General features: G+C 41.1%; 5 protein-coding genes and 2 pseudogenes across 6 annotated transcripts in view; 1 reads left to right on the forward strand and 6 right to left on the reverse strand.

The window, feature by feature from the left end:
* Positions 1–28,236, reverse strand: part of hspg2 (heparan sulfate proteoglycan 2) — a 225,051-nt gene extending 196,815 nt beyond the window's left edge. The window contains 1 exon segment of the mRNA XM_046344359.1: positions 27,834–28,236. Coding sequence (XP_046200315.1) covers positions 27,834–27,902 — 69 coding nt within the window. The 5' untranslated portion in view covers positions 27,903–28,236.
* Positions 28,237–30,685: 2,449 nt separating this feature from the next.
* LOC124032179 lies at positions 30,686–38,777 on the reverse strand (annotated as a pseudogene).
* Positions 38,778–39,632: 855 nt separating this feature from the next.
* On the forward strand, positions 39,633–47,692 carry LOC124017849 (annotated as a pseudogene).
* LOC124032181 (agmatinase, mitochondrial-like) lies at positions 47,174–54,049 on the reverse strand. The gene is made up of 7 exons (XM_046344361.1): positions 53,621–54,049; positions 53,131–53,333; positions 52,764–52,812; positions 51,875–52,070; positions 47,901–48,080; positions 47,664–47,748; positions 47,174–47,574 (listed from the first exon to the last, which is right to left on the reverse strand). Exons 1-7 carry the CDS (start codon positions 53,935–53,937, stop codon positions 47,498–47,500), a joined length of 1,107 nt encoding a protein of 368 aa, XP_046200317.1. The 5' UTR covers positions 53,938–54,049; the 3' UTR covers positions 47,174–47,497.
* Positions 54,050–54,175: 126 nt separating this feature from the next.
* LOC124032180 (serine/threonine-protein kinase PINK1, mitochondrial-like) lies at positions 54,176–58,875 on the reverse strand. Its single transcript, XM_046344360.1, has 8 exons — positions 58,410–58,875; positions 57,883–58,164; positions 57,521–57,627; positions 57,206–57,388; positions 56,326–56,489; positions 55,944–56,071; positions 55,568–55,798; positions 54,176–55,338 (listed from the first exon to the last, which is right to left on the reverse strand). The coding sequence occupies exons 1-8, from the start codon at positions 58,761–58,763 to the stop codon at positions 55,057–55,059; spliced, it is 1,731 nt and encodes a 576-aa protein (XP_046200316.1). The 5' UTR covers positions 58,764–58,875; the 3' UTR covers positions 54,176–55,056.
* A 4,353-nt stretch (positions 58,876–63,228) lies between these two features.
* On the reverse strand, positions 63,229–67,686 carry LOC124022837 (cytidine deaminase-like). 2 transcript variants are annotated; one of them, XM_046337532.1, is made up of 4 exons: positions 67,411–67,686; positions 64,732–64,843; positions 64,257–64,314; positions 63,229–63,873 (listed from the first exon to the last, which is right to left on the reverse strand). In XM_046337532.1, exons 1-4 carry the CDS (start codon positions 67,556–67,558, stop codon positions 63,733–63,735), a joined length of 459 nt encoding a protein of 152 aa, XP_046193488.1. In that variant the 5' UTR covers positions 67,559–67,686; the 3' UTR covers positions 63,229–63,732. The 2 variants fall into 2 exon arrangements, with proteins under 2 accessions (XP_046193488.1, XP_046193482.1); XM_046337526.1 differs by having other exon boundaries at positions 67,357–67,686.
* Positions 67,687–68,278: 592 nt separating this feature from the next.
* LOC124022852 (trypsin I-P1-like) overlaps positions 68,279–72,089 on the reverse strand; it is a 5,168-nt gene continuing 1,357 nt past the window's right edge. The window contains exons 3-6 of the mRNA XM_046337543.1: positions 70,899–71,049; positions 70,498–70,639; positions 69,913–70,170; positions 68,279–69,112 (exon numbers count right to left, since the gene is read on the reverse strand). Of these exons, the coding sequence (XP_046193499.1) occupies positions 68,951–69,112; positions 69,913–70,170; positions 70,498–70,639; positions 70,899–71,049 (713 nt within the window). The 3' untranslated portion in view covers positions 68,279–68,950. The remainder of the gene's footprint in view (positions 69,113–69,912; positions 70,171–70,497; positions 70,640–70,898; positions 71,050–72,089) is intronic.

The following is a 72,089-nucleotide window of genomic DNA, read 5'->3' on the forward strand; positions in this document are numbered from 1 at the left end:
CTAGTGACCTCACAATACAATATTATCACAATACTTAGGTGCCGATATGATATGTATTGTGATTCTCACGATTCTACAGTACCAGTCAAAAGTTTGGACACACCTACTTATTCAAGGTTTTTTTTTCTTCTACTTTGTGGAATAATAGTGAATACATCAAAACTATGAAATAACACATATGGAATCATGTAGTAACCAAAGAAAGTGTTAAAAATTATTCAAAGTAGCCACCCTTTGCCTTGATGACAGCTTTGCAAACTCTTGGCATTCTCTCAACCAGCTTCATGAGAAATGCTTTTCCAACAGTCTTGAAGGAGTTCCCACATATGCAGAGCACTCATTGGCTGCTTTTCCTTTACTCTGCGGTGCAACTCATCCCAAACCATCTCAATTGGGTTAAGGTCGGGGGATTGTGGAAACCAGGTCATCTTATGCTGTACTCCATCACTCTCCTTCTTGGTCAAATAGCCCTTACACAGCCTGGAGGTGTGTTGGGTCATTGTTCTGTTGAAAAACAAATGATAGTCCCACTAAGCACAAACCAGATGGGATGGCGTATCTCTGCAGAATGCTGTGGTAGCCATGCTGGTGAAGTGTGCCTTGAATTCTAAATAAATCAGTGACAGTGTCACCAGCAAAGCACCCCCACACCATCACACCTCCTCCTCCATGCTTCACGGTTTGGAACCACACATGCAGAGATCATCCGTTCACCTACTCTGCGTCTCACAAAGACTAAATATTGGACTCATCAGACCAAAGGACAGATTTCCACCTGTCTAATGTCCATTGCTCTTGTTTCTTGGCCCAAGCAAGTATCTTATTATTATTAGTGTCCTTTAGTAGTGGTTGATTTGCAGAAAATCGATCATGAAGGCATTATTCATGCAGTCTCCTCTAAACAGTGGATGTTGAGATGTCTCGTTACTTGAACTCTGTGAAGCATTTATTTGGGCTGCAATTTCTGAGCCTGGTAACTTTAATGAACTTATCCTCTGTAGCAGAGGTAACTCTGGGTCTTCCTTTCCTGTGGCGGTCCTCATGAAAGCCAGTTTCATCATAGCGCTTGATGGTTTTACGACTGGATTGACTGACCTTTATGTATTAAAGTAATGACGGACTTATCTTTACTTATTTAAGCTGTTCTTGACATAATATGGACTTAGTATTTTACCAAATAGGGCTATCTTCTGTATACCAACCCTACCTTGTCACAACACAACTGATTGGCTGAAACGTATTAAGGAAATAAATTCCACAAATACATTTTTAGTAAGGCACACCTGTTAATTTAAATGCATTCCAGGTGACTACCTCATGAAGCTGGTTGAGAGAATGCCAAGAGTGTCCAAATTTGTCATCAAGGCAAAGAGTGGCTATTTTGTAGAATCTAAAATCTAAAATATATTTTGATTTGCTTAACACTTTTTTGGTTACTACATGATTCCATATGTGTTATTTCATAGTTTTGATGTCTTCAATATTATTCTACAATGTAGAAAATAGTAAAAATAAAGAAAAACCCTTGAATGAGTGGGTGTGTCCAAACTTTAGACTGGTACTGTATATGTATTGTGATTTGATACTACGATTTGACAGTGATTTGATGTTCCAAACAAATTACTCACTATACATACCAAACATTAGGAACACATTCCTAATATTGAGCTGAACCCCCTTTGCCCTCAACTCTACCTACAGTAGCAAAAAATAAACAATAAAAATCTAATCAATACTTGGAGTCAAGTAACGATACAATATCACCCAAAAGATCAATCGCAAAATGTAACTGTATCGATTTTTTTCCTCCGTCCCGAATTATTATCATCTCGACAAGCCCTCATCATGAGTCAGTTTGTGGCCTTTCTTCAAGGAAAACGTCCCAGTAGAATATAATAATTTAGCCTAGACTTTCACAACACTCTTAAAAAAAGTGCCACTTTTTTATATTTTCCCAGTAATTTGTCTAGCAAGTGTTTCCCCCCAACCCAAATATATAAGCAAACACTCCCTTGACATGATTGCTGCAGCTAAATCCAGGGGTGGGGATTGGACCAAGAGGGACAGCAGGAAAGGAGAGAGAGAACACTGCTGACCAGTTTTCAGAGACATCACACCCTGGTCTTTGCTGATCCGACTATGAAAACTCTGAGCCTGCCCTTCGCTGTCTGTCTCGTCTGCTCTTAAAAAAAATAGGCATGAAAAAACAGCTTTGTCCCCCCATTATTCTGTTATCTCTGTAAATCTCCCCTCGGTGCAATCTTTTCCATTAGTTCTGCATAAGGGAACCTCAACCCCTGCCTCCATGTCTGGTGAAATAACAGAGCTGAAGCGAGACATGTGCCCACAGCGGGCAGGGCTTGTGTCTGTGCCAGGGAATCTGACTGCAGTCTCGCCTCCGTGCCAAATCTCAACCCTGGTGTGCCCCTGGCCTTGACTTCACGTCTCCACCCCTCCACCCTTTGTGTCCAATGACAGGGCCATAAAAGGGCCGACAAGGCCAGAATAGAGGCTCAGCGGGAGTAGGTCTGGTGGGGATTGGGGAAAGACAGAGCCTTCCTGATCCCTGGTACAACTGGAACAGCCTCTTCTATGCCTCTTCCAGAGGCCCTCCAGCAAGTCAACATAAATCACAAACTCTCTCAGTTAGTGGAAGAACCTTTAATTATCTCTTTAAAGGCAATAATTGCTTGAATTTGTTAAGAGGTGCTACTAGCTGGGTGAATCTAAACTGTGAGGCCTCTAAAGGCCTAGATCGTTGTGGGGAAGCTTAAAATAGATCCGCAAGAGTTGACTGGAAACATACACTTCCACATAGACCTACAGCCTAGAGTACATTGAACTGAAACGTCAGACTCAGACATTATATATTAAACAGGCCTTTCTAGAAATCCAGGTAACAACTCTATTCTCTAAAATACAAACAAAGAAATCCAAGATGCAAGACTCCAAACTGTAGTCACAACAATGATATCATAGCTGTTAATGATTAATCAAAATCATGTGTTAGAATGAGTTTCAGCTGTTGGCCCATGGTTCTTAGTGGTGTGGTGGTTGTGAGGTCATTCCTTGTGGTCACTAATCTCCAGGACTTTAACTATCATCAACTGGGTTTACTTCTACTGAGAAACGCAAGCAGGCCCACCGGCAATGTGCTTTCAATGAACATCTAGTGGTACTGCAATCCAACAGATCATCATTACTAACCTGTCAAGGTACAACTGAATGACAAAAATCATAACTGTTTGTAGTATTTTAGCCTGTTGTGACATGGAGCCATGCTATAATACCCGAAAACATCCACTCAAGTCTTGACACTGAGCTATAAAATAATGAAGCCCTGAGAGTCGTAACGCGTGACAAACTTCTGAAAGCTGTGGAGATGTAACCTATAGGCAGGCAGTGTGTGTTTGGGTCACACTACCCAGCCTAGCCCCAGGAATCTTCAACAGATGGTTAGGGTGGAGGGAAAAGAACATGTAGCCACTTTAGTCTGTAAACCACAGAAATTCCCTCGCTGTTTCCAAAACCATGAGTAGAACCACATCCAGTTCTAGCGTGCCTGCTGTGCCAGGTACTGCGTACTTGGTGAACCATTCCTGAGTATATACCAAATTGTGCCCAACATCTGGGCACACAATAGAAACAAATATACCAAAACATAATTTTAGTTTGGGGTTGATTGTTTTCCTTGGATGTGTTTGCCCATAATCTTATCGTGAACAGAAAAAAACATAGGTCTGAAATAATTCAGTAAGCCTCAGCACATCAATAACCAGGAACAGTCTCCAAAGGACACATTGGACATGGTGTCTGGTAAATGTCTAAACGATATAATTGCGATGATAGCCACTAGCCAGCATGGTGCAATGGCCACGATTCTGATCTGGCGAAGCACTCAACCGCACACAGGATCCACATTCCATCCACATCAAACAATGGTTCAAGTTTCCTTCCCACAACTTCTCCCTGTAGTATATTCACACACACACACACCAGGGTTTCTGTTAGCCGGTAATAGCTGGCTTTTGGCCAATTTCTTTTTGTTGAAAAGCCAATAAATAAAATTGGCACCAGTCAATTTTTTGCCTATTCATTGATGGAAATACCAGTCGTTTGAAATAGATTTCACTGGTTATGCTTATCGGTCTATAGGTTAATTTGCATCATTTTGTGGAATTAAATTGGCGCGTGTGTAGGCTACATTATATTCCTTATGTATCTTATTAATCACAGATACATATACAAATCAGGTTTTCCTTTGAGAGGAAATCTGTCAGTCTGCGCGAGAACTGCTGCTGTTGTAGCATCTCATAATGGCAGCAGAAAGCAGGCTTCATCAACACGCCACACACCACTATTCAATCAGTTGGAGGCAGTACGCTATACATTTATAAAAAATATACTTCATTGTTTGAACCATGAACGTTTTAATACATATTATGAGGCATGTCTTACCTTGCTTCAAAATAGCCTATTAGAACTCCTCTCTTTCAACATTTCTAACAGATATTTTCATTTCTGTCACATGAAACCGGTGGCATGTGCAGTGCTCTTTTGACAACAGTGTTTTCCCACTAATTGCATAATGGAACAAAGATGCTTGCGTAGCCTACTGCCTTGTGCGCATTGCAGCACTTACTGTATAATGTGAAGAAATACGTGTTTATCAACATTTTAAGATAAAAGTTCTGATCTTTCGCATCAGACTCATTGCTTTTTAACACTTCTTTATGTAGCCTAGGCCTACTGGTTGTATGCATTTGAACTCTTTTCTACTATGGGAGTTAGTAGATTGATATACGCTAGTCATTTTGCTGTTTGGTACTTGTCTTGTTGGCTGAGGAAAAGTAAATGTGGACAGTTATTATAACATCTTCAAAGTCAGCATCGGAATTCAGTAAGAAGGACAGCACATCATTGCATCCTCGACTTGCATGTTCTGTTGAAATGAATTACCATAATCTAAATGTGATTTCTGTATTTCTGATCCCAGTTGGTGGATGCACTAATCAGGTTGCTCACCCAATGCATATGGGTCCGTCAGTTTTCTCAAATGTCCGGTATAAATTTAAATGTTGCCCATGCCACATTTTCCTAACGGAACCGTGACACACACAAACACACCTTTCCAACCTGTAACTCCTACCTGTAGAGGTTGAGAAAAAGGTGAAGCATTTTCTAATGAAGTCAATGTAGTTTATGACAATTTTTGCATTACTAAATACAATTTGATATGGCAAACATTCCTGCTATGATGTGGGCCTACATCAAATGCCTCATTGTGAAGTACAGTAGCCTTGAAAACAGACAGATCTCCTTTTAAGTAGATCAACGTCAGGAGTTGGAGTAAACGTCTAATTTTGCATCACTACAAAAGAATTTCCAGCAGATTGCGACCAGCAGCAGTACTCCCTCAGTCTTAATTGAGGCACAATGTTTCTCTCCTTCATTTACTCCATACTTCTTCATCTCTGGCCAACAGAGGCAGGCTAAAGGCCAATCAGAAACTCTGGAATTCACTCTCACTGATACTCTCTTTTCATTACATTAGCTAACACAGTGAGTGGTTGTTATTAGGTTCAAATCAAGGTATTTTCCCTGACAAGACACGGCTAGCTAGGCTAACAAATCTGTATGGAAAGTATTACATAACTGGACTTGGTTGAAGCTGTGATGGAAATCAAAATATCACATACACACTTTCAGAGGGAATTGTGAAGAGTAAAGTATGTAGTTCTAGTGAGGTTTGGTGCAATCGGGTCCTAGGCAATTCATGACTTTGTAGTTGAAATATGTTGACTGCCAGGTTGAGATTTATATGGGCCCAATATGCAGCTCTGACTGCCACCAAACCACAAACAGTAAATAAAAAGCACTCAGCAGTCGGCTGTTCATTTCTGACTGCTTTATATCACCACAGATGCAAATGAGTTTCAACTTTTCTTCCAGAACGAGATAGAATACTTGGAATGACGGAGTGGTGGGTTTAGGGATGCTCTTTACATGGATCCACATACCGGTATGGATTTTTATAATACCTGTATAATATATATATTTTAATGCAGTGCTAAATTAAATGAAAAATTGTACAAATTGGACTACATCACTGTCAGTTTTCTCATAGTTTGGTTGAATATAAACCCATCAGTACAAAACCACTTAGAACTCCTTTGTTGCCATTAAAGGGTCATGCACTACTCATAATATACTCAACTTTTATTATTCAGAAACATAAAATACCCTAAAATACGCTATACCTTCAAAAATGATACAAATCATATGATATATTTTGCCGATATCACTCAGCCCTAGGTGGAATTGTGCATGTTCACTCTACATAAAGGGATTATGGGAAGTTGGAGGGGGAAGCACCACAAACCGTGTTCTGGGAGGAAAAATACTTATGATTGAAGTTCTTGGGGATTTGCCGTTCCAAACACACTTCAGACAGCAGACGGATCAGGGGGAGAAAAGAACAACAAATAGGATTATTGCTGTGGCTGTGGGTATGTAGCTAGGCTCTATAAGACAGACAGACAGACAGACAGACAGACAGACAGACAGACAGACAGACAGACAGACAGACAGACAGACAGACAGACAGACAGACAGACAGACAGACAGACAGACAGACAGACAGACAGACAGACAGACAGACAGACAGACAGACAGACAGACAGACAGACAGACAGACAGACAGACAGACAGACAGACAGACAGACAGACAGACAGACAGACAGACAGACAGGACATGCTCTGACTGCAATGTGCCCGGCATGGCACCGGAAACCCTGAAAAAACTTTGCTCCAGGGAAGTGGGACTCGACTTCTCCTGCAGATGAATCCAGGTTTCATTTCCCCAACAGGACAATGAGTCAGCATCAGGACGGCCCTGTTATGTTCTGTAGACCATCACAAACAACTAACCACCACACCAAACAATGGTCTGATAGTTGGCAAAACCCCCTAAATCCCAACCCTCTGTCGCCTGTTGCTCTAAATATACCTCATGATGAGACCAATCACTTGCCCAGATTTCCTCCCTAGTTTTTCAGGATGTACTGGAGGGTTGTGTGCAGTGAGTTAAATCACACAGGGAGGAAAATCATGAACAGGTGGCTAGGAGTTGGAGATACAGCCAGAAAGTGAGCTGAGCACAACCAAATTTGAACCGTCCTTCATACTACTGTGGCCTACCCCAACCCCACTAGAGCCCCAGCACAATGCATATACCAACAGCAAGGCATAAGGTATATTCTGTAGAGACTAGAGAGAGGAGAGAGAGAGAGAGAGAGAGAGAGAGAGAGAGAGAGAGAGAGAGAGAGAGAGAGAGAGAGAGAGAGAGAGAGAGAGAGAGAGAGAGAGAGAGAGAGAGAGAGAGAGAGAGAGACAGCATGTTTTACACACTTTCACCATTCTCCCTCTCTGTCTCTGAGATGCTTTCCACCACCCAGAAGGGAGGAGGTTGAATTGTTAATTCCCAATGGGGAGGCTGTTGACATGCTAACACAGAGCAGACTCCTGCTGGCCTCAGAGGTTTATCTCCTAGCTGTTCTCTCTAGTTGGCCTCTGTAGGGCAGGCTGAAAAAGGCTGAGGGAGGTGCAGAGGAGAGGCCCTGGGTGCCGACTAGAGAGCTGAACACTTCCAGGCGCAGGGCTACGGGGTTACACAGAGGCAAACTGAGACATATTTTGGCAGGGGCTTCAAAAGATACCTGTTTGCCAACAGTGCACGAGCACTGAACGTTACAGTTAGTGTTCTGAATGCGCCCATTATGTCAAATGTACTGGGTGAGGCGCAAACTCAGGAGAAACGTTTTGTATTTGGCATTCATCAACAATAGTATGCAAGTTATTATAAAGGTTTTTGCCATTTACATTGAAAAAGATAGGATTGTATAAAGCAGAGTATTTAATAAAGTATTACTTTTCACAGGCAGGATAAAAAGTTGTCACTCACAGTATCAACAGAGGCCCACACTCCCAGTTAAATAAAATACAACATACAGTAAGCAGAAGTAACAAGTCATTTCCCCCTCTTGTTTATCTTTCTTCCTTTTGCAGTGAGGCATAATAACCAAGGGGCAGCTACATTCCTTCTGCTTGTCTTTCTCGCTGGACACCAATGGTTTAATAACACCCTGGGAGAATGTGCATCATATTAATAACACCCTGGGAGAATGTGCAACATATTACTAACACCCTGGGAGAATGTGCATCATATTAATAACACCCTGGGAGAATGTGCAACATATTAATAACACCCTGGGAGAATGTGCATCATATTAATAACACCCTGGGAGAATGTTCATCATATTAATAACACCCTGGGAGAATGTGCATCATATTAATAACACCCTGGGAGAATGTGCATCATATTAATAACACCCTGGGAGAATGTGCATCATATTAATAACACCCTGGGAGAATGTGCATCATATTAATAACACCCTGGGAGAATGTGCAACATATTAATAACACCCTGGGAGAATGTGCATCATATTAATAACACCCTGGGAGAATGTGCATCATATTAATAACACCCTGGGAGAATGTGCATCATATTAATAACACCCTGGGAGAATGTGCATCATATTAATAACACCCTGGGAGAATGTGCATCATATTAATAACACCCTGGGAGAATGTGCATCATATTAATAACACCCTGGGAGAATGTGCATCATATTAATAACACCCTGGGAGAATGTGCATCATATTAATAACACCCTGGGAGAATGTGCATCATATTAATAACACCCTGGGAGAATGTGCATCATATTAATAACACCCTGGGAGAATGTGCATCATATTAATAACACCCTGGGAGAATGTGCATCATATTAATAACACCCTGGGAGAATGTGCATCATATTAATAACACCCTGGGAGAATGTGCATCATATTAATAACACCCTGGGAGAATGTGCATCATATTAATAACACCCTGGGAGAATGTGCAACATATTAATAACACCCTGGGAGAATGTGTATCATATTAATAACACCCTGGGAGAATTTGCATCATATTAATAACACCCTGGGATAATGTGCATCATATTAATAACACCCTGGGAGAATGTGCATCATATTAATAACACCCTGGGAGAATGTGCATCATATTAATAACACCCTGGGAGAATGTGCATCATATTAATAACACCCTGGGAGAATGTGCATCATATTAATAACACCCTGGGAGAATGTGCATCATATTAATAACACCCTGGGAGAATGTGCATCATATTAATAACACCCTGGGAGAATGTGTATCATATTAATAACACCCTGGGAGAATGTGCATCATATTAATAACACCCTGGGAGAATGTGCAACATATTAATAACACCCTGGGAGAATGTGCATCATATTAATAACACCCTGGGAGAATGTGCATCATATTAATAACACCCTGGGAGAATGTGCATCATATTAATAACACCCTGGGAGAATGTGCATCATATTAATAACACCCTGGGAGAATGTTCATCAAATTAATAACACCCTGGGAGAATGTGCATCATATTAATAACACCCTGGGAGAATGTGCATCATATTAATAACACCCTGGGAGAATGTGCATCATATTAATAACACCCTGGGAGAATGTGCATCATATTAATAACACCCTGGGAGAATGTGCATCATATTAATAACACCCTGGGAGAATGTGCATCATATTAATAACACCCTGGGAGAATGTGCATCATATTAATAACACCCTGGGAGAATGTGCATCATATTAATAACACCCTGGGAGAATGTTCATCATATTAATAACACCCTGGGAGAATGTGCATCATATTAATAACACCCTGGGAGAATGTGCATCATATTAATAACACCCTGGGAGAATGTGCATCATATTAATAACACCCTGGGAGAATGTGCATCATATTAATAACACCCTGGGAGAATGTGCATCATATTGGGGTTAAGAAAATAAAAATACTTGAAAAACAATAGAGCTTTTCTTCTCAAGACAGGCAGGGGCTTGTCAGACATTGAAGGAAAGGAAGGCATGGGCCTTAGAACCAGTTCAGGGGTTTGGGAATGACCCGTTCTGTAGATAAGAAACAACAACGGAAGGCGTGATATACACACCTCTGGACGACAGGGTAAAGCTAGGCATTAACAAATGGAAAGATTGAAAAATAACAATATTTTCTAAATAATGTACTTTTGACAAAAAAATAGAGGCTCCAAAAACATAATTTCTATAACCATAGAAGCCTTGGTAAATAGGGTAACTAACCCTCTTCAGTGCTGCAGAGTAGGGAAGGCTACAACTAGGGAGGATTCATATAACAATACACGAACTCCTCTTGAAAATCAGCAGAGCATTCAAATGGCTTAACGTCAATGCCAGTGTAAAAAAACAATGAGGACGATTCTAAAGAACACAGATGATGATAAAGTGCCTTCAAAGGGGAAAGTGCCATACTAACTTAGCATTTCAATGAATCTCCAATAAGTGGAGGGCCAAGAGACAGGCAGAGAAAACCGGGAGAGAACGCCTCCCAGCACAATACAAAGGCAACATCCCAAATGGCACTCTATCTCCTATATAGTCCCCTACTTTGACCAGGGTCCATAAGGTTTTGGTCAAAAGTAGTGCACTTTATAGGGAATAGGGAGCCATTTGGGACACAGGAGTAGTTTCTCTCTATGATGCCTCCAGCCAGTGACCTCAGCCTGAACTCAATTGGCTCTCTGACTGACAAACATAGTTCCATAAAAGATGAATGAGGAAGAATCCATCTAGACTAAAGCTTCTTCACTCAAGCTGAATCAGCACTAAATAAAGCAGGTATTTGGAATCAAGAGTATTTATTTAGACTGTTTATGTCAGTTAGGCCGATCTGAGGCCATTGACACCATTAACCTTTATTTAAGGTTTATAGTAAACATTTGCTCTTGAACCTTATAGGCCTGTAATCCAGCATAACTCCACATGTAATGAGGAGAGGAGGCTTTCTGCCCACATCATCACAGCAATGTACTGAAGTGTGACATATAGTTTAGGATGATGTGTGTTCCAAAAAAGAGCCAAGCAAAGATCTGAGGTTAAGAGAGGGACTTGCCTAGTTAAATAAAGGTTAAATATAATTTGTTTTTAAATCTGGGGTTAAGAGATGGAAACGGAGAATGGGGAAGAAGGGGAAACAGGGTTTCTCAGGGGCCAGTGACAACCCGATATTCATTTACACCGGTGGGCCTCCACTGCTACATTTTTGCCACCACTCCAAAAGATATGATTTATAAAAACAAAATGGAAATATATGGATATATGTTTTGAGAAAAAAATTGTGAACATTTTCAGTGTGGAGTTAAAGGACTAAAATCCGATATGTATGTAGAAAAGATCATGGAGCTACATAGTTTTAAATAATATCATCTTTAACTAACAATCTGAAAATATTTTTTATTTTATTTTTTATTTCACCTTTATTTAACCAGGTAGGCTAGTTGAGAACAAGTTCTCATTTGCAACTGCGACCTGGCCAAGATAAAGCATAGCAGTGTGAACAGACAACACAGAGTTACACATGGAATAAACAATTAACAAGTCAATAACACAGTAGAAAAAAATGGGCAGTCTATATACAATGTGTGCAAAAGGCATGAGGAGGTAGGCGAATAATACAGTTTTGCAGATTAACACTGGAGTGATAAATGATCAGATGGTCATGTACAGGTAGAGATATTGGTGTGCAAAAGAGCAGAAAAATAAATAAATAAAAACAGTATAAAAGACAGTATGGGAATGAGGTAGGTGAAAATGGGTGGGCTATTTTCCTATAGACTATGTACAGCTGCAGCGATCGGTTAGCTGCTCGGATAGCTGATGTTTGAAGTTGGTGAGGGAGATAAAAGTCTCCAACTTCAGCGATTTTTGCAATTCGTTCCAGTCACAGGCAGCAGAGTACTGGAACGAAAGGCGGCCAAATGATGTGTTGGCTTTAGGGATGATCAGTGAGATACACCTGCTGGAGCGCGTGCTACGGATGGGTGTTGCCATCGTGACCAGTGAACTGAGATAAGGCGGAGCTTTACCTAGCATGGACTTGTAGATGACCTGGAGCCAGTGGGTCTGGCGACGAATATGTAGTGAGGGCCAGCCAACTAGAGCATACAAGTCGCAGTGGTGGGTGGTATAAGGTGCAAAAACAAACAAGACAGTCAGGGAGAATGTAAAATTCCAAAACTGGCATGTTATGAGGCCCACGTTGATTTTTTTATAACGTCTGAGTTAATCAGATAGCATAAGAACATGGTATAAGCATGGCACTATGTGTATAATTGCAGGAAATTAGCTTTGAAACAGATATTTTTCTCACCCCACTCTCTTTGCCACCGCTGCTGGAAAAATAACCAAGGGGAAACACTGGGGTCTCCTGTTGCATCAAGCAAGACAGGCGGCACAGGAAGAGGAGTATGTGTGCTGCTCCTGCTTATGTCAGCACATGCTCCGTCCTGTACCAGCTGAAGTGCAGCTGTGTTTGGAATCTGCCCCTCCATCTGACACGGAAGTGAAACACATGAAAGCCAAGCACACCCTCCCCACCACACCCACAACCGCAGAACACGCTGCATTGTGAGAAGAGGACTAAGATGCTTGTTTGTTGAGCTGAGTGACAAAACAAAGCATTTGATTTACAGTTTTATACAATCACTGTGTCACGCCTTGGTCATTGTATTTTGTGTTTTTGGTATATGTTTGGGTAGGCCAGGGTGTGACATGGGTTTATATGTTGTGTTTCGTATTGGGGTTTGTATTAATTGGGATTGTGTATGATTAGGGGTGTGTCTAGTTAGGCTTGGCTGCCTGAGGCGATTCTCAATTGGAGTCAGGTGCTTATCGTTGTCTCTGATTGGGAACCGTATTTAGGCAGCCTGAGTTTCGCTTTGTATTTTGTGGGTGTTTGTTCCTGTCTCTGTGTAGTAGTCACCAGATAGGCTGTAATTAGTTTCACGTTTCGTTTGTTGTTTTCGTAATTCAGTTATTTTCATGTACCGCGATACTTTCATTAAAGTCATGAGTAACCTACACGCTGCATTTCGGTCTGACTCTCTTCTTACAACAGACGAACGTCGTTACACACTGGGGCACTAATTTCAGAACCTTGATGTCATTTTTCAAAACTCTAGACACAAAACTCACAACCAATGATCAAAATGCAAATTTTTCAAAACGGACACTATTTCCAATTGCTTGGATTCAATACACATAAATCTAAGATAATTTGTTCATTGAACTAAAATCACCTGTTCAAAATAACACAACATCAAACCTCAACATCAAAGTATAACCATTTCAAAATGCAATTCACACATTACATCTGAGATGACTGTCTATTTATTTCATTACAATGATCTAACTATCAATTGATACAACTGCTCAAAATAATAACTGTTGCATTAGCCTTAATATATAGTTTTATGGAAACTGACAAACAATATTACATGTTTAGTTCATGAAAGTTTCAGGATAAGGAGATCCATTGACACCAATTACCATGGAATATGAACCAATTGGACTACATTATCTATGGATGTAATATTTCATCATCATTATTTATCAGACACTGTTTCTATGGTCCCATGTACCACTTTTCCAGACCATGTTTTCAGATTTGACAATACTGTACACTCACCAGCCACTTTATTAGGTACACCTATCTAGTACTGGGTAGGACTCCCTTTTGCCTCCACAACAGCCTGAATTATTCACAGTGTTGTACGTTAAGAGATGCCCTTCTACACAACACTGTTTTAAACAGCTGTTATTTGAGCATTGGTGGCCTTTTGTTAGCTTGAATGAGTCTGGACATTCTCCTCTGACCTCTCTCATTAAAAAGGTGTTTTTGCCCACAGAACTGCCGCTCACTGAAAGTGTTTGTTTATCACACCATTCTCTGTAAACTCTAGAGGCTGTAGTGCGTAAAAATCCCAGGAGGGCAGCTGTTTCTGAGATGCTGGAATCACCATGTGTGCCATCAACAATCATACCACGGTCAAAGTTGCTTAGATTACTCATCTTGCCTGTTCTAATGTTTGGTCGAACAACATCTAAAGCTCTCTACCCTATATACTCTATATATTGAGTTGCAGGCAGCCACATGATTCGCTGTTGGAATGTAACCTTCCTTGATGAGCTAAACCAGGTCTTTAGAGCTGATGGCGTGACCTATGTCATTGTGTGGGATAATGTCAGGTTCCACCATGCTCAAATGGAGCAAGCATGGTTTCAGGCCCATCCACAATTTACCACCCTGTACTTACCCCCATACTCTCCTTTCCTTAACCCGATTGAGGATTTTTTTCTCCACGTGGAGGTGGAATGTATATGATAGGCGCCCTCACGAACAAGCCACCCTTCTCCTGGCTATGGATGACGCATACAATGACATCACAGCAGACCAGTGTCAGGCCTGGATTCGCCCGAAGATTCTTCCCAAGATGTTTGACTAATTAAAACATAAATTGTGATGTGGATGAGAACCTGTGGCCAAAACCACAAAATAGGGTTGATGGAAATATAAAAGTACAGTAATCAATCCTTTGTTTTGATTTTTACAGTAAGCCAGGTGAGGAACACTGCAGTTGATGTTTTACAGTAAACCAGGTGAGGAACACTGCAGTTGATGTTTTACAGTAAGCCAGGTGAGGAACACTGCAGTGATGTTTTACAGTAAGCCAGGTGAGGAACACTGCAGTGATATTTTACAGTAAGCCAGGTGAGGAACACTGCAGTGATGTTTTACAGTAAGCCAGGTGAGGAACACTGCAGTGATGTTTTACAGTAAGCCAGGTGAGGAACACTGCAGTGATGTTTTACAGTAAACCAGGTGAGGAACACTGCAGTGATGTTTTACAGTAAGCCAGGTGAGGAACACTGCAGTGATGTTTTACAGTAAGCCAGGTGAGGAACACTGCAGTGATGTTTTACAGTAAGCCAGGTGAGGAACACTGCAGTGATGTTTTACAGTAAGCCAGGTGAGGAACACTGCAGTGATGTTTTACTGTAGTTTTTTTCTTATTTTGTAGCTAATTATTTTTGAAACCTATTTTGTGATTGTATTGGATTTCATCAATAAATTTCATATTTTGTTCAATGATTCCACTGTGTCTGTAGTATTCTCTCTACTAGTCCTTTTACAGTGATGTATTCACGTGTAGTAGCATAATGAAACATGTGACATATTTTGTACTACAATATTTAATGATTGAACGAACAACTACACAGTGAAACTATCGGTATCTTGTGTGTGGGGGGGGGGGATCTAAATTATTGTTCCTATGGTATTTCATGATAAATGAGTTTTCTGAACCAATGATTCTGCAAGTGCAAGGTTTATTTAAAGATATGAATGCACAATGCAACGTTTTGAACGTTGGACAGCCTGTGTTACGAGTGATGACCGTTTTGAGTTTTGTGTCTAGAGTTTTGAAAAATGACCACAAGGTTCTGAAATTAGTGCCAAAGGGATTGTAAAGAAAACGGTATTAACTGTGAATCTTGAATACTTCGCTGCTCGCAAGAACCCATTGTTTTGCTATCAGACAACTGAGAAAGAATCGTCTGTGTGAATGAATTAATGAATGAATAGTAAAAGCAGATTCTTTGTTACAAGTTGAATCAAGTTATGCCTCAAGCTATAATAAACTTAAACAAGATGAAAGGCACAATTGCATGAGAACCATGAATTGAAAGGTTTATCCCCAAGGTGCAGGAGAATCTCTGTAGTGAATAAATCATGTAGAAACCTGACTACAGAACACAAAAAGTCAGGTTCAGAGTCGTAACCGCTGTAACCATCCTGTGTGTGTGTGTGTGTGTGTGTGTGTGTGTGTGTGTGTGTGTGTGTGTGTGTGTGTGTGTGTGTGTGTGTGTGTGTGTGTGTGTGTGTGTGTGTGTGTGTGTGTGTGTGTGTGTGTGTGTGTGCGTGTGCGCGTGCGTGTGTGTGTGTGTGTGTGTATTGGGTCTTAAAAAACTCCAAAAGTAAAACAGTAAAACTAAGCAAATTCTCCATCGTGAGGAAAATGGCTATTTTAAGCTTAGTGGTTAGGTTCAGGGTTAGAATTAGGGTTAGGTAAGGGGTTAGTGGTTAGGTTTAGGGTTAAGGATAAGTTTAGAGTTATGGGAAGGGTTAGGGAAAATAGGATTTGAATGGAAATAAAACGTTTCGTCCCCAGGAGGATAGGAAGTACAAAACGTGTGTGTGTGTGTGTTTGAGGAGGCCGGGGCCAACCAGCCACTTCACAATAGCATTGTCCTCTGAGACAAGATGGCATCCTTCCCCTCTTGGGGGGGGGACTAACTCAACAATGCAATGTTTGTCAAGCCAAGTCAAGTCAAATCAAATTTGATTTGTCACATGCTTCGTAAACAACAGGTGTAGGCTAAAAGTAAAATGCTTACTTACAGGCTCTTCCCAACAATGCAGAAAAATAATAACATGAGGAAGATAACTTTGCTATATACACAGGGTGAGTAACGAGTTGACATGCAGGGTTACGAACGAGATAATTGAGGTAGATATAGGTATGAATAAAGTAACTAGGCAATAGGATAGATAATTAACAGTAGCAGCAGCGTATAGAGCCTTCTGAAAGTACTCACACCCTTTGACTTTTTCCACATTTTGTTGTTTTACAGCCTGAATTTAAAATGGATTCAATTGAGATGTTGTTCACTGGCCTACACGCAGTACCCCATAATATCAAAGTGGAATTACGTTTTTAGAAATGTGTATTAATTTATTAAAAATGAAAAGCTGAAATGTCTTGAGTCAATAAGTATTCAACCCCTTTGTTATGGCAAACCTAAATAAGCTCAGGAGGAAAAATGTGCTTAACAAGTGACACAATAAGTTGCATGGACTCACTATGTGTGCAATAATGGTGTTTACCTTGATTTTTGAATGACAACCTCATCTCTGTACCTCACACATACAATTATCTGTAAGGTCCCTCAGTCGAGCTGTGAATTTCAAAACACAGATTCAACCACAAAGACCAGGGAGGTTTTCCAATGCCTTGCAAAGAAGGGCACCTATTGGTAGATTGGTAGGGAAAAAAGCAGACAATGAATATCCCTTTGAGCATGGTGTTGAGCAAGTGATTAATTACACTTTGGATGGTGTATCAATACACCCAGTCACTACAAAGATACAAGCGTCCTTCCTAATTCAGTTGCCGGAGAGGAAGGAAACCGCTCAGGGATTTCACCATGAGGCCAATGGTGACTTTAAAACAGTTACAGAGTTTAATGGCTGTGATAGGAGAAAACTGAGGATGGATCAAGAATGTTGCAGTTACTCCACAATACTAACCTAAATGAAGCCTGTACAGAATACAAATATTCCAAAACATGCATAATTTCTGCAACAAAGCACATAAGTAAAATGGCAAAAAAATGGCAAAGAAATGTACTTCATGTCTTACATTTGGGTAAATCAAACACATCACATCACTAAGTAATTACTCTTCACATTTTCAAGCATGGTGGTGGCGGCATTGTGTTATGGATATGCTTGTCATCAGCAAGGACTAGGGAGTCTTGTAGGTTGAAAAGAAATGGAATAGAGCTAATCACAGTCAAAATCCTCGAGCAAAACCTGGTGCAGTCTGCTTTCCAACAGATACTGGGAAGCAAACTCGCCTTTCAGGAGGACAATAACCTTAAACACAAGGAACAAATATACACTGGAGTTGCTTACCAAGACAACATTGAATGTTCCTGAGTGGCCAAGTTGCAGTTCAGATTTAAATTAGCTCGGAAATCTATGGCAAGACTTGAAAATGGCTGTCTAGCAATGATCAACAGGTATCCAGCAGGTATATTTCACTGGTCATCCCCAAAGCCAACACTTACTTTGGCCGCCTTTCCTTCCAGTTCTCTGCTGCCAATGACTGGAACGAATTGCAAAAATCACTGAAGCTGGAGACTTATATCTCCCTCTCTAACTTTAAGCATCAGCTGTCAGAGCAGCTTCCCTGTACACATCCAATCTGTAAATAGCACACCCAACTACCTCATCCCATATTGTTATTTATCTTGTTGCTCTTTTGCACCCCAGTATCTCTACTTGCACATCATCTAATGCTAAATTGTAATTATTTCGCCTCTATGGCCTATTTATTGCCTTCCCGCCCTAATCTTCTACATTTGCACACACTGTACATAGATTTTTCTATTGTTTAATTGACTGCACGTTTGTTTATGTGTTGTTGTTTTTGTCACACGGTTTTGCTTTATCTTGGCCAGGTCACAGTTGTAAATGAGAACTTGTTCTCAGCTGGCCTACCTGGTTAAATAAAGGTGAAAGAAAAAAAAGGGGGGAAAAGAAATCAACAAGCGACTTGACAGAGCTTTAAGAATTGTAAAACAACCATGTGCAAATATTGTACAATCCAGGTGTGCAAAGCTGTTAGAGACTTACCCAGAAAGACTCACAGCTGATATCACTGCCAAAGGTGATTCTAAAATGTATTTACTCAGGAGTATGAAATCTTAAGTAAATTAGATACTTCTGTAATTAATTTGCAATAAATTTGCAAACATTTCTAAAAACATGTTTTTACTTTGTAATTATGGAGTATTGTATGTAGATGGGTAAGAAACTAAATCAATTTAATACATGTTGAATTCAGGCTGTAACACAACAAAATGTGGAATAAGTCCAGGGGTATGAATACTTTCTGAAGGCACTGTATGTGATGAGTCAAAAGAATGAGTGCAAAAAGGGTCAACGTAGACAGTCTGGGTAGATATTTGGTTAACTATTTAACTACCTATTTAGCAGTCTTATGGCTTGGGGGTAGAAACTGTTTAGGATCCTGTCGGTTCTAGACTTGGTGCATTGGTACTGCTTGCCATGTGGTAGTAGAGAGAACAGTCTATGACTTGGGTGGCTGGAGTCTTTGTCTTCACCCACATAGCTGAAGTTCTTGGGGCCCAACTTTCTAAACGGTGATGGTGTGGCTGCTGTTTGCTCTGCTGTGCTTCAGAGACCCTGGCTGGGTTCCTTATTGTGTGGCTCTTCACTGAAGTAGCTAGTCAAGAGAGAACAGGTAGCTAGTCAGAACAGGTAGCTAGTCAATAGAGAATAGTTCAACAAGGCTTCTCTTTGCAGCGAACATGTTGCCAGAGTAACAATTTCGGTTGAATGATTTGAATGAACATTCCAAAATGTTACAGTGAAACATCAAATGGCTACTTTTTGCAAGGATTACTGTGGCTTTTTAGCAACAATATGCAAACTCAAAATGACTTGGCTATTCCTACTAAATATAAAAGAAAGTCTAAAGTTGAAGTCGGAAGTTTACATACACTTAGGTTGGAGTCATTAAAACTCATTTTTCAAACCACTCCACAAATTTCTGGTTAATAAACTATGGTTTTGGTCGGTTAGGACATCTACTCTGTGCATGACACAAGTAATTTCTCCAACAATTGTTTACAGACAGATTATTTCACTTATAATTCTCTGTATCACAATTCCAGTGGTTCAGAAGTTTACATACCGTACACGAAGTTGACTCTGTCTTTAAACAGCTTGGAAAATTCCAGAAAATTCTATCATGGCTTTAGAAGCCTCGGATAGGCTAATTGACATCATTTGAGTCAATTGGAGGTGTACCTGTGGATGTATTTCAAGGCCTACCTTCAAACTCAGTGACTCTTTGCTTGACATCATGTGAAAATCAAAGACCTCACAAAAAAATGTGTAGACCTCCACAACTCTGGTTCATCCTTGGGAGCAATTCATCTGTACAAACAATAGTCCGCAAGTATTAATCACCATGGGACCACGCAGTCGTCATACCGCTCAGGAAGGAGACACGTTCTGTCTCCTAGAGATGAACGTACTTTGGTGCGAAAAGTGCAAATCAATCCCAGAACATTTAAGACATTTACATTTAAGTCATTTAGCAGACGCTCTTATCCAGAGCGACTTACAAATTGGTGCATTCACCTTATGACATCCAGTGGAACAGTCACTTTACAATAGTGCATCTAAATCTTAGGGGGGACAACAGCAAATGACCTTGTGAAGATTCTGGAGGAAACAGGTACAAAAGTATCTATATCCACCTTAAAACGAGTCCTATATCGACATAACCTGAAAGGCTGCTCAGCAAGGAAGAAGCCACTGCTCCAAAACCATCATAAAAAAGCCAGACTACTGTTTGCAACTGCACATCGGAACAAAGATCTTACTTTTTGGAGAAATGTCCTATGGTCTGATGAAACAAAAATAGAACTGTTTGGCCATAATGACCATCGTTATGTTTGGAGGAAAACGGGGGAGGCTTGCAAGCTGAAGAACACCATCCCAACCGTGAAGCATGGGGTGGCAGCATCATGTTATGGGGAAGCTTGTGGAAGGCTACCCAAAACATTTGACCCAAGTTAAACAATTTAAAGGAAATGCTACCAAATACTAATTGAGTGTATGTAAACTTCTGACCCACTGGGAATGTGATGAAAGAAATAAAACCTGAAAGAAATAATTCTCTCTACTATTTTTCTGACATTTTACATTCTTAAAATTAAGTGGTGATCCTAACTGACCTAAGACAGGGAATTTTTACTAGGATTGAATGTCAGGAATTGTGAAAACAGAGTTTAAATGTATTTGTCTAAGGTGTATGTATGTAAACTTCTGACTTCAACTGTACATGGCCACTTGATTATTTTTAGCTTCAGTTTAGACCGGATACAGACACTTACGTTCGCCGCACATTACCTTCTCAGACTGTTAGCTAACGTTAGTGAACAGTCGCGGCTAACACTTAGCTAACATTCACAACTATTTAATTTGCTGAACGCACCTCAAGTAGCTAGTCAATACAGAACAGGTAGATAGTCAGAACAGGTTGCTCATCAAAACAGGTAGCTCGTAACAACAAGTAGCTAGTCAATGGAGAACAAATAACTAGTCAATACAGAATTTGGGAATTTGCATCCCTAACATGTGTCTGAAGTGCATAGCTTAAACTGTGTGGGTAGCAGTCAGACCATTGTATAAAGCATGTTGCTACACCTGCAATAACATCTGCTAAATATGTGTATGTGACCAATACAATTTGATTTGATTTGATTTGATTAAAGGATCACAGCTATAAATCTTCTTAGGGATAGCCCCCTTTTTTCAATTTTCCTAAAATGACATACCCAAATCTAACTGCCTGTAGCTCAGGCCCTGAAGCAAGGATATGCATATTATTGGTACCATTTGAAAGGAAACACTTTGAAGTTTGTGGACATGTGAATGGAATGTCGAAGAATATAACACAATAGATCTGGTAGAAGAAAATACAACCGTTTTTTTTCTTCTTTTTTTTCTAACACCATCTTTGAAATGCAACAGAAAGGTCCATCACTCTGGTTGTAATTCCAATGGTGTCCACAAGATGGTAGCAGTGTGTTTCAGACTGATAAATTGAAGTATGAGCAAACTACATGAGCTTTAGTGTGAAGTCACCCAGGTACATTTGGGCAACATTTACATTCACATTACATTTTTCTGCAAGAAAATCCTCAAATCTGTATACTTGGACATTGATTTAGCTTTTCCAGTATTAGTAGCCCTATTATAAGTTCAACATTTGCAAAACGCCCAGTTAACTGGGCCCATAACTTCATAAATCTCCATATCCTTATCATTTCTGTCCAAAAGGAAAAGGCTTGCTGTCGCACAAGGTTAGCAGCAACATTTTGCTACAGATTCCATTTACTCCCGTAAAGCCCAGCTCATTCGCTATCTAGCTAGCTTTGTTTGACCCTGATTGGTGCTTATTTGACAAAGTTACAGTCAATCAAGTGAAGACCGCCCGCGTCATCGGCGTACCATGAGGGCGTCGCTCTCCGACCAAATTTGGTGTCCTATAGGATATACTACACTCTTAATGATATAGTGAAGTCTGGTTACGTTCTAGGATCTCTGGGAAATAAATACCAATGTGATTTGACGGGTTGAAACAACGTTTAGGGCTAGATTTTCACAGATTCCTTTCTTTGCAAATTGAACGAGTGGAAATACAAAATCGATTGTGCATGCTACGTATATGGACCTTTTTGGGATATGAAACGGGATTTTATCTAACAAAACGACACTTTGTGTTATCTCTGGGACCCTTTGGATGATAAATCAGAGCAACATTTCAGAATGTGTCTTGAAAATCAAGGTACAGCGTGGTAAGCGTACATTTGGTAAGCGTACATTTTTCTTTATTATAAATATCGCAGACAAAACAAGAAACAACAAAAACGAGCGTGAAGCTTACTAGGGCTATACAGACCACTAACAAAGACAACTACCCACAAAATACAAAAGGAAAAAGGCTGCCTAAGTATGATTCCCAATCAGAGACAACGATAGACAGCTGTCCCTGATTGAGAACCATACCCGGCCAAAACACAGAAACACAGAACATAGAGTTTCCCACCCGAGTCACACCCTGACCATCCAAACATAGAGAATAGAAAGATCTCTACGATCAGGGCGTGACAGAATGTAAGTACACATTTCACCTCCTTCAGAGGTGAATTTATCAAACCTATCGCGGTGAAAAAAGTTTTTGTTGTTAGGAGCTCTCCTCAAACAATAGCATGACATTGTTTTGCAGTAATAGCTACTGTAAATTGGACAGTGCAGTTATATTAACAAGAATTTAAGCTTTCAGCCGATATAAGACACTTATATGTACCGGCATTTGTTGTTTCTCTAAAATCTGCGATCGTGACGTTGACGGGACGCCTATCCCTAATAAAGCATCAACTGACTTCTCAGCTTCTAAATCTCACCACACGTGTACAGACAGATCTGGGGTGACAAAACAGCACCACACAGAATCAAACTCCATTGCTTACTTAATATACCACACACATGGCATTAGCTATATCAAGATGTTGCATACCATTTAGATGGGAATAAATGGGTTGAGTTTCATAGGATTAAAAAAGACCAAGGTTTATGACAATGGGCACACAGTCTGTTTATGGTCACAGGAATCCAGGGCACCCTTCCCCCGCGTGGATCACGCCACCCCAAATGAAGTCAGGGGACACTTGTGGCTGTTGCAGTCCATACCGGGAGGAAGGGCTCGCAGAGCCAAAATAGTCAGCAGTGCTCACAGTTCTGATGTCAGACAACCAGAAAACCAAGTGGCCTCAACTCCAAACTGCTCGTAATGACAGGCAGTCAGGGCGGGCACAGAACCAGATCAAAAACCGTGGCTCTGACAATATCCTGGACAGATGCTGCTTGCTTTGCCAAAGTATGACGTAAAGATTGACGTTCTCAAGTCATGAGAAAACAGGAGGGTCGATAAAACATAGGAAATACCGGCTTGGGATAACAGGGAATATCGAGCAATGCACTTCTATACCCATTTCTGAAATCTAGTAAACCAGGAAAATATGAGGTTATATTGTTGTTATTACACACATCATCCCCTTTTCAATACAAGTTCACACTTTTTTAAATTTAATCTATTTTTCCATTGTTTAATTTAAGAATTTCTACTTATTATGCTTAAATAATCCCCAATACAAGGTATTGGTGGTTAATAGCAGGATGAGAGCAGTTGATTGAGTTAGTCAACTGGTATGTGCCATTTTATTGACATTGATTGTTTGAGTTGATTGATCCGACTTACCCTGACATTCCAGAGGAGTGAAGGGGGCCCCCATCACAACGGCCCTTTCTATCCGGGATCCTTGGGAAGTCCTTACCCCATTGAAGTTGAGATGTAAAATGGTTAAGGTTATGATTAAGGTTAGGGTAGGGTAGGGTTTAAGGATAAGGTTTTCGGGTAGGGACATCCCAAAGATCCCATTGAGCACTAAGCCCACAGCAACAGCAGTATGTACTTAATTGAAACATAAAGTCAAGCCTGTCAGTGTGCAGACTCAAAACGCAAGAAACAGATGCTGCTACTGATAATTAAATTATGTTGCTATTGTCATCCTTGGTCGTCATCGAGGTTACTGGTAAAACTATATGGAAGCCAACTCCTAATACAGACAGGCGAGTCAACATGTATCAGATGATCGCTGAATGGAGACCCAAAAATAAATTGAACATTGACAGCGATTCATGACATGCTTGAAAATTCAACTACAACAGAAAAAACACAAACTTCAGCCAATTGGACATGACAACATTTAGACTTCCCATATCATCATGTAAGCCACAGGATTGACAGCGGGCTCCTCATCAACATGTTCCATGTTTTGTCTGTTACCCTCAGCTTACTGTGGTTTATTGACTATCTCAAACAGGTGTTAGATTGTGTATCTGGGACAGGGCTTCCAAGAGAACGCTCATTCTCCGATGAAATTAAAAACCGAATAGTGCCTGACAGAAAGACCTTGACCGCTTTTTCTATTTGATGAAAAATAGATGAGAATCCAGACATGATCTCAGGGGTATAATTATTCTTATCATGTGGGATAAAGTGCCATCTCCTCAAATCAAATCAAATGTTATTTGTCACATCGTAAACAACTGGTGTAGAAACTAAGAGTGAAATGCTTACTTACGGGTCCTTTTCTAACAATGCAGAGTTAAAGATAAATATTAAAAAGATAACATACAAATAGAAATAGAGACAGGAGGAATAAATACACAGTGAATAACAATACCAAGTAAAAATAGCGTCTATATATAGGGAGTGCCAGTACTGAGTCTATGTGCAGGGGTACGAGGTAATTGAGGTAGCAATGTACATATAGTTAGGGGTAAAGGGACTCGGCAACAGGATAGATAATACACTGAGCTGTAGAAGCAGCGTATGTGGAGAAGTAGCAGCAGCGAATGTGGTGAGTGTGAAAGTGTGTGTGTGTGTGGCGTCAGTATGCATTTGTGGGCATATGTACTGCGCGTGTGCGTGTGCGTGTGCGTGTGCGTGTGCGTGTGCGTGTGCGTGTGTGTGTGTGTGTGTGTTGGGAGTGTCAGGGTAAGTATGTGTCAGTGTGTGGGTAGAGACCACCCACTGGGCACAAACTCTTTTGAGCATACTGTTTTTAGAACACAAGGCCTGCAATGGAAATAAATATGAGCACATTTATCTATATGCCAACAGATCGCAACAATGTCTAATTTATCATAACCATACAGATAACAAAGAAATTAGGATTTGTTATCTGTATGGTTATGATAAATTAGGCATTTCCCCATATACACTTACTCAGTTTATTAGCCCCCCCCCCCCAAACCCCTCTTTGCCTCTAAAACAGCCAGGGGCATTAAAGAAGGTGTCTGAAACGTTCCGCAGGGATGTTGGACCACGCTGATGTTATGGCATCACACAGGTGCTGCAGATTGGATGGCGATACATTCATGCTGTGAACAGCCCGTTCCAATTCATCCCAAAGATGCTCCAATGGGTTGAGGTCTGGGGACTGCACAGGCCACTCAAGTAAACTGAACAAACTGTCATTTTCAACATAGACAAATGTAAAATATGTTGACTTTGTAACTTGGAAACAATGTCAGATCTTCAATGTTATAAACACTATCAGAAGAAAAAATAGTCTGGGCAGCACCTCTTACTGGAGAGCTGATCTATCTACAGCTATTAATTTGGTCTCCCAAACAGGATTTTAACCAAGCCCTGCTTAGCTTTGATAATTGTGACTGACTACTACCTATGTGCTATCGTGAGAATGATTATTGAGAGATCTCTAAATAATTCAATATATTCAGTGTTGCTATCAAAGTCATTTCAAAAGATAGGTTTAACACAGTAAATTAAATGCAACCATACTTTATAAATCATATATCATCAATTATACTATTTAGGCCTATATAACATTTACAGTCATCAACAGCTATTGTTTTAATTCAACCCAGGGTTCAACTAAAAATAGACAATAAATATAGACTTAGGGTTTCAAGCTTTGGTTAATTTCAAATGTAATATTCCAGTTAATCATTAACATGTCAGAATCACTTCTCCATCTAAATAAAATCTAAGTTAAAGAATAGGACTAAATCAAATCAAGCTTAATTCAAAGTGCATTTAAAGTTTGATTAGATTAAGTCCTATTCTTGAACTTAGATTTTTTGTTGAGATGGAGACATGACATATCAATTATTAATTTGTAGACAAACTGAATATTGAATTGTGTTTGGTTGTCAACGCAACCAATTATCAACATTTGAAGGAGATGTATCTTATGCTTGGATAGCTCCATCTGTGTCACTGATTTAGTCTGGCTTTAATTCCAGTTTGTCTACAAATTAGATTCTTGGTTGAGATGGAGACATCAATCCAACATATCAATAAATAATTTCTAGGCAAACTGGAATTAAAGCCAGACTATGTCAGTGGGACAAAAGATACATCTCCTTCAAATGTTGATTTTTGGTTGCGTTGACAACCAAACACAATTCAATATCCATTTTGCAATACAGACAGTAAATTTACATTTCTTCTTATGGAATGATATAAATCATCCATGTTCAAAATAGCATGCAAAGGTCAGAGGTCTGTGGAGACCTTCACAATTGATATAATAATTTGCGCATAATCTTGAACAGTATTGATCACTGCACTTTGTACTCTCAACTGCAACCCAGGTAATTTGGTTGTGCTATTAGACGAAGCACAGTGATAACACATTAAATTGTTCGATAAATACAAAATGCCTGACATTGTATTTCCATTGGAATTTGGTTGTGCTTTTAGATGGTTGAAAACATAGTGATAACACGTTGGGAATTCAAGAAACTTCTGGCTGTCTTTTTGAGTGGGTGAATATAGGTTGAAATCTCATCGATCAATGTGTCAACTAAATATTACCCAAATTTCCACGTTGAAATTACTGGTGTGTCCAGTGGGCAGTGTTTGGGCATAGAGTCAGTGCAAGAGAGTCAGTTCAAAAAAGTGTCAATGCAGGTGGTCCGGGTAGCCTTGTTTTGTAGTTTTGTCTTAAAGCTTGGAGTTATTGTCTCCTATAATTCACATCACTTGAGCACAGGGCCAGGCTACACTATACATTTCATACATCATTCTTATGATCCAATGTGAACCTCTATCAGAAGAGATATTCATAGAACATTTAGAATGAATTGAAAACAGTATGCCACTAGCACAAGAACTGAATCGAGTTCTAAAAGTATGCTGATGAATATTCATACAAGAACAAGTGGCATTATCAAAGTATATTGACACACGTTTGCTGATACCTGTTATAGACACCAGTATTTCCCCCTAGAAAAAAAGCGGTTACAATCTAGCTTACCAATAAATTGGTTTTAATGCACAGTAACTAATAAACAACCAAATCTAGATTCTGACCAGTGTCCTTTCACATCCTTTCAATTATTGTTTTATGTAGCCTTTGCATAAATTCGCAAATAATGGAATAATGGTCAAACGCTGCCAGTTTTCCTGAAGCGTTTCATGTGAAATGAGTGTGGTTCAGACAGAAGATTGAGAAAGTTTTTTTGCATGTAGACAGAAGAGAGACTTGACTATGAATAGACTGTTTCTATGGACAGAATTAGATCAGCTCTATTCCACTCGATATTCTAGTTTGTCACATTATTTTTTAGAACACGTATAATTAGCGTGTGGTGAATCATATATATTCAACTATGCTATATATGGGATACTTGCCCCGCAACACCCAAGAAACAAATAGCATTACACTGTAATAAAGTTTTGAAAAGTAGCCTAGTAGAAAGTTAATTTTCTTTAGGAAATAATTTTCGGTTGTGCGTGGAGCAGTGTGAAAACTAGACCAAAATCTTGTTCATGAGAAATATATTAAAGTTAAAAATAAAAGGATGTAAAAGATCACTTACATTTATCAGATGACATGTAAATATCAACGAGACGATAAGTCCAGAGACCGAGTGGATCCGCGTGCCCATTTTCCACCAACCTCGCACAGGCTGCAAATGCTGGGGAAAGGAAAATCAAGGTCCTTCACGTCTGGCCACTGAGTAATGGTTGGGTGCACCTCTTTACACTTTCTATAAAGGACAATTATTTTCTACGTCCCACACCCGGTGGGACTTCATCAACATAAAAATGATTCCTTAATGCGTTTTCTATTTAAACGGAATAAATAAATAAAAATCAATCACGTGAAAGAGATAGATCACTTCGCTCCTACTTTCTCTTGCACTCCGAAACTTCGACCTGTAATGCCAACGCAAGTCACTTGGAAGTCCGATGCTATTGCGATACACGAGCCACTGCCCTGCGTAAAAGGCGGAATGGAATTCAGGGAGTTCTGCTGATAGGCAGCCGTAATCCCTCCGTGAGGAGACGCCGACCCACCTAGCATATCTTTTGCTTTACATTTTTAAAACAACCCCATTACTTTTAAATGTGTTAGGCTATATGGTTAAATGAACATTGAAATGGATCATAAATTGGATTTAATGTAGAGATAAATAATTACGCGTAAACTACGCACCAATACATATACTTTCACTGGTAGTCTACTACAACTGTTGTTTACGAAGCATGTGACAAGTAACATTTGATTCAATTTTTTAAATTTAGAACGCACGAGGCATATCGTGCCCGCCTAAGATATTTGGAGCGCTTGACATCATGACATCATGCATCACACTCACCACCATCCTAACCAAAAGCTGGTTAGTGGAAGAGCTTTGTGTTGATACTACACGATTAAATGACTCTACCTTTGACCTTTAGCCTGTAGGCCTAAATAGAATGTTTCTCCCAGTGGTTTAGGCCTACCTTGATGCTGGAGAAGTCTGAGCATCGGCGCCCTCTGTTGTTGATCTCAAATCAGTTGTTCGCGTTGCCCATCGAAGGCTTGATGACATTTCTCCACTGTATATCTGTGATGTGCATTTCTCCACTGCATGTCTGTGGTGATGAATTACTGTGACTTAACAGTACATTACAATGTAGACTTGCTGTACATTGTATGCCACCTAGGCCTATATTCTTTATGAAATCAATAAGCAAAACTATCATGAAGCATGTACTTTTCTAGACCTTTTCTAATGATTTAGTGTTAGCCTGGAATAGCAATTCAACAACAACAGGAACACTATGGTGATACTCTTTTTTTCCTTTTCCTTTGTTACATACATATATTTTGAAGGATACAAATTCAAATGTGTTACAAAACTCTATACATTCTTCTTAAAAATTGTAACACAAAACATTGCAACCAAGCAGATAAACACAAAAACAGCAACAACGTGTAACTTTTCTCTGTGATTTACGTGACCAGTTGAACATTGCAACCAAGCAGATAAACACAAAAACAGCAACAACGTGTAACTTTTCTGCAGTAAAATCTCGCACACCCAAGTAATTCTCTGCAGCTGCCACCACAACATCTATCCTCTGTGATTTACGTACCATTCCTGCGATACAGTTGACAACCATGGCCACCAACGCCAAAAAACCAACCTTACTGATGTACGTTATTCCTATCACTCTCTATTTGCCTCAGCCTACTCACCCTGGACCCATCTTCCTCTCCTACTCTCTTCACTGCCTCAGCATACAACATCTTCTGTACTACTCTGATCCTGGCCACCTCAAACTGCCTCTCTCACCATGGGTACCCCTTATTGATGTCACTTGTTAAATCCACATCAGTCACTGTAGATGAAGGGAAGGAGACAGGTTAAAGAAGGATTTTTAAGCCTGGAGACAATTGAGACAGAGCTTGTGTATGTGGGCCATTCAGAGGGGCCAAGACAAAATAGTGGGGGAAACTCAGTATTAGGAAGGGGTTCTTAAAGTTTTGTACACTCAGTGTATATGTTTTTCAATAACATTCTTTGAAAGTCTTTGAACTTTACTCATGTTTTTTTGTGTTTTTTATGGAATGTTTTCTGAGAACATTACTTGAAATAGAACCATGAGGAAACCTGCAGAAAACATTATGCTGAAATACTGAAATTCCCACAGAAGAAAGTTGTTTTGTAGGGTTCTCTGAACAAGCATATCTTCATGTACATACTACCTCAATCAGCCTGACTAACCGGTGTCTGTATGAAGCCTCGCTACTTTTATAGCCTCACTACTGTATATAGGCTGTCTTTTTACTGTTGTTTTATTTATTTATTTACCTATTGTTCACCTAATAGCTTTTTTGCACTATTGGTTAGAGCCTGTAAGTAAGCATTTCACTGTAAGGTCTACTACACCTGTTGTATTCGGCGCACGTGACAAATAAACTTTGATTTGAATTTAAGAACATTTAAATAGAATATTGTGGAAATGTTATGCTGAAGTATTGAAATTCCCACAGGAGAACATTGTTTTTTTAACATTCTCTGAACCTTTTGAGAACATTCCCAATGTCAAACAAGTTGGAGAACTTGCCTAGAACATTACCTAAAATTGAACTAAATGTAACGATGTTGGAACTTTTAGGAAACATTCTGTTAAAGTAAGGAAAACCCCCCAAAAAAGTTCCTTAAATGGGCTGAGAATGTTCCAAAGCCAAGCAACTATCCTGCACCATCCCAGAACGTTGTGGGAAGGTTATATGTCAAATAACCATGGGACAACCAGTCTCACCAAGCTTCAAGAAGCAGAACGATAATTAAGAGTTTAACCCTGGCATTTCAGCTGCAGCTCATTCCACTATGTTCCCACTCCCTCTCAAATGCTAGGCTGCAACAACACTGATCAACACAACAAGATTTGTATTTTCATGTGTATTAAATGGCCTTAAACAGGGTAGTTACATAGGCATGTATGGTAAAGCGTAGTACTATATAACTACAGTATAATTACACTTTACCTGCATGTAATGCATATGCATTAGCCACTGTAATATGGAACAAAAGTTTTAGTTAATCCAGATGCCAAATCTGTAGTAAATTGCATTGCACATCCCATGACATTAACACATACAGTACCAGTCAAAAGTTTGGACACACCTACTCATTCAAGGGCTTTTCTTTAGTGTTTTACTATTTTCCACATTGTAGAATAATAGTGAAGACATCACAACTATGAAATAACACATATGGAATCATATAGTAACCAAAACAGTGTTAACAAATCAAAATGTATTTTATATTCTTCAAAGTAGCCACGCTTTGCCTTGATGACAGCATTGTAAATTGTGATCTGTTCTCGGGTTAGAGCTGGCTCCTCTGCTTCTCTTGGATTGAAGAATGGCAAAGGATTATTTGTGTTGCAGGCCTCAGAAACCACAATGCTGTGATTTGGAATATAAATACAAATAATTCACCATTACAGATTGGTCTTCAAGTTGTCCCTGGAGCTGGCTTGCTTGTGGACCAAGTCAATTGGAATTGTACTGCACAGCTGTGGTCAGACATCTATGATATAAATCAAAAGGATCAGCCCAAAAATATTAAACACTTCTAATATCAATGGATTCCAACCCCTGGAAGTGGGAATTGAGGGACCCAGACGTGGATTTTAGAATTTAGTATCTCTTTCAGGAATTTCCCTTCGCATGTCGAAACATATCAATATACTTTATAATTATCAAACTCCTGAATCCTGCTTACTGCATTTGAAAGCCACAATGACTCACAGGCACCCCCCATACCAAAGAAATGTTGCAACGGTAACCTTTAAACCGTAAAACAAAATTAAAATAATTTAAAAAACAGTGTACAAATATGACCAGAACACAATTACACAATACATTTTGGACATCACATTGTTAACCTAAAGTACAGCACAGCCATTCACTAAATATTCACCTGAAACTAATTCACTCAACATGGAAATGACATATTATATACAATTTATTTTCTGGCTAATAGTAAGGTCATCAACTGTCCTGATTGATATTTCTCAGAGAGCTTCTCAAGGTAAACCATTGGTTTTTTCCGCTGCAATTCTTTTGATTTTCACAATGATTTTGAATTCTCAAAAATGTTGAGTGTAAAAACAAGAAATGAAAGAACATTAGAAAAATGTCAACAAAATTACAATCTTGGCACTCTTTGATCACATATCCAAATAAACATTGATAGAGAAAATTGGAATTGTTTTAAAAGGGCACATGAAGAGACAATTTCCTGAGACTGAAACACTGTGTTGTCATGACACGATTGGTCTCTGGCAGGGCAGGGCTTGGAAGTAGAGAAGTTTGCGTAGAAAGTTAAAGGAACCAGACATCTGTTTGTAGAGGCTGTTGGCCGTGTTTTCTGAAACTTCATGGTTTACCTGAACACAAACAACATAGAAAGCTTCATAAGAGGATAATACTTTAGTATTTTAAAAAGACAACAAACTCACCATCATTAACATGGTGACCAGGTCATCGGTGGCAGCATTCTCTTCCAACATGTTATCCAGTGTCTCTACATACCAGGAGCCAGCCTGGGTATCTTTCCAGGAGACGTAACCTGTACAAGTCACACCGACAAACAGCCATCAGAGCGATAGACACACTAACAACACTTTCTGGGATTGATAACCACAAAGATTTACTGCATTTGACAGAAACACACGCACACAAATGCCTGGGAAGGTGGAGTAGGACACCAGTATGTCGCTGGCTGTGGGTAGTGTGGCCTTTGCGTCTGGCTCATCAGACTGAGTGCTCAGAGAGTCACTGCTGGAGGACATGGGCATTGCATCTGTCTGGTCACCTGTTCCTCCAATACAAGGCCTCGCCTCGTCAGGAGACACCTCAAAGCCTGTGTCTCTCTCACCTGCCAGTCCACAATGTACAGAACATTATACAAGTTATAACAAATGACTCCAGCCATTCTGGGTTTCTCAAACGAGAATCCTGTGTGAGGACTGACAGAGTGAGACTAGTTCCACTAGCCCACAAATACTTCCTCCACTGTCGGAGATGTAACCCAGTGTACAGATGATTATTTCAACACCTTCATAACATTGTTGTTACAGTGCTGCATAAGCAGTAGTAAGTAATAATTAAGCATGAGCAAATATTATAGCTAGTGAAGTTGCCTTACCTCCCCCACAGGCCTGGATGAAGAATATCTTTGGCTTGCCCTGTAGGGAAAGACAGTTCTGACCGTTCAGGTAGTTGGTAATGTGCTGAACTGGGACATTGGGCCCATCCACTCCATGCACTGCACCGGGGAAGCGATTGTTACACACCTGAAAATATGCAATGAAATGGATTAACATTATTCATCTCCTGAAAGACAAAAATGCTTACACTTTCTATGCATTTGTAAAAGGATAGAAAGAGTCTTACCTCCGTCCCATGTGATAACATGATCACCACACAGCAGTCATACTGTGAATGATCCTTCTTGGACAAAGCCAAAAGCTCCTTCTTTATTTGCTGAAATATAGTGATTAATGTAAGCATTGGATCACTTGGCCAGTAAAACATGAATATTTATAAACTAAACTAGTAGGCTAAACAGGAAGGTAGCTGGGGACATCCTCACCTTTTGTTTCAGGTTTCTTTTGACAAGAACAATAAAGTTCAGAGATTTGAATCTTCTTTCCAGTTTTTAACAGTCTATGTTGGACCCTGTGCGCTTACTCAGCTCCGACTTAGGCTCAAAATCGACATTGTTTATGATCAGGCAGTGTCCACATGGGTTGGCATCCATCTTATAACTCTGAGAGAATATGAAAGTAAAGCATGCAAAGATTACACAGTACATCCAAACAATCAGGGAACTGGTTGGACTCAAATTTAGACTTGTTGCAATTTTGACTAGGCAAGATACAGAGTATGTGGAAATATCATATTTAAATAAGTATTCAGACACTTTAATCAGTACTTTGTTGAAGTACTTTTGGCAACAATTACAGCCTTGATTCTTCTTGGGTATGGTGCTACAAGCTTGGCACACCTGTATTTGGTGAGTTTCTCCCATTCTTCTCAGCAGATCCTCTCAAGCTCTGTCAGGTTGTATGGGGTGCGTCGCTGCACAGCTATTTTCAGGTCTCTCCGGAGACGTTCGATCGGGTTCAAGTCCAGGTACTGGCTGGGCCACTCAAGGATATTCCGAGACTTGGCCCGAAGCCAATCCTGCATTGTCTTGGCTGTGTGCTTAGGGTTGTTGTCCCGTTGGAAGGTGAATCTTCGCCCCAGTCTGAGGTCCTGAGCACTTTGGAGCAGGTTTTCATCAAGGATCTCTTTGTACTTTGCTCCGTTCATCTTTCCCTTGATCGTGACTAGTCTCCCAGTCCCTGCCGCTGATAAACATCTCCACAGCATGATGCTGCCATCAACATCCTTCACCGTAGGGATGGTATTAGCCAGGTGATGAGAGGTGCCTGGTTTCCTCCAGATGTGACGCTTGGCATTCAGGCCAAAGAGTTCAATCTTGCTTTCATCAGACCTTAATAATCTTGTTTCTCATGGTCTGAGAGTCCTTTAGGTGCCTTTTGGCAAACTCCAAGCGGGCTATCATGTGCCTTTTACTGAGGAGTGGATTCTGTCTGGCCATTCTACCATAAAGGCCTGATTGGTGGAGTGCTGCAGAGACGGTTGTCCTTCTGGAAGTTTCTCTCATCCCCACAGAGGAACTCTAGAGCTCGATCAGAGTGACCATCGGGATCTTGGTCACCTCCCTGACCAAGGCCCTTCTCCCCCGATTGCCTTTCCAAATCATGTCCAATCAATTGAATTTACCACAGGTGGACTCCAATAAAGTTGGAGATGCATCTCAAGGATGATCAATTTCGAGTCTCATAGCAAAGGGTCTGAATACCTACATACCTAATACCTAATACCTGTTTTCGCTTTGTCATTATGGGGTATTGTGTGTAGATTGATGAGGACAATTGTTTATTTAATCCATTTTAAATAAGGCTGTAACAGAAAAAAAATGTGGGAAAAGGGAAGCGCGGTCAGGACAATCCATCCATGATTTTGCGGAGTTTAACACAAGATAGATATTAGATAAGGTAGATATTATTGAGCTTGAGTATTTCGTTGTGTAATAATATGTTTTGAATGTTGAAAGTGATTCCATTTTTCAATAAATGTTGATTTCTTTAACTTTGCACCTTCGATTGAAACTTATTAAAAACAGACGCAATCTTGATAAATAACAGTGCGTATGTTATTTTAATCTATTTACATTTCCTCCTCCCAGTATCTGCGAAATAGTATGTAAATGCCATATCTTGCATATTCCTTGAGACAAAATTATTAACTGATAAGGGCTATTTTTCACATTTGAAAGACAGTTAATAAATTGGGTTGTAGTGTTCTTACTGTGCTATGAGGTTTGCACACACTACATTTAATGCTTTAGTATATCCGGCCCAAACACTCCCTCCAAATGCTCCTGGCCCGGCCCCTCTGTCAAATTTTAGAACCCATTGTGGCCCGCGAGTCAAAAAGTTTGCCCACCTCTGCTTTAGAGAGTACTGTCAAAAACCACAATAGGGGACTTAATTTAACCTACAGTAAATAGAACCAAAAGGCAAGATAACTTACCTGAATACTGTCACGTCTAACTCTTCCTGTTGTCCTAGGTTTTCCAAACTCCCTTTCAGGGGCTGTAATAAGCATGTAATACACATGGAATAAACATCACCACATTTATACTTGAATATGCAGACTCAAATTCCTTACAGAAAATTGATGTGAACACTTATAGTAGCAAGAAGAAGTGTGTGAACCTTTTGGAATTACTTGGATTTCTGCATACATTTGTCATCAAATGTGATCTGATCTTCATCTACAACAAAAGACAAACATTGTGTGCTTAAACTAATAACACACAAATTATTGTATTTTTCTTGTCTATATTGAATATATAATTTAAACATTCACAGTGTTATTTGGGAAGGTATGTGAACCCCTAGGCTAATGACTTCTCCAAAAGCTAATTGGAGTCAGGAGTCAGCTAAACTGGAATCCAATCAATGAGACGAGATTGGAGATGTTGGTTAGAGCTGCCTTGCCCTATAAAAAACACCCACAAAATTTTAGTTTGCTACTTACGAGAAGCATTGCATGATGTGAACCATGCCTCGAACAAAAGAGATCTCAGTAGACCTAAGATTAAGAATTGTTGACTTGCATAAAGTTGGAAAGGGTTACAAAAGTATCTCTAAAAGCCTCGATGTTCATCAGTCCACTAAGACAAATGGTCTATAAATGGACAAAGTTCAGCACTGTTGCTACTCTCCCTAGGAGGGGCTGTCCTGCAATGATGACTGCAAGAGCACAGCGCAGAATGCTCAATGAGGTTAAGAGGAATCCTAGAGTGTCAGCTAAAGACTTACAGAAATTTCTGGAACATGCTAACATCTCTGTTGATGAGTCTTCAATACATAAATCACTAAACAAGAATGGTGTTCATGGGAGGACTCCATGGAAGAAGCCACTGCTGTCCAAAAACAACATTGATGCACATCTGAAGTTTGCAAAAGTGCACCTGGATGTTCCACAGCGCTATTGGCAAAATATTCTGTGGACAGATGAAACTACAGTTTAGTTGTTTGAAAGGAACACACAATACTATGTGTGGAGAAAATAAGGCACAGCGCACCAATATCAAAACATCATCCCACCTGTAAAGTATGTTGGAGGGAGCATCATGGTTTGGGGCTGCTTTGCTGGCTCAGGGCCTGGACAGCTTGCTATCATCGACGGAAAATTGAATTCCCAAGTTTATCAAGACATTTTGCAGGAGAATGTTAGGCTATCTATCCGCCAATTGAAGCTCAACAGAAGTTGTGTGATGAAACAGGACAAGAACTCAAAACACAGAAGTAAATCAAAAACAGAATGGCTTCAACAGAAGAAAATACGCCTTCTGGAGTGGCCCAGTCAGAGTCCTGACCTCAACCCGATTGAGATGCTCTGGCATTACCTTAAGAGAGCAGTTCACACCAGACATCCCAATAATATTGCTGAACTGAAACAGTTTTGTAAAGAGAATTGGTCCAAAATTCCTCCTGACCATTGTGCATGTCTGACCCGCAACTACAGAAAACGTTATTGCTGCCAAAGGAGGGTCAAACAGTTATTAAATTCAAGGGTTCACATACTTTTCCCACCCTGCACTGTGAATGTTTACACAGTGTGTTCAATAAAAACATGAACACATATAATTGTTGGTGTGTTATTAGTTTAAGCAAACTGTGTTTGTCTATTGTTGTGACCTAGATGAAGATCATATCAAAATGTATGACCAATTTATGCAGAAATCCAGCTATTTCCAAAAGGTTCACATACTTTTTCTTGCCACTGTACATGGAATGGGTGTGGTGGGCATAGGCTTCACTGATTGAGTTGGATAGACAGGGGTTACCACTTGAACAGGCTTGACAGTGTCCATAGGTGAGTCTGTCAAAATAGAGCAGTCCAGAGCAAATATAAGAATTTCAGCAGTATGGACTGATATTGTAATGAATGACTACACATGCCTACTCACAAACTGGTAAAGGCCTAACGACTGGCCGGACATGGACAGGCTGAGGTAGAGGCTGGTTTTGTGGTTCTCCATCCAGTAGGAGCTCTGCTAAACTATGCTGCCCTGTCTCATGAAGGCACTCTATTAAAGCTGGGAACTCCAGACTCCCGCGGGTCTCCAGGTCTCGAACCAACTGCCTGGCCTGGTCTTGTCTGATCCCTGAGCTCTGAAATAGAGGAACAAGGTATGTGCTTTTGAGAACTGAAACAGTGGCCTATGACGCATGGTAATAATTCAGGTAACCTGTTCATAGTCTCACACACCAGACTTCGCAGTGCGTAACAACATGGGATGAGAATAGCCTAATCATGATGATGTTTATCATGAATGGGGATTCTTTCAAAACAGACAATAATAGTCCCGAAGCATACCATCACACACTACCTTTATCTCGTTGATCATGTCTTGAGTAAATATTCCTTTTGACAGAAGTCCATGATACAAATATCTGACGGGTTCAGGTCTCTCACGAGATTGACCCTATTGCGTTGGAGAATCCTTTTGTGTCTTTCCTCCATTCTGTAGGCTTAGGCTTTATGAAGCATGGAACAGGAGATCTACAATGACTGTGGCGGAGAAGAGAAATGACCAAATCAGTTTACAATAAGTGTTCTTAAAACATATGTATTTACAAAGACAGTCCCAGTACTACAAAATATCAATGATCAATACAAACAGCAAACAGGCAGAGAAGAAGATTACTTTATTGTCCAATTGAACAGAAATTCGACTTCCGCTTTATCCCAACCCCTTCAAAAGACACACATACATACACTGTTTGGAGTGGAGAGGTCAGAGCAGAGGGCGTGGGGCCCATGGAGCAGCTGGGATATAGGATTCCGATACTGTGGGTGCCAACTCACATTCCAACTACTGTTCCCAAGGCAGACCCAGGATTTGAACTGGCTGGCTCATAAAAAACTGTGGAAATGTACCTGCCTAGCTATAACCATCTAAAAATTTGGTTTTGGGACACATTGGTGGGACCAAAAACACATAATTTGAACAATGTTGAGCAGTTATTTCTCAATTCAACTCATTATAAAAGGCACGCTGGTTTGGTTACTAGAGTAAACGATAACGGTTTCCGTTGCCAACGCAACATTTTGTACATTTTGTAACAGACACAACGTTTTGCAACGGAGTACGACTAATGAATACACCCCTAGTTAGGTAAAGCGTTAAGATATATGTTATTGAAACGATGTCGACCACAGAGAGCTACGCGGAAGTCCTGAGTTTTAAAATACCAAAAATGGCTTATACAGTTGTCGTAAATGGAAATAAATAGAATACACAAACTATAATGACAAGCAGTGGTGATAAATATGTTTTTTTTTTACCAGCTCCGTGTGATCACTCCCCACGCTTCTCTCCCCTCCTTTCAACGACTTCCTTGTTTACATCACACTTCCTCGTGATTGGTGTATTGTAAAAGACTGTAACTCCCACAATGCCTTTGGTGTCTCTGGTCCCCCGTTCGCACTCACTTGATGCAGTCCCAGCAGGTTATCATTTAAGGAGAGAGATAACAGTAGAGAGCTCAGATGATGCTACAAACTACACATTGTCCATGCTTTCCTTTCGCAGATAAACAGTGACAATGTTGAGGAATGTGGCAGAAGAACAGTTGATCCAGACAGATGCTTGAGGTCCAGACATATGCATGGTGTTCAACAAACTAATCTGGATAGCTAGGTTAGCTATCCACCTATCTATTCTAAATTGATTGCAAGGCAAGGTGGTGAATTCAAGTCAATGGCAATTTAATGCATATGTTCTGTTTTGTAACTAACATGTGGCAATTACAATGGTATTGCCTACTAACGCCTGTGTTTAGACGGTTATCTAGTTGGATCTGTAGTTGGATCTGTATATGTTTCAAATCTTCCCTTTACCAATGCAGATTAATTTACCTACACATCCCGTCAGACATATGTGTTCACCCTGACTGTTGTTGTTGCTTTCCCAACAGAGAACATGGCAAGAAGAACAAGTATGTGTTTGGCATTTCCCGATATAGTGGTTGTCTGTCTGCTTCTTCTGGTTTGCTTAGTGGAGACAGCCAATGAAGTAGACCCATACAATATTCTTGGAGTGACCAAAAGTGCAAGCCAAACTGAAATCAAGAAAGTGTACAAGTGCCTAATTAGAGAATGGTAAGAACATTACTTACTCTTTCTGTTCTGGGTGTCAGAACTCATATATTTAGCACTAGACTATTGACTGTTTACAACAATGAATGGCCCATTGATGCATTGTCTTTCCTTTATTTCTGTACGGCATCCTGATAAAAACAAAAATGAAGGCGCTGAATATATGTTCATCAAGATGACCAAATCTTATGAGGTAAAAGTGTATACAATTTTCGCCAGCATCAAAACTTCAGCAGCCTATTGTTACTTTCTTTTTACGTTAGTTTATTTAGTAAATATTTTATTAATTTTCTTAAAAATGCATTGTTGGTTAAGGGCTTGTAAGTATGCATTTCACGGTAAGGTCTGTTGTATTCGGCGCATGTGACAAATCAAATTAGATTAGAAATGCATTATTCAGAAGGGAATTCCTCACCCTCTGGTAACAATATCCATGTGCTTTCTACCCAAACTCTTTAAGATCTTATCCTACGAGGAGAAAAGGGCCAACTATGACCGGTATGGACAGACTGATAACACCCAGCTGTATGGTCATGGTCACTACGGTCATGGTCATGACCAATTCTACTTCGATGAGTCCGTCTTCCACTTCCCCTTCAGCAACAAGGGCAGCCAGGAGTTTGCTGACAGCAAGTACGCTCTGCACTTCAACCAGTATGTGAATGACGTGGTGCCTGACAGCTTCAAAAGACCGTACCTGATCAAAATCACCTCCGACTGGTGCTTCAGCTGTATCCACATTGAGCCAGTCTGGAAAGAGGTTGTTCTGGAGCTGGAGGCCTTGGGTAGGAAATGACGAAATGCATTACACAAATGAAAGTTACTCAACGACTTCACCGTCCATATGACATAATATTGCGTTCTAGTAATTTAGCAGACACCATTATCCAGACCAACATACATTCAGTGCATTCAACTAAAGTAGGTACAATAACCATAGCGAGTCTTTGTATGGCCGATTATGTGTGGTATGTGTTAGGTGTGGGGATTAGTATGGTGGACGTTGGTTATGAGAGACGTCTGGCCAATCACCTCGGTGCTCACCGTACCCCGTCCATACTCGGAGTCATCAACGGGAAAGTGACCTTCTTCCACTACGCTGTGGTGAAGGAGCACCTGAGTCAGTTTGTGGAGGACCTGCTCCCTCAGAGACTGGTTGAGAAGGTAAATAACAACAACAGCAGCAAACATGATTTTGCAAATTCACAATTATTTTTTTGTGTGTGTATGTTTCAGGTTACAGCCAGGAATGACCTTCAATTCCTGAACAGCTGGCATGAGCAGAACAAGCTGCGCATTCTTCTGTTTGACCAAGTGCCTGGAGTCCCACTCTTGTACAAGGTAAGCCGTTGTCTAGACTAGTCAGTCTGGCATCAGTTTAAACTACCTCTGAGAGAGCTGGTCTGACTATCACTTATTGACTTCCTCCTGGAACATAGGTCATCGACAACTGCTTTCTGATACTTGCTTACAGGTTTTTTTTCTCATCTTCCGTAGCTGACTGCGTTCGCCTATAAGGATTATATTCAGTTTGGGTACGTGGACCAGGGTCTCTCAGATACTCCCAACCTACTGAAACAGTTCAACATTAACACCTACGCCCCCACCATGCTGGTCTTTAATGAGAGTATAGACAGGCCTGCAGACATTATACAGGTAGTTACTAGACAGTTAACTAGATTTGACTACTTTTCCACCAGACAGTTTAATTTAATTGTTAAATAGCATTTGAATACCCGAGTAGCATCTGTATTACTGATGTTTATTGATTATATTTAGAGATGCAGTTTTTGTTGAGGTGACAATTGTTAATTCAGCTGATTAGATACAGGGCATTTTATTAATATCTCCATGTTGTTGTTCTCTTCTTCTAGGCTAAAGGAATGAAAAAACAAGTCATTGAATTCATATAGAACAACAAGTTTCTCCTTGTCCATCAACTGGTGAACCAGAAACTGTTTGATGAGCTTTGTTCTGTGAAGCAGCTCCACCGACGCAGAAAGTAACATACTGATGCCCTTCGTGAACTTACAATTTATTTGTGAACATACAATTTCTGCACAGCCAGGTGACATGATTGATTATTTTACTTCTATAATTGAGGTATACACATTTGTGTGTCATGCGGCACTGTAGAAGATTCAGCACACGCTAAAGGTTTTAGTGCTGCAGAACAAACACTAATGTCCCCAAACATCTGCCTTTCAGGTACTGTGTCCTGCTGATCACTGGTGATGAGGAGTCCTATACCATAGGAAACCAGGCCTTCATCTCATTTGCCTATACCAACACTCAGGAGGTGGTGAGATTTGCCTATGCCTACCAAAGACTGCAACAACCACTGTGTGATACTCTGCTGAAGACCAAGGACAGTACACAGCCACCACAGGTACATTTATTCCATATTGAACATGAACTCTGTTAATGTGCTCTCCTTGGATTTTTTGAGAGCTTCTGGTAGAAGTGTCTGTATAATGAGCCACATACACACACCTCTCTCTATTATACTTTATAAAAATGTAAAATCACCATTCCCCAATACTGTAAGCTCATGTGGAAGTGTGTTCATGTGTGCCTGCATGTGCTCGCTCCGCAGGTGTTCATCCTGGAGCATCGTAACGCGGCAGGAAAGGTCCTGTACAAGGAGGTGGCAGGCGGATGGAATGGAACCAATGAGAATAAACAACATCTCTTGGATGAGCTGCAGAGGCTGCAGAAAGACTCCTCCATCCTTAACCAAGACACAATGCTGCCGGAGCTCAACAATGAGTTTGCCTCTGTGGGTTGAGTTCCTCACTACTGAAAAGTACTGTATGTAAAAGAACAAGGCTGCCCTACTTTATTATCTCTGAAGAGCAAGGATAATGATATGGTAATTAGTACTGTGTCCAGAAATAAGATACTTGTTGGAATGTTCTTTTGTAGGATTCCAAACCTGCAATGGTTTTTTAATTTTTATGATGGGTAATGCAGTAAGTGTGTTCATCAATTAATGACTAGGCAGTAAATATGTTTTAAATTCCAGATGTTTCTCATTCGATGGATCTATACAGCTTATGATTACCTCACTGAAATCATTGATGATATTATTCACAATAATTGGTCATTTAACTCTTATTCTCGATGTTAGGTAAGAACATATGGAGATGTGGACATAATAAAATGGCCCATGCCAATTCAACAGATCTTTCAAATAATGATAGTTCTTCAGTTGTTCGCTTGATGTTTTAGTCAAGAACTGCTTATGAGTGTTATAATCAAGATTAGTGTTAACAGTTTGTCACTAACCCCCTTGTATTTAGTTATATCTGTAATATGTTTCTGCAGGCGTGAGATGATATTCTCTGCCTTATTCATTCTGTTTGGAACTGTGGTGGTTCAGGCTTTCAGGTAAGATGGAGAACCAGTGATTCTGCGACTCAAATTTATCGTTCTGCTTTGTGTGATTTCAGTGACTCTAGTGAAGACGGCAAATCCAAACAGAAGGCAAAAGACGGAGCTACGGCAGAATGGATCACCGGGTAGCAGCAGCACCTCAAGGCAAGACATTTTCAGTTTCAGTGAAAAGATTTAAGCTGTGACTGAAATATACAGTGCCTTGCGAAAGTATTCGGCCCCCTTGAACTTTGCAACCTTTTGCCACATTTCAGGCATCAAACATAAAGATATAAAACTGTATTTTTTTGTGAAGAATCAACAACAAGTGGGACACAATTATGAAGCGGAACGACATTTATTGGATATTTCAAATAAATGTAACAAATCAAAATCTGAAAAATTGGGCGTGCAAAATTATTCAGCCTCCTTAAGTTAATACTTTGTAGTGCCACCTTTTGCTGCGATTACAGCTGTAAGTCGCTTGGGGTATGTCTCTATCAGTTTTGCACATCGAGAGACTGACATTTTTTCCCATTCATCCTTGCAAAACAGCTCGAGCTCAGTGAGGTTGGATGGAGAGCATTTGTGAACAGAAGTTTTCAGTTCTTTCCACAGATTCTCGATTGGATTCAGGTCTGGACTTTGACTTGGCCATTCTAACACCTGGATATGTTTACATTTACATTTACATTTAAGTCATTTAGCAGACGCTCTTATCCAGAGCGACTTACAAATTGGTGCATTCACCTTATGACATCCAGTGGGACAGTCACTTAACAATAGTGCATCTAAAACTTAGGGGGGGTGGGGTGTTTATTTTTGAACCATTCCATTGTAGATTTTGCTTTATGTTTTGGATCATTGTCTTGTTGGAAGACAAATCTCCGTCCCCAGTCTCAGGTCTCTTGCAGACTCCATCAGGTTTTCTTCCAGAATGGTCCTGTATTTGGCTCCATCCATCTTCCCATCAATTTTAACCATCTTCCCTGTCCCTGCTGAAGAAAAGCAGGCCCAAACCATGATGCTGCCACCACCATGTTTTACAGTGGTGATGGTGTGTTCAGGGTGATGAGCTGTGTTGCTTTTACGCCAAACATAACGTTTTGCATTGTTGCCAAAAAGTTCAATTTTGGTTTCATCTGACCAGAGCACCTTCTTCCACATGTTTGGTGTGTCTCCCAGGTGGCTTGTGGCAAACTTTAAACAACACTTTTTATGGATATCTTTAAGAAATGGCTTTCTTCTTGCCACTCTTCCATAAAGGCCAGATTTGTGCAATATACGACTGATTGTTGTCCTATGGACAGAGTCTCCCACCTCAGCTGTAGATCTCTGCAGTTCATCCAGAGTGATCATGGGCCTCTTGGCTGCATCTCTGATCAGTCTTCTCCTTGTATGAGCTGAAAGTTTTTAGAGGGACGGCCAGGTCTTGGTAGATTTGCAGTGGTCTGATACTCCTTCCATTTCAATATTATCTCTTGCACAGTGCTCCTTGGGATGTTTAAAGCTTGGGAAATATTTTTGTATCCAAATCCGGCTTTAAACTTCTTCACAACAGTATCTCGGACCTGCCTGGTGTGTTCCTTGTTCTTCATGATGCTCTCTGCGCTTTTAACGGACCTCTGAGACTATCACAGTGCAGGTGCATTTATACGGAGACTTGATTACACACAGGTGGATTGTATTTATCATCATTAGTCATTTAGGTCAACATTGGATCATTCAGAGATCCTCACTGAACTTCTGGAGAGAGTTTTCTGCACTGAAAGTAAAGGGGCTGAATAATTTTGCACGCCCAATTTTTCAGTTTTTGATTTGTTAAAAAGTTTGAAACATCCAATAAATGTCGTTCCACTTCATGATTGTGTCCCACTTGTTGTTGATTCTTCACAAAAAAACACAGTTTTATATCTTTATGTTTGATGCCTGAAATGTGGCAAAAGGTCGCAAAGTTCAAGGGGGCCGAATACTTTCGCAAGGCACTGTATATATATATTTTAGCTCTGACATATTTTAGGGATTGTAGTTATCTTTTCAGTGATGTCGATGCAATAAATCCAATTGAGCGGTTCTATGCTTATCATGTTTTTGTCATTGTAACGTCGGATTGATTGACCATGCAGCGCCATTTAGGGGTGTTTTTATGCACGACGTGAAGCGGACTGCCTGGATACAGCCCTTAACCGTGGTTTATGGGCCATATACCACAAATCCCTGAGGTGCCTTATTGCTATTATAAACAGTTTACTTACATAAATAGAACAGTAAACAAGTATTTTTGGGCCATACACGTGGTATATTGTCTGATAGACACACGTCTGAAATGCTGTTTCAGCCAATCAACATCCAGGACCCAATTTGCCCTCTTTGTAATGGTGTATATAGTGATACATAGCATTGTACATATAACATGAGTATTCATATGTGAGTGTTGTGGAAAGCTGCCTCTTTGGGGGGTTGGCAGAATCCAGCAGTTATAACATATTTATAACCAACCTATCATATCCTTTCTTTTTTGCCCCTAGGAGCCTGACGCTCCACTTTTCCTTCTTGAACGTGGACAAGCACAGTGCATGGGTGGAGACGCTGCTGGAGTTCGCACAGGATGCCATGCAGATAGACACTGACGAGGACGATGGCGCCCGCCACAAGATAGACTACACGGGTTTCATCCTGGCACTCAACGGCCATAAGAAGTACCTCTGCCTCTTCAGGCCTGTCTACACCGGGGAGGAAGGACCTGGGGGCGCCACTGGGGGAGGGAGAAGGTCTGGGTCCAGAGAGGACCACCCACCACGCAGGTCTGTGCCCAGGTCCCGCTCCACTGCCACACTGCAGATCCACCACAAACTGGACCACCTGGGGCTGTGGATGGAGAGGCTGATGGAGGGAACCCTTCACAGGTACTACATCCCTGCCTGGCCTGGCCTGGAGAAGATCACCGCCCCCAAATAGGGGGGGGGGGAGTAATAGGATGCCTACCGAACATCCTGACTTTTGGGCAAAACTTTTGTGAGGTTTGAAATGAATTACATCCAAAGTCAGGATTCAGGCCTAAATAGACACGTACCAAAGCTACCTGTGTCTAAAAGCCAAGATTCCAAGGTGTCCTCATGGCAATGTATTCAGGGGGAGGTTAATGTATGTTTTGAGTGCATGCACTGGGACATAGTTTGAAGAAATGACTTTCAATAGTGAAGTTGGCTTGACTCATTGAGACAACTGGACTACATTCATCTGCCATCTCATGTTCTGCTGGAGTTAGCTTGAGCTGTCTTTTTTTGCACTTCAGATATTTATTTCTTACAGAAGTACTTTAAAGTAGGATCGATAGAGGGAGGGTACAGAATATAGTCGATCTAAAAGCAACAACCGTTGAACAATTCCTAGATCACTTACCTTTTGGGATCCCTTCCTCTGCATGCTCAATGGTGATTGGTCAATTCTGTGAATAGAGACGCATGTCTCTACTAGATCTATTTTGTTCACCATTTTGATCGTTTCCTGAACTTAAGGCTTATTATTGTGCAATATAATGGAACTATAATGCCTTCCATTTCCCCTGGCAGCTAATATTTCATGGTTATCCTTCTTCATGTAGACATAGGCTAATATTGAAAAATCTACACAACGTTATTATTGTGCTTTTTATTACATGACCAATTGCAAGCTTTTTACATTAGTCTATTTTACTTTTTATTCTATTTTTACATCACATAGCCAGTGGCTTCAGTGGGCTCAGTTGGTAAAGCTTGCAACGCCAGGGAACCACTACGAAAAATGTATGCAATCACTACTGTAAGTCGCTCTGGATAAAGGCGTCTGCTAAATGACTAAAGTGTATGTAGCAATGATAAAGTGTATGTTGGACGACATTTCATGTGATCTATTTTAGAATAGATAAGGGCAGAGCAAATGCAAATTAAAAAACAATAACTGTGCTTAACCCAATTTATAAGCATTAAACTCTGATATTGTCGTCATGACAATAGAATAGTTATATTTGGGAAATTTAAATGCTGTACATATTCTACCTTCTACCATGTTATCTGTAAATATTCTACCTTCTACCATGTTATCTGTACATATTTTACCTTCTACCATGTTATCTGTACATATTTTACCTTCTACCATGTTATCTGTACATATTTTACCTTCTACCATGTTATCTGTACATATATTAACATCATACTATAATATATAAAATGACTTTTTACATGCATTTTATAATAACATGGTCATATCATTCATCCATACTGTTGTTTATTTGATTATAAACATGTTTTTGTTACAAAATCACTATACTAATAACCCTGGTACAATGTTGACAAATGAAATGTATCTGATTTGCAGATGTCTCAAAGGTTCTGCTACAGTGCATATCCTCTTGCTGTGTGTAAATAAATGCTTTATGTTCATATGTTGCAGAGACATTCTATTGTTCTGCCTTACCAGTCCTTGTTTGGTGTGATATGGTCACACTGGTGATTAACCTCTGATTACATAGTGAATCTGTTCAGTACCAGTGCTCTTCTTTAGATTAAGTATGTGCAGAACCTCATCACATAATTAGTCATAATATTTTGTCTTTGGAAGGACACACATCATTTCAAAGAGCAGGTTGGCGGCAGTCAGTGCTGTATTGCCTGCAAAAACAAAAAAATGTGTGTTTGAAATTATACTCAAAGTAAAACAGATTATTCAATGTGACACAGAGTCATGATAAGTACAGTACCTGTGGGGTCATAGGGTGGAGACACCTCCACTAAATCACACCCCACCAGGTTTAGGCCATGGCAGCCCCGGATGATTTCTAGTCCCTGGATGTCACACACACAAAGAGGAAAACATAACACCACCCTCTGTGCCAGCAGCTGCCTCCATCTCATATCTGTATTATAACACAGTAACAACTAAATATTCTACCAAATGTCTGTAAAAACCACTAAAACAAAGTCAGGTATTTCCTTACTTGTATGGACGTGAGGCCTGCTATCTCTGGTGTGCCTGTTCCAGGGGCAAAGGCTGGATCTAAAGCATCGATATCAAAGCTGAGGTAGACTGGACCCGTCCCCATCTGAGTCCGAACCGCAGCCATGAGAGGAACCAGGGACTTGAACCAACACTCCTCCACCTGAACCACACGGAATCCCTACAGAGCATATACACACACACCGAGCGCGAGAGAACATACACACACGGAGAGAGAGAGAGAACATACACACACCGAGAGAGAACACATACACACACGGAGAGAAAGAACATACACACACGGAGAGAACATACACACACGGAGAGAGAGAGAACATACACACACGGGGAGAGAGAGAACACACACACAGAGAGAGAGAACATACACACACACGGGGAGAGAGAGAACATACACACACACGGAGAGAGAGAACATACACACACACGGAGAGAGAACATACACACACAGAGAGAGAGAACATACACACACGGAGAGAGAGAACATATACACACGGAGAGAGAGAGAACATACACACACAGAGAGAGAGAACATATACACACAGAGAGAGAGAACATACACACACGGAGAGAGAGAGAACATACACACACGGAGAGAGAGAACATACACACACACACCGAGCGCGAGAGAACATATACACACGGATAGAGAGAACATACACACACGGAGAGAGAACATACACACACGGAGAGAGAACATACACACACGGAGAGAGAGAACATACACACACGGAGAGAGAACACATACACACACGGAGAGAGAACACATACACACACGGAGAGAGAGAACATACACACACGGAGAGAGAGAGAACATACACACACCGAGAGAGAACACATACACACCCGGAGAGAGAACACATACACACACGGAGAGAGAGAACATACACACACGGAGAGAGAGAGAACATACACACACCGAGAGAGAACACATACACACACGGAGAGAGAACACATACACACACGGAGAGAGAGAGAACATACACACACGGAGAGAACATACACACACGGAGAGAGAGAGAACATACACACACGGAGAGAGAGAACATACACACACACACCGAGCGCGAGAGAACATATACACACGGATAGAGAGAACATACACACACGGAGAGAGAACATACACACACGGAGAGAGAACATACACACACGGAGAGAGAGAACATACACACACGGAGAGAGAGAACATACACACCCGGAGAGAGAGAACATACACACACGGAGAGAGAACACATACACACCCGGAGAGAGAACACATACACACACGGAGAGAGAGAACATACACACACGGAGAGAGAACACATACACACCCGGAGAGAGAACACATACACACACGGAGAGAGAGAACATACACACACGGAGAGAGAGAGAACATACACACACCGAGAGAGAACACATACACACACGGAGAGAAAGAACATACACACACGGAGAGAAAGAACATACACACACGGAGAGAGAGAGAACATACACACACGGGGAGAGAGAGAACACACACACAGAGAGAGAGAACATACACACACACGGGGAGAGAGAGAACATACACACACACGGAGAGAGAGAACATACACACACAGAGAGAGAGAACATACACACACACGGAGAGAGAACATACACACACAGAGAGAGAGAACATACACACACGGAGAGAGAGAACATATACACACGGAGAGAGAGAACATACACACACAGAGAGAGAGAACATACACACACAGAGAGAGAGAACATACACACACGGAGAGAGAGAGAACATACACACACGGAGAGAGAGAACATACACACACACACCGAGCGCGAGAGAACATATACACACGGATAGAGAGAACATACACACACGGAGAGAGAACATACACACACGGAGAGAGAACATACACACACGGAGAGAGAGAACATACACACACGGAGAGAGAGAACATACACACACGGAGAGAGAGAACACATACACACCCGGAGAGAGAACACATACACACACGGAGAGAGAACACATACACACCCGGAGAGAGAACACATACACACACGGAGAGAGAGAACATACACACACGGAGAGAGAACACATACACACATGGAGAGAGAACACATACACACACGGAGAGAGAGAACATACACACACGGAGAGAGAATACACACATGGAGAGAGAACACATACACACACTCTCAGAGAGAACACATAGCACACAGGAGAGTCAGAAACATACAAACACGGAGAGAGAACACATACACACATGGAGAGAGAGAACATGCACACACGGAGAGAGAGAGAACATACACACACGGAGAGAGAACACATACACACACGGAGAGAGAGAACATACACACACAGAGAGAGAGAGAACATACACACACGGAGAGAGAGAACATACACACACAGAGAGAGAACATAACGATTTAATTAGCCTATATGTCTTTCATTTTTTATAGTATCAACTGTTACTTATAGAGCCCCACAGTGGAGGTGTCATAATATCCATAGAACCTAGTGGTCAAACAGGGAAATGGTTCCAATAGTTTTTCCACCATTTCCATAGGGGATTTTAGAAACATTTAAAATAAGGGTTGTGTTTTGTGTAGGCTTAACCTGGTGTGACGTTTTGATAACAATGTAAATCTCTCTAGGATGTGACTTTTTTAATCAATTTATTCAGCTCTATTTACTCTCAGATTCGAAAATGCTAATTAGCATCAAAGTAGATGTCATGCAAGACTACAAATCCCTGCAAGCTCCTGCATGACACCTTTGCTAACAGGTATTGTGTCAATTTAAAACTTGCACAAGACAGTTCACAGAACTGTCCATTTAAAGAAATGTAGACAATTTATTAATGACTAAATTTAGCTTACATTAGAGATCCTTACCTTTGACTCGATTGAACAGTCTTGTCCAGATCATCATGGCATTTAAAGTTTTTTATAATAGCCACATTAGCAGCTAATTAGTGTTTCATTTTGGGGGGGTAAATACAGGTGAAAATATTGATAGAAGTCACCTTGTCCTAGAGACTTTTACACTGTTATCAAAATGTAATGCTAGGGTAAGCCTACCCAAAACACAGCCCTTATTTTAAGTGTTTCTAAAATCTCATGTGGAAAAACAATTGGAACCATTTCCCTGTTTGACCACTAGGTTTTATGGGTATTATGACTATTACTGTGGTACACTATAATCCTCAGCAACGTGGTGTTTACAGAGGAAACAAATAAAGGTAAACAAAACTATGGAATTAAATTGAATGAAAATGTAGGATATACCCACTGAAGGGAACTTCGCAGTTGAATATGAGTTATTAGGCCTACTGATAGTGTTATTTAAAATGATAGAAATAGGAAAAGGGGTAGCCTATAATTAAGACCTTCAAGAGTGCACATAGCTGCAAGTTATAAGGCTGTACAATTGAAATTCTGCAAAACGGCACAGCATTTCATAAACTTTACTGTGGGAAAGTTCATATGCTCAGTTTGCTGCCATATTACTGGTTTCACATTTGTCTGCAGTGATTATAAGGTAAAATGTATCTAAAACAAGTGTCATTTATATTTGCAATTCCCTTATCCAAACAGATTACTTATTTAACTAGCACTTAGCACTAGCTAAGCTCTTATGAATAGCTCTCATGAAATTGAATAGCTCAACAGCTCTTATGAAATTGTAAAGTGCATGGAGAAGTGTTATATCTATCGGGAATTAAGTCAAGATCAGAATACAACGTTTCTGTAGGCACACCTTGAATTGAAGGCGTGGCGGAGGCCTTCAATTCAAGGTCAGAATACACAGAGAGAACAAAGTGCATAAAAAGGGAATAACGTTCCATTTACGTTCAGTTAACTCAGGCCGGAATCAGGGCCATAGAGAGAGATTTTAATTATATATCATGTTTATTATTTGACCTATTTTTTTTAACCTTTGTGAATGTTTCTGTCCCCCTAGGTGAGGACAACCTCTACGCACAGTGAAGTGAGTACCTGTGCTCGGCTCCACTCATAGGCATCAGGTGAGTAACCTGTACCACGCAGGCCTATCTGGATGACCCTCTTGCAGTCTAGCAGGCCCTCCTCCACACAGCGCCTGAAGGGTGTCCCGTGGCCAATCTTCTCCCCCAGGACCACGTCACTTGTGTCGGCATGAGCATCCACATGGATGAGACCCACAGGGCCGTGTCTAACAAACACGGGATACAAATGTACTGTTTCACAAAGATCGATTCCGCCCAGTCCTGTACCAAAAATTGAGCTGAACAGAGATTCTCCATTGAAAGGTCATTTTTTTAAACCAAATCACAAAAATGTATGTTTAAATGGCATGTTATTGAAGTGTCCAGACACTTTTTTTGCCAGTTCACTTGGTTTGAGAAAATTACCCGACCGGCGATAGACTTCCTCAGGCTAATTCCGCAGTATCGGGGCAGTGATGAAATATGAACAAAGGCCCCAGAAACACCCACATAGGTCCTTTTAGAAACTGAAATGCTCTCAGTATAGTGATGCAGGTCATTAAATGTTGTACAAATTGTGTCATTGCGAACTTCTGCCAATTTACATTCCATGATGTTGGACTTGAACAATACTTTTTTCAATGGACGTACTTTCTATCAGCACAATGGTGGACAAGAAAACAGTTGCATGCTCGCACACCGATACTGCAGAACGAGCATGAGGAAGTCTATCCATGGTGGGGTAAGTTTCTCAGAACCAAGTGAAATCGCAAAAAAAAGTGAACACTTCTATAACATGCATTGACATTTATTTGTATTTTTTGCAAACCTCTCCTTTAATATGTCCAGGAAACTAGCCCTGAAAGTATTCTAGTTATTCTGGCATTTTACAAATGTAGGGCTACTGATACACTACTTACTTCTCAGCAACTGCTTGGAGAATAGGGTATGCTATGGTGTGATCACCACCTGTTAAAAGACCGAATAAAATGTAGCCTATCCAGTTAAACATACACCTTAACGTTAGTGTGTCATGCCAACACTTTGTAACAGTAACCTTTGTACTATAGTTGTCAGGAAGGTTCATAAGCAGGGCAAAGATGAACCATTCAACGTTAGCATAAATGTGTGACAAGGAGAAAGAAGAAGCAGGTGTTGTTTTGAGGCACATCTGAAAGGAATATCGATCACTGTTGAAATGTAGTTAGTAGGCATTTGCTATAATGTCCAAAATCCCTTTCCTCACATCTCAGATTGCATAGTGTAGAAATGGGTGCTCCTCCTCACCCATAGTAAGGGGGATACAGCCCGTGGCCAGGATTGTGCGGTAGGCTTCCCGGATTCGTCTGCAGGTGTCCTTTAGGTCATACACGTTGACGTTGACGTCCCCAATATCAGCAACCATCAGAGACTCATAGGGGGCTGCCCGGGTGCCACTGTTGTAGGCCCTCAACATGGCCGACTCTGCTCTGATCTGACGGGGGCCAAATCTGTAAAGGACCATGCATGGTCCTACTTTTAAATAACATTGGTTGTAACACGCATAATTAGTTTGACACATGCTGTCAACTGATCAACCACTAGATTAATTCATAAATTAAATGTGTACATTATACTACAATTTATAAATATGACTCTCAATTTGTTAAAGAAAATAAAAGGTAAAAATGCACATCTACTGCAGATGTGATAATGGATTTCAAATAAATTAGTACAGCCTGCAATGCTCGTACGAGTACAGTATTTGCATAGATCAGGCAGTGCAGATGTAGGCTACCTTGTCCCAGGTCGGTTGGAAGTACCAGTATCAATTGGAACACCAACAAATGCTGCATCAAGTCCATCTGCGGTCTCTTGGTAAGGTAACTTGCCCATTGTAGCAATTCCAGAGACCCTCGCTACAAATTCGGCGCTCGGAGGGACATTGTAGCGCTTTCCTGAGCAAAGTCGTGTAGGGGTGATACATGGACGTCGCCTGTCAAGTGTCTTGTTGCACACTACTGACACTTCCGAAAAAGTATCGGTAATTCTTATGCATGACCGCCGTAACGTTCCCAGAATGTCAATTCGAGTCGTTTTCAAAAGAGACAGCATTCTTTCAATAGATATAACAGCGTAGTGGTTGGCGACTTTTGATTTCAGCTTCTGGATTCCAGGGCTTGTTTTTTGGGGTTGCGTTTACAATTCCACAGATCTGTTAAGTACATGGATTGACTCGACTGAAAATTGGCAAGTGTTTTGACCTTTGCTTTCATCATGTTCATATGATTGGAGATCTGTGCACAGTCAGATCTCTCTGACAGGCAAATAAATTCTAGGCAATAAAAGGGGGTGATGGGAAATGCATTTTATTTATCAGCGTACAATCTTTTCTAGATAATGAAATACATTATTATTTTGCTATCAACGCTAGGGACTCAAGGAAACACCAAGTTCAAACACTAACACTTTATTATAATCTTTGGATATGTCTTTTACACTACATCCAGTGTTTATTAAAAACATTCTCAACAATTAAAAATGTAGCTTCACAAAGTGTTTGTTGTGAGAGACAAAACTCATTCTGTAATTTTTATAGGACTATATTCTAAAATGTCCCATGAATCAATTTTTGCATGCATGGACTTTCATTTTATTTAAATATAAAGGACTTAACTCAAAATGTGAAGTACAGTGATCTGGTATTGCTATTAAATCTGAACTGATGTTCTGCTACATAACCATCTGGAAATATGTAGATGCTTTATCATATCATCCTTGACATACAGTAAATACATTGACTACCTCACTACCTCACACTCAGAGGCTATGGAATAGTCTATATGAGACCGTAGTGGTGCAACTCAGGTAAGATGTGATGATTTGGAAAATACACAAACCAAACAAAGGGGTAAACCTCAAGCATGTCATTGACCAGGTCCAAACTGGACATAAAGTGCAAAAATTCCCCAAATAAAATTCAACCCCCTAACATATGAAGTATAGTCTTAGCATTAATTTAAAAAGTGCTTATATATATGTTTCCTGAAAGCTCAATAGACAGGGGTTGAAATTGGGAGAGAAACTATTTTGATTTTATATGGGTGGGTTCCCACAAATTCAGTGACATTTTTTATTCCATTTTCCATCCTTGGCACTACGTTCACCTACATTCAAACTCAACGGGTTAGACCAGAGTTACACATATATGTCTCTGGGTTAGACTGAGAGGACCTAAAGCGACATGATGCTGGCTCTGCCCTGTTCTCGTCCGTACATGAGGAAGCTGACAGCCAATCGGAGGTCTTCCAGGTCCAGGTTAGACAGGAAGCACCTCTGTAGCTCCGCCTCCACCGAGCTCCCACTGGGGCCGCAGCCCCTCAGGAGCACCACAGCAGACTGGCACAGCAGCCAATCAGCTACCTTCTTCATACCAGCACTGTCCTTATTGGCAAGGGCACACCTTCCCCAGAGGCTCAGATGCAGCATGTTGGCAGCCACTCTGGCACTGGGGCGCTGCAGAATAAATAACAATAGGAGCATGGGATTCTCTGATGGTATTGGAAGTCATTATGTACACTAAGCCCTTACGTAGTGAATGGAGTACTGCATAATGAACAACTTCAACTTGTTTCTCACAAAAATACTCTGAGAATCCCTGAGAAATGTGTAAATAATTTTTAACATACCCTTCAATGAAGTGATGGCCATATAATCTAATTCAATTCCTTACTAGGCTCTGTACCTTATTGGGGTTCCTACGCAGAAGCAGCTTGACGACAAGTTGCATGTCAGCAGATACACAGGCAGGCAGGGCAGGAAGCTGGATTTCCTGGAAATTCCTGCTGTCCAGTCCACCTGCTCCATAGAACGGGTTGGCCTGGCCAAATATTTCATAAGAAATGGTCCCGACAGCCCATGCATCTGCCTTGCTGTAATTGATAACCACACCCTGCCCAGGAACTGCAGTGACAACCTATAGAGAGATAGAGGCGTATTTTAATCCCAAAATCAGGAAAATGTTTCCATTTATGTTAACAGTCGGTCACAAGAGACAATGCTTGCATGAATCTTGATTGTATAGGTTGTTGTTTTCTATTTCTCTGATGATAGGAGCTTACCTCAGGTGCCATCAGGCAGGAGTTGCCTCCTCTGTTCACCCACATAGTGTTGAAGGGTAGTTGGAGACTAGAGTCACTCTGAGCCAAACAGCAGCCGAAGTCTGTTATTACCAGGCGGGGGCAGCCCTCTGAACAATAGAGATTCCAAATAGCAATAGGATTATTTGATTAAAACTAATATGATAAGCATTAATGAATTAATTAGTATCACATGCCATGTAAATATCTTCATTTGAGTTTGGAGAGAGAAAAAACATCAAGACAGAATTCTGACCATATCTTTTGTAAAATTAATTTCATATTTAACTTTTTTTTAAAACATGGCAAAGCTTAATGACACTCAAGATACCATGCATGAGCTTGCCCTGTTGCTCTCTCTGACCTGAGTCAAACTCCAGGAGCACGTTGTCGGATTTAAGGTCCCTGTGAGCGATGCCCTGTCTGTACAGGTGGTCGACCCCCTCTAACAGCTGCAGCACCATCAGAGAGCCCTCTCTCCTGCTGGGCACGTTCACCTCCAGGTACTGACGCAGGGTGCATGGGTAACTATGGAAAAGGGTGAGGAAAGATCAGGATACACTAGGTTAGGTGAACAAATAACTAGTGGGATGGACAAATCTGCACACAAAATGGTCCGGTCTGGAAAAAAAACAAATGCTTTTTAGTCCAAGAGTTGACTGTCAGAAATGTTATAGGAAGAGAGACTGTAGACTCCTGTAACAACAACTTTATTATAAGACTAGCAAAAATGAAGCAATAAACCATTACCAAGAATGGTTCAGAGTTGAAAGCTTAAACATAGTCGGGTTTCTGCTTTTATAGAAAAAGTACAACCTCTGGTCTACGTGGCAGTTTAGCAGATGTGTGGAAACAGGCGGAACAGTGTAAAAGGCGATTGGTTTGTCTGTGCAGATTAAGATATCCCCAGGTTGATAGCACGAGGGCTCAACCGTTTAACTGTGTTTTGTCACAGTTCACATTATAATGTGCTCCTTCCTGCAAGGTTCCACACAGCTGACTTCCTGCAGATAGTAAACCCCACGGGATGTCTCACATTCTGCAGCCGCACCTAAACGGATCTTAGCTAAGTCACACAAAGACAAGTTTGTATCAGGTTAGAAAAAACACTAGCATATAACAAGAGTATTCTTTAAGCAGTGAAACACAGGATTGCATGACTAACTGTGTAATTTTCCATGACACAAGTTAAGCTGGGGCTGGGACACTGAGATACAGAATGGATGTGGGAGAATGATCTTTACTTCTTCATGACCAGGAACAGAGTACGGTTGTTGCCCAGGCCCTCAGGGTTGAGTCTGGCTGGCAGGACATCAGGGTACTCCTCCTGGGCACCGGGTAGAAGGGGTACGTCCGCTGTGAATGCCCGGAACACCCTGATCACATTGGGGTGGGCAGAAACCCTCTTGGGCACTTCCCCAAAATACCTGCAAAACAGAGCAATGGAAATTAAACTTGCAATGCACTCTTTAGATGCATGGCAAAACACTCAAAATATGTTGGGCTATTTTGTGTCTATTGAAAGTAAATTGATGCTATGACTGACTGCTGATACTAACCCATTTAGTGCAATCTGTTCCTCTTTTTCCTGTTTCATGGCAAGAGGGCCTGCAGGGACCAGCTCCTGGGACATGGATCTCAGAATAGCCTCGCTTGATGAACCAGCCTGCAGGGGAACAAGGAAGACAGTCTCATTACTATGCCAATTGCACACTGAACATAGCCTATATATATATTTAAAGTAACACTCTCCCTATGTCCCAATAATCTGTCATTTTTTCTGAAGTATAGATTGGTGTAAGAATGGGCTAGACTGTTTCCACCAAATTTCTTAAACCAGTCCTTTCACTTTAAATCCATGAAGGAAAGTGAACAAGTGCAAACTTCGGGGGAAAAGGACATTATCTTGACAGACACCCACCCCAAAGTTCCACATCATCTTGACAGCTAGAGGATAGATGCCCAGAGAGCTGGAGGGGCTCCTCAGAGACCCAGTGGCCACCTCTCCATCTTCACTGGGCTGGTCATTTAGGGAACACCGGTCACTCTCCCTGTCCCTGGGCACAGATAATGGTGCCACAGCTTCATACACTGCAGCGTTGGAGCCTTTTCCTATCTGCTTCCCAATAACGTAGTCCTCCAGCTTGTAGCCCGAGGTGAAACGCTTGAGTGGACTGCAGTACTTCTTCTTGGTAAACACAGCCTTTAGAAAAGAGGTGAAATTGAGTCCTTTTAGATTAAATAACACACATTTTTATTAACGTTATTAAATTATTAGATATGTAATTATTATTTTATTTGACTAAATGTAATATTTAAATGTGATATTCCTGTCCAGACTAAAGATCAAATCTGCTGACTCACAAAAATACCTTTTTTCAACATATCAATAAAATATTTCACATTGTTGATTGCTAGCACTTTGTTGTCAACATCCATGTTGTTTACCTGGATTTCCTGGCATGTCGCAGCACTCCTTCGATCATCATCGAGCTGTTTTTCGATCAACCCCACACCGAGACCGAAAGCCAAAAACACTGCTCTGTTTCTTGGCGAGCCGCTGCCCCCAAACCTCCTGAAACCACCGGACTGCAGCTGTGCTGCAAGACCCCTCAACGACATGCGGAAATATCGGTACCGAACTGGCAGGAAAGTCTGAGGCTGAACGGTGCGGGCCGGTTGGCCTACACGAAGACGCTCACCTCGGAACTTTGCTGCAAGTCGACCAGCAGGTTTGAGACCTAGCTGGAAAACCGACCGTCCCAACTCCACCCCGCGGCTGATGGCATGTTTTACAGACATGCTTTACCAAAAATGGTAAGTTTCGCTTTGTTTTTACTTTCTCCGTCAGTCCTCGTCGTTGATAACGTTACACAACTTCTTCTTCGTTGAGGTTTAACGGCGGTTGTTATCCAATAAATGTTGCATTACCGCCATCTACTCGACTGGAGTACAACTCCCGTATTAAATAGCTCCGCTATTTAAATAAAATCTTATTGTCACATACACATGGTTAACATGTGTTATTGCGAGTGTAGCGAAATGCTTGTTCTTCTAGCTCCGAAGGTGCAGCAATATCTAACAAATATTCTAACAACTCCACAACTACTACATAATACACACAAATCTAAGTAAATGGATGGAATAAGAATATGTACATATAAATATATGGATGGGCCATGACAGACCGGCATAGACCATATAAAATACAGTATATTCATGTTGGATGAATAGTGCAAGATATGTAAACATCATTATTAAAGTGGCATTAATAAAGTGACTAGTGATCCATTTGTTAGAGTGGCTAATGATTTCAAGTCTGTATGTAGGCAGCAGCCTCTCTGTGTTAGTGATGGCTCTTTAACAGTCTGATGGCATTGAGACTGAAAAATAGCTTCTGTCTTTTGGTCCCAGCTTTGATCCACCTGTAGTGACCTCGCCTTCTGGATGGTAGCGGGGTGAACAGGCAGTGGCTCAGGTGGTTGTTGCCCTTGATGATCCTTTTGGCCTTCCTGTGACATTGGGTGCTGTAGGTGTCCTGGAGGGCAGTTAGTTTGCCCCCGGTGATATGTTGTGCAGACCGCACCACCCTCTGGAGAGCCCTGCGGTTATGGGCTGTGCAGTTGCCATACCAGGCGGTGATACAGCCGACAGTATGCTCTGAATTGTGCATCTGTAGAAGTTAGTGAGGGTTTTAGGTGACAAGCTAAATTTCCTCAGCCTCCTGAGGTTGAAGAGGTGCTGTTGCACCTCCTTCACCTCACTGTCTATGTGGGTGGACCATTTCAGTTTGTCTGTGATGTGTACTCTGAGGAACTTTCCAAGTGCTATTCAGTCACCCCCCAGGTCAACAACCTGAAAGGATGGGACACCATTACTTAAAACACCCTGTAACTCTTCTGATGTCAAGTCTCGCACACCCAAATACCTCTCTGCAGCTGCCACCACAACCTCAATTTTCTGTGACTTACGTTTCCTCCCTGCAGTACGTACAGTTGGCAACCATTGCTATAAATCCAATCTTACTCAAACATATACGACTTGTTGCCCTATCCCTCTGTACTGGTACAGTTCTACTACTCACACCACTCCTCTTTGGATCCCTCCCTCTGTACTGGTACAATTCTACTACTCACACCACTCCTCTCTGGATCCCTCCCTCTGTACTGGTACAGTTCTACTAGGGGAACGGCACCTCAGTACCTCCAGGCTCTGATCAGGCCCTACACCCAAACAAGGGCACTGCGTTCATCCACCTCTGGCCTGCTCGCCTCCCTACCACTGAGGAAGTACAGCTCCCGCTCAGCCCAGTCAAAACTGTTCGCTGCCCTGGCCCCCCAATGGTGGAACAAACTCCCTCACGACGCCAGGACAGCGGAGTCAATCACCACCTTCCGGAGACACCTGAAACCCCACCTCTTTAAGGAATACCTAGGATAGGATAAGTAATCCCTCTCACCCCACCCCCCCTAAGTTTTAGATGCACTATTGTTAAGTGACTGTCCCACTGGATGTCATAAGGTGAATGCACCAATTTGTAAGTCGCTCTGGATAAGAGCGTCTGCTAAATGACTTAAATGTAAATGTAAATGTACTACTCACACCACTCCTCTATGGATCCCTCCCTCTGTACTGGTACAATTCTACTACTCACACCACTCCTCTCTGGATCCCTCCCTCTGTACTGGTACAGTTCTACTACTCACACCACTCCTCTATGGATCCCTCCCTCTGTACTGGTACAGTTCTACTACTCACACCACTCCTCTCTGGATCCCTCCCTCTGTACTGGTACAGTTCTACTACTCACACCACTCCTCTCTGGATCCCTCCCTCTGTACTGGTACAGTTCTACTACTCACACCACTCCTCTCTGGATCCCTCCCTCTGTACTGGTACAGTTCTACTACTCACACCACTCCTCTCTGGATCCCTCCCCCTAAACCCATCTGTCTACTTTCTTCACTGCCTCAGCATATGACAACTTCTGCACTATTCTAACCCTTGAAACCTCAACCTGCCTCTCTCGCACGGGACATTTCTGATCCCCAGCCCCATGGGCACCCCTCATGCCCTTCTGCACACCAAGGAACCTGACTTCTGCACACTGCTGTCAGATGCCCATAAGCTTGACACCTGTAACAACGTAATATATTCGTCACAAAAGCTCGTACAGGATACCTTATATATCCTAACATCACTTTGTTGGGCAAAGAATCAACATCAAAACTCAAAAGAACAATGACTTTTGTTTCACCACTCACGCCACCCTGTCTGCATTGCACCAAACGACGAGCATCCCAAACCCCACTTCTGTGGGGTTTATTAGCGGGTAGCATCCAACATGATGGCGCATTACCACCACTTACTGTACTGAAGTATGGGCCAAAGACAGGGAGAGAAACTAAATCCTACCTGCCAGCCCTGTTGCTCTTAAAAAATATAACAAAATATTTTAGACTAGATCTAATGACGTTCGACTCAATATACTTTTTAAACTCAATTCCTGTATCCCCTTTTCCCTCATACTAGACCTCAGCCTCTCTCTTTCCCTCTGATACTTCCCACACTGTAGCGATACATTCTCCACGGTCTCTGTTTCCCTCTGATACTGCCCACACTGTAGCGATACATTCTCCACGGTCTCTGTTTCCCTCTGATACTGCCCACACTGTAGCGATACATTCTCCACGGTCTCTGTTTCCCTCTGATACTGCCCACACTGTAGCGATACATTCTCCACGGTCTCTGTTTCCCTCTGATATTGCCCACACTGTAGCGATACATTCTCCACGGTCTCTGTTTCCCTCTGATACTGCCCACACTGTAGCGATACATTCTCCACGGTCTCTGTTTCCCTCTGATACTGCCCACACTGTAGCGATACATTCTCCACGGTCTCTGTTTCCCTCTGATACTGCCCACACTGTAGCGATACATTCTCCACAGTCTCTGTTTCCCTCTGATACTGCCCACACTGTAGCGATACATTCTCCACAGTCTGTTTCCCTCTGATACTGCCCACACTGTAGCGATACATTCTCCACGGTCTCTGTTTCCTGGCAATAATCACACTTTCCTGTTGGATGCTTTCCTATGACATTTAAGACGTATTTAACCGGCCGTGTATCACCCTTAATCTTGTAAAAATAGCCTCCTCTCTTCTGTCCCTTCCTGCCGTCCTCCTCTCCGACTTTACTCTGTACTTGAAATAAATGGCAGTCCTTAGTATCTCTATTCCACTGCTCCTGCCATCTCTGCACCATCACTGTCCATGTCAGGCTTTTTGCCTCTGCCTTGCTCATTGAAACTACAACATCCCCACTACTAAGTGCTTGTTTAATCAGTACATCAACTGCCTCGTTCCCCTCCAACCCCTACATGGGCTGGGATTCAAGTAAATCTTATCTGTATACCCATCTGTCTAATCCAGCCATGGGTTTGTAGCACCTCATAAAGCATGTCGTCTGCTACGTGATATAAAGGACTGGAGACTCATCCACACTGCACATGAATCAGAGAAAATAACTACTCTGTCTGGCTTGACTTCCTCCACCAACTGCAAGGCCAACAGTATGGCCAACGGCTCTGTCGTATATACATACAGATGATCTGTAATACGTTTCCTGACTGCCACCCCACACTACTGCACTACAAATGCTGACACAGTATGTCATGTCCTTGGATCTTTTGAACCATCTGTGCAAATGACCACAAAATCCTGTGGTGCAGTGGGCTCCCGAGTAAGGCACTGCATCTCAGTGCAAGAGGTGTCACTACAGTCCCTGGTTCAAATCCAGGCTGTATCACATCCAGCTGTGATTGGGAGCCCCATGAGGCAGCGCACAATTGGCCCAGCGTCGTCCGTGTTTTTGGCCGTCATTGTAAATAAGAATGTGTTCTTAACTGACCTGCCTAGTTAAATAAATAAACATAAAATCAATAAAATCCAGACGTTTCTAAACAAATCAGATGGATCAACACCCTCCCTATCTTTCTGTAGTCTCTCCAACACTTCTAGATCAACTACTCAACACTGCATACCACTTATAAAGCAGCTGCTTCGTCTTGATGTTCTTCTTTACCAAAAGCAAGCGCTACGCTTTTCCATTTCAAACAAGCGCGCTCTTCCAACCACCATTCACTGTCTCGCTTCATGCGCTTGATACCATTCCACTCCCAAACAGGAAACTACCTTCCCAACGTTACACAACACAAGGACGAATAGTTATGTAAACAAACTGGAACAGTCACAGGGAACTTGCTTCTTAGTGTCACATGACGTTTTATTTTTTATTTTTTCCTTGACCTGTTTTTAGAATTAAAGAGACAATGACACCAATGTTATTGGTGTCAGCAAATGACGCAAATAGGCCTAAAACTGTACACAAATGTCCTAAAATATTGTAATATTAATGAGAAATACATCAAAATGCATTTTCAACATTGATACTTCATACTTCAAACAAGCACTCGCAAATCATACATATACAAATACTAATGTGATTATGAGCTGTGTAGCTTAATATCGTTTGATGTAATTTACTGCATTTCAAACAAATTGTTAGAAAACACATTGAGACCAATTTTCCTAATTTTAAAGGTACAGACAGAATAAAAAGAATATCCAATGACATTATTCAACTAATACATTGTATAGTCCTAATGGCTGGCAAATCAGCCCATTATCCAGCCCAGCAGTCTAACATTTCATGGACCTGTAATGTTGTTATGAACGATTCTGGTTTTGCCTCTTGACTTGTGAATACTATTATGACCCATTCTCTGTGGTGAACAATCTCTTTTTCTTCAGGTCTTCGGGCCCAAAGGACACAGGAAGCAGGTCTTCTATAGTCATTGCCTTGTAAGAACCATCAGGCTTGGATAGGTAGACAGACCAATGATCACCAAACTCCAAAGAAAAGGGAAATTAGATTATTTGAGATTTTACCATTATAGATGCATGGCTGTGTGTGAACCAGTACCTGGGTTTGAGGAGACTTAGACCTTTTCTGGAAGTACAGACCGAGCGTAACAGCAGTAATGACAATAGCTGTTCTGTGAAACTGCATGTTTTTGTGGTAGTGAACATATTTTGACGTTATAACGTTTGCAGAGCTGGTTAAATGGGACTTTCAACTGAAGGATCCTGGGCTTCAGAGACCTTGTCTCCTCAGGTCCAGGTACTGGTTCAGGCTGTGTGATGTACCTTTGATTTTAAAACAACATGTTGCTTCCCTGGATCAGACCTTTGTTCCATTATCAATGCACTCATTCACATATCTATTTATGTACCTCTCTCATGAACTGTCTGCAACCTCCACATGGTGAGATGAACTGGTCTTCCAGGTCACTACAAAATCAATCATGTCAAGAACAACATTACCCTCAATGGTCATTTTTAGTACTGTGTGCACCCATATAATTAGTGTTGACCATAATAGTATAGTTGTGCCGAAATTACAACTTTTTTTGTATTTTCTCTATTAATTATCTACTGAACATTTCAGGAAGACTAAGACATACCCCAATTTACTGTTTATATCAGCATGACTTTGATAGTAGAATGGTTTATAACCATCGACATACTCTGATGGGAAGCAAAACCCAATGAACTCTATGATGGGGTCATTAATAATTGTATGTACTAATCTTAACTTGATGAAATCAACAGGATGACTGAATCAATACTTTTTTGGGATTCAGACATCATCGATCAACTGACTGTTGTTTACTCAGAAACAAGGAAAAAGTTTTTAAAAGTATGTACCTGGCAATGGCAATAGCCTTAAAGCTTCTGTATCCCCCGGAAACAGCTTTTGCAATAGCGGTCCTCTCTGCACAGAGGCCAAGGTTGTAGCTAGCATTTTCTACATTGCATCCTGTTAAGAAAGGTTCTGCATTTGTAAGAGTTTCTGGAATCTCTGGAAGGGCATCACATTAAAAACAGAACAAATTTTTTCATTTAATAACACTATAAAATAAATGACTCTCAATTATCATTATTGACTCACACTCAGATGGTTCAATTTGATGCTTCTAAGGGCAATCTTAGTGTCACATATATTCATGTCTCACATGACCTGCACTGAACAGGAATGTAGAAAATCTACCTAAAATCGACATCTTTAAAATGTGTGAGTTGTGACTTCAAGCAGAACAGACACAACAGAACAGACATAACCAATAAGGAATCAGAAAGATCCTGTTTGTATCCACTGGCCTGTATGACTTTATCCTCTGCCCTGTCTGACTTTATTTACTGGTCTGTCTTACTTTATCCACTGGCCTGTCTGACCTTATCCACTGGCCTGTCTGACTTTATATCTGGCCTGTCTGACTTTATCCTCTGGCCTGTCTGACTTTATCCACTGGCCTGTCTGACTTTATATCTGGCCTGTCTGACTTTATCCACTGGCCTCTCTGACTTTATCCTCTGGCCTGTCTGACTTTATATCTGGCCTGTCTGACTTTATCCTCTGGCCTGTCTGACTTTATCCTCTGGCCTGTCTGACTTTATCCACTGGCCTGTCTGACTTTATATCTGGCCTGTCTGACTTTATCCACTGGCCTGTCTGACTTTATCCTCTGGCCTGTCTGACTTTATCCACTGGCCTGTCTGACTTTATCCACTGGCTTGTCTGACTTTATATCTGGCCTGTCTGACTTTATCCTCTGTCCTGTCTGACTTTATCCTCTGGCCTGTCTGAGTTTATACACTGGCCTGTCTGACTTTATCCTCTAGCCTGTCTGACTTTATCCTCTGGCCTGTCTGACTTTATCTTCTGGCCTGTCTGACTTTATCCTCTTGCCTGTCTGACTTTATCCTCTGGCCTGCCTGACTTTATCCTCTGGCCTGTCTGACTAAATCCTCTGGCCTGTCTGACTTTATCCTCTGGCCTGTCTGACTTTATCCTCTGGCCTGTCTGACTTTATCCACTTGCCTGTCTGACTTTATACACTGGCCGGTCTGAATTTATCCTCTGGCCTGTCTGAGTTTATACACTGGCCTGTCTGACTTTATCCTCTGGCCTGTCTGACTTTATCCTCTGGCCTGTCTGACTTTATCCACTTGCCTGTCTGACTTTATCCTCTGGCATGTCTGACTTTATCCTCTGTCCTGTCTGACTTTATCCTCTGGCCTGTCTGACTTTATCCTCTGCCCTGTCTGACTTAATCCTCTGGCCTGTCTGACTTTATCCTCTGGCCTGTCTGACTTTATCCTCTTGCCTGTCTGACTTTATCCTCTGGCCTGTCTGACTTTATCCTCTGGCCTGTCTGACTTTATCCTCTGGCCTGTCTGACTTTATCCTCTGGCCTGTCTGACTTTATCCTCTGGCCTGTCTGACTTTATCCTCTGGCCTGTCTGACTTTATCCTCTGGCCTGTCTGACTTTATCCTCTGGCCTGTCTGACTTTATCCTCTTGCCTGTCTGACTTTATCCTCTTGCCTGTCTGACTTTATCCTCTTGCCTGTCTGACTTTATCCTCTTGCTTGTCTAATTTATCCTCTGGCCTGTCTGACTTTATCCTCTTGCCTGTCTGACCTTATCCACTGGCCTGTCTGACTTTATCCCCTGGCCTGTCTGACTTTATCCTCTGGCATGTCTGACTTTATCCTCTGGCCTGTCTGACTTTATCCTCTGCCCTGTCTGACTTTATCCTCTGCCCTGTCTGACTTTATCCTCTGGCATTTCTGACTTTATCCTCTGCCCTGTCTGACTTTATCCTCTGGCCTGTCTGACTTTATCCTCTGCCATGTCTGACTTAATCCTCTGGCCTGTCTGACTTTATCCTCTTGCCTGTCTGACTTTATCCTCTTGCCTGTCTGACTTTATCCTCTTGCCTGTCTGACTTTATCCTCTTGCTTGTCTAATTTATCCTCTGGCCTGTCTGACTTTATCCTCTTGCCTGTCTGACTTTATCCTCTTGCCTGTCTGACTTTATCCTCTTGCTTGTCTAATTTATCCTCTGGCCTGTCTGACTTTATCCTCTGGCCTGTCTAATTTATCCTCTGGCCTGTCTGACTTTATCCTCTGGCCTGTCTGACTTTATCCTCTTGCCTGTCTGACTTTATCCTCTGGCCTGTGAATAAACTTTATAACATCAAAGGATGTTCAAAGTTATTATATTTTTTATAATTTATCTCTCTGTTGTTATGTTATTTTTCTATTTCCATTCCTTAACAGAATACCATTAAATGTTATTTATTCCATGGTGCATAACATTGTTATACATTATCATGACTGTAGTTATTTTAAGCCACCTGAAGAGTTACGGCAGTATTCAACATACTAAATAAATCAATTGAAGCATTTTTATCAGCCCCCAACCCATCCTATTCTTATTCTTATTCTTATATTATACTATTATTATATTATTTGAAAGCCCCTCACCTGTAAAAACTGTCCCATCATGTGCCAACAGGGCTGCCCCCACCCGGAACTTACTGTAGGGGCAGTAGGCAAACTCTTTAGCCCCCTGGGACTGGTGAATAAGAGGTTTAATCCAATCCTCATTTTCCTCTTCACTCGAGTGATTCCTGGCTTCTGTGTCTGCTCCGTCTACCCTTAACTCACCGATCCTGAAGTCTGTCATACCAACCCTTTCTTTGTAAGTGTCTGTTGAGAGAGAAACGGAGAGATAAAAGGTGAAAATAGAGAGTGGATTGGTTGAAAGCTGTACCCAACAAACAGGTTTTTAAGAGCCCCACAGCTCACACATGGTCTGGGTGGGAGGGGCACTGGCCCACTCTTTAGGGGAAGCCTAGCGTGTGTAATGACTTTTAAAGAGATCATTACCATATAGGGTTGGGGGGCAATTCCTACTTCCTGAATGTACTGATTTGAAATGGAATTGACCCCAAACTTTATCATTACTTTACTCTGGCTAATGACTTTCCTTCTAAACAGGGGTTACTTAAATTATAATGGCTCATTCGTATGCTTATGACAAGTCTTACAATCCATTATGCAAAATCATGCATCATAATGCATTATTGATTATACCTGCAGTCTTGTACCAAATCTTTATAACTAGTCAATTATGATTGATACATGTATGTGCAGTGAGGGTAAAAATGTAACAAACGGAGTAAAAACTCAAACGGACAACTAGAAAAAGCTCATACCAAGTTTATTCACCCACTAGGTCATACAGCTGCAAAGACAAGGCATGATTACACAAGCACATATATATATATTTTTAAACTTTATTTAACTTAATTCTACCTGGGGTGGTAGGTAGCCTAGTGGTTAGAGCGTTGGGCCAGTAACCGAAAGGTTGCTGGATTGAGTCCCCGAGCTGACAAGGTAAAAATCTGTTGTTCTGCCCACTGTTCCTCGGTAGGCCATCATTGTAAATAATTGTAATAAGAATTAATTGTAAATAAGAATTTGTTCTTAACTGACTTGCCTAGTTAAATAAAGGTGAAATACATTTGAAAAGTACTACAGTAGGAAAGACATTGTGGTGGGCCACTCTGGCACCCCTCCCAGAGGTTTCTTCTCACTTCATCTGTTGATTTGACCTCGAGACGCATTCCTCACTCCTCCGCAGTTCCGCAGCTGTCCTGCCTTATCAGAGACTAACTATTTCCTTTCACCTCTTTCCTCAGAAACATGGAACAGAATATGAATATGTCTTTCCATATTCCTACTTCCCATCCACTTTTCATTGACAACAAAATATACATACCGTATACACGTAAAGTAATTAAAATGGTGGTTTATTGCTATTCCACAACGAATGACATACTGTAGGATCTCTGTGCTACTTCCCCTAATATTGCCTCTATGTTGGCCCTCTATTCACAGCTAATGTGATGCCTCAGCCACTGCTCTTGTTCATATGGTTTAAAACTGTGACAAGAGGAGTAGAATAATGTAGTATTTTATTTGACCTCATGGTGATTTATATCCTTCTATTCAATTCATTGTGGAACTGTTCTCTTCCCTGGGTGCACTACCCTTCCTGGACATTGGTCTTGATTCAGTTGTTGGGGTTGTCACTGTTGATGATCCAGTCGATCCATCTGACATACATTCTGACTTGAGTGTAGACTCCTGGGAAGTAAGGGTTGGCACAGCTGATTCCCCATGAGACGATGCCTTCCAAGTTTCCATTGCAGATAAGGGGTCCGCCCGAGTCGCCCTGTAGTACAATAACACAAAATACACAATGATGAACAAAAGCTCTGGTCCTTTTGTTAAGGATATAAAGTGTGAATACACCCCTTGTATCTGGCAAATTTCATGTTAGTTACCACACATTTTACAGAATACTGTTTTGTGTCTGTTTTTCTATTCTACAACTAAATTGTGAAATTGTGATATTTTATTTTATTTTGTCACTTTCTTCTGCCATTGAAATGCTATTGTTGTGGTATTTAAGAATGTCCTGTGATCTGGGGATCAGCATCTGATGTCCCTTATCTGAACACCATACTATACATTTCCATAATCCAAACTAAATCTATCCCATTGGCTCTGGCCCCGCTTTAAAGGCCCACACCCTCTATTATTCATAGCAGTCTATACCTAGGCTCTTGTGACAGATGTGTTCTGCTTTTCATGTTTTGTGTTTGCCTGTCATGTATTGTGTAATTGATGTGTATTGATCATTTCATGTTGGGCTATCTAGAACCTAAAATGGTTCTTAGCCTGTCCCCATAGGAGAACCCTTTGTAAAAACCTTTTTGGTTCCAGTTAGAACTCTTTTGCTTCCAGGTAGAACCTTTTTGCGTTCCATGCAGAACCCTTTCCACAGAGAGTTCCTAATGAAACCCAAAAGGGTTCTACCTGGAACCAAAAAGGATTCTCATATGGGGACAGACACATAACCCTTTTGGAACCCTCTTTTTAAAAAGTGTGGTCTCAGCATTGTTCCCTGGTTAAATAAAGGTTAAGAAAATAATATTTGATTCTGGGAGCCAAGATTAGGCTAGTCTCTACCTGACAGGAGTCCTTGCCACCAAAGCGAGACCCAGCACACATCATGTTGTCTGTGATCCTCAAGTAGTAGTATTGGTGGCAGTAAGGAATGGTCTGCACATCCACAGCACGCAGCACAGGGGACAGGAAGTAGCTGTAGATACGCGTGACGCCCCAGCCGCTCACCGTACAGGTGGTGTACCCTGGGAGAGCAGGGGTGTCGTCTTCTGGCAGTGGGGCAGGCTGAACGTAGACATTGAGCTTGGCTGGCTCACTGAGCTGGAACACACACAACCACAAAAAAGGCACAACATCAGATGCTGCTGACCAATCAGGAGGCACACAATCAGATGCTGACCAATCAGAGAGAAGGGATCAAAGGGGGCCGGGTCAATGTTATGGTACAACGTCTAAGCTGCAGCAGTATCTGAAGTTATGCAGTGATTAGGCTAACTGAAATATTGAAACACATTAACAACATAGAGAGGTTCCAATATCTACACTAGCATACCACTTTCCCAAGCTTCATTGTAAGTGGTATGCCTGTATGGGTATTGAAACACTGCACGTCTCTACCTCATGGTGATGGAATGGAAAGTCTCTTACCTTGATGAGCATGATGTCATTGTTGAAAGTCTTGTAGTTGTAGCTATAGTGGACCAAGATCTTGGATATGTTGAACACTTGCTCGAAGCCTTCTTCCTCGACCAGACTGTGCTCACTCAAAACCACCTGGATCAGCTGGGCCCTGAGGAGGAACAGACATGATCCAATCTAGTAAGAACTATGTCCAGGGGAATTGGAGAGGATGCAAATAGAATTGTTACAACATGATACACTACTACTCCCCACCCCCAAAACATTTACTCATTCAAGTGCATTTTTTGATGTAATTGACTGTTGGCTTCAAACATCTGTTCATTGTTTTATGCAATAGGATAGAGTTGACCACGTTCTATTCCCTTCAACTGTGACACTACTATCCCATAATTATAGTCAGTACTCACGGTCTCCAGCAGTGGGCAGCAGACACCACCCACTGGGGCCGAATGAGGGTGGCTCCACAGTAGTGGTTCCTGTTGTACTGTATAGATGCCTGGTACTTGATAGAATACCGTTCGACTTCTTGTCCTCCGATGATTCTCTGTGTAAATGTCTCTGTGGATTAGATTGAGAGGACAGTTTGTTATTCATCTGAATTAGTAATCTGAATTCCTACATGTGCATTGTGCATACAAAATTATTCAGGTGGTTAGTAAATTATACTTTAAAATATAATTATTTTGACATAAATAATGTAGTTGTCATCTTTATGTGAATATAATTATTACTTTACTTCACTTCACCTGTAACAAAAATGTTTGATTCAACATAAGATAAATGCATAATCTAAACAACTGTGTGTAAAAACAACTACAAGGAAAATTGTGTTTAATATACATTTTCATGATATTTCCTTTCAATTTAAGAATTTTAATTTCTTCCAACAACTTGCCATGTGGCTCTGATTTCAGAGGATTGTGGGTATTTTTTGTATTTTTTTAACTTTACGGTACTTTTACACAATGTTGTATGCATGTTTGAAGAATGGGATGGCAGCGTAGCCTAGTGGTTAGAGTGTTGGACTAGTAACCGAGAGGTTGCAAGTTCAAATCCCCGAGCTGACAAGGTACAAATTTGTCTTTCTGCCCCTGAACAGGCAGTTAACCCACTGTTCCTAGGCCGTCATTGAAAATAAGAATTTGTTCTTAACTGACTTGCCTAGTTAAATAAATGTAAAATAAAAAAATGAAAAGCTCATTTCTATATTAGTATCAAACTGTTTGTTATGCTATGAGGTGTAATGGATCATGATGAATGGATATCAAAACTGTCTGGCAAATTGACATTAAATTCTCATCATGTGAGTCGCTCTTGACAGAGGCAAATACATCAAGCTAGTTAGTGCTAGTGGAACAAATTCCTGCTTCAGTGGATGAAAATGTTGAGCGATGAAGTTCATAAAGCCATGTTCTAAGACACGATCAATGAAAGTAACATAATCAGAAAGATTAAGTAGATCTTGACAATGTTCTGGATTTGCTCAAATTACTTTGGATCGTAACCATTGTTTTTTGCTGGACTTTATATATTAGTGTTTGTGAAACCCTAAAAGTGAAATATATTATACGTAAAAATACACCATGTTGGAAATTCTC

Source organism: Oncorhynchus gorbuscha, linkage group LG03 (assembly GCF_021184085.1).
Source record: "Oncorhynchus gorbuscha isolate QuinsamMale2020 ecotype Even-year linkage group LG03, OgorEven_v1.0, whole genome shotgun sequence".
Taxonomy (NCBI): Eukaryota; Metazoa; Chordata; class Actinopteri; order Salmoniformes; family Salmonidae; genus Oncorhynchus; species Oncorhynchus gorbuscha.

Coding starts and splice junctions, on each gene's coding strand:
- LOC124032181 (XM_046344361.1), bottom strand. CDS start 53,937: ATGCTGTCTCTTTTGAAAACGACTCGAATTGACATTCTGGGAACGTTA. Junction 53,334..53,620: donor TCCAACCGACCTGGGACAAG/GTAGCCTACATC, acceptor GGTCCTTTACAG/ATTTGGCCCCCGTCAGATCA. Junction 47,749..47,900: donor CAGGCCTCACGTCCATACAA/GTAAGGAAATAC, acceptor TGTGACATCCAG/GGACTAGAAATCATCCGGGG.
- LOC124032180 (XM_046344360.1), bottom strand. CDS start 58,763: ATGTCTGTAAAACATGCCATCAGCCGCGGGGTGGAGTTGGGACGGTCG. Junction 58,165..58,409: donor CGACATGCCAGGAAATCCAG/GTAAACAACATG, acceptor TCTTTTCTAAAG/GCTGTGTTTACCAAGAAGAA. Junction 55,799..55,943: donor CCTGCCTGATGGCACCTGAG/GTAAGCTCCTAT, acceptor ATCTCTCTATAG/GTTGTCACTGCAGTTCCTGG.
- LOC124022837 (XM_046337526.1), bottom strand. CDS start 67,558: ATGACAGACTTCAGGATCGGTGAGTTAAGGGTAGACGGAGCAGACACA. Junction 64,844..67,356: donor TGATGGGACAGTTTTTACAG/GTGAGGGGCTTT, acceptor CTTTCTTAACAG/GATGCAATGTAGAAAATGCT. Junction 64,315..64,731: donor AAGGCTATTGCCATTGCCAG/GTACATACTTTT, acceptor TTGATTTTGTAG/TGACCTGGAAGACCAGTTCA.